Source organism: Balearica regulorum, chromosome 5, assembly GCF_011004875.1.
Source record: "Balearica regulorum gibbericeps isolate bBalReg1 chromosome 5, bBalReg1.pri, whole genome shotgun sequence".
Taxonomy (NCBI): Eukaryota; Metazoa; Chordata; class Aves; order Gruiformes; family Gruidae; genus Balearica; species Balearica regulorum.
In genome coordinates, this window is record NC_046188.1 from 9,719,174 (window position 1) to 9,791,262 (window position 72,089).

Below are 72,089 nucleotides of genomic sequence, written 5' to 3' on the forward strand. Positions count from 1 at the left end.
GCTCTGCCCTGTTCTAAACCCCACATCCCCCTCCTACAGACAAAAAGGTTTTCAATAAGATTTAGAGTAATTTATAACCCTAGGTTCACCTTTTCTTCTCTGTCTTCAAAGAAATCCTTAGGAGTTTTAAAAGCCATCTGGAAAAAAGTGTCATCTTCTATGAGACTAACGTATGGAATTAGCAAATCGATTTTGTAGAAAAGAATAGTTCAGTTGGAAGGGACCTACAACAACCATCTAGTCCAACTGCATGTTGGATAGATAAGCAAGTATTTTTACAGAGTTGTGTATAAATTAGACAAAATCTCATAAAATGCGATGGTTCTTTAGTAATACTGGGTGAAATGTCTGTCACCTTATCTTGAGCAGAGTGTACGATTACGATCAGCACCCAAAACAAAGATCACAGACTACATCCCTGGTGCTGCTGTTCTTTTCACTCCAGAAACATTATGTCCTAGATATACCATAATATTTTTTCAGCAAATTAGCAAAAAAAAAGTCTGTTTTAGTTAGCATATGAAATGCATTCTGTGCACTGCTACTGTCAAAATTGTAACTGACTGCATAATGAAATATAATTTGAGATGTAAAAATGGCATTTTAATATGCTGTACTCAGGGAGCAGAATTTGATATGTCATGCTGTGATATGTAATGTGCATTTCCCATTGGGCAAACTAAGAGATATGTAGTCTTACTATCCAGAAAGGTGTCAAGTCATACCCAGCCAAGAATAAGCTTTTCTAGGCCATACAGAAAAATGTTAAATTTTGCAATACAGGTCTTAATTCAGAGAAGATAACTGGAGTCACATGCTTTAGAGCAAAATTACAGTAGTCAGGTGAGGTATTCACAATCACACTAAACTGGAAACAAGCAGAAATCATCTGCCATTACACAGCCTAAATCTTGCTCTGCTCTGCTGCTTGGGGTTGCTGCGATTAGCGGATTAGGCTTGGCCTGGGGCTGATGTTGGAGTTGGGTATGATAACTGGAGTTGCCCAGGGTGCAAGGCATATGGAGCTGCAGTTCTTGACGGATAGCTTTAACCACCCTTCCCTTTTGGTTTAAAACTTGGGAAATGGTTTCTCAGATGTGTGACTTCAAACCAGAATTTCTGTTGACCACCTCACAGAGGAACCTGCCAGTTACATCTCAGAGTAGCTGCCAGAGAAGACCAAGAGAGCTGAGCTTGTGACTAAACCCCTATTTCCATTAAAAATAGCCTGATTTCTGAACTAGGACCCTACTGCTTTAGAAAAGCAGAATGCTTGGTGGTGCTGTGCATGGTGACGGCTGTGCAGAGGGGTCTGCAGACCCAGCCGCTGCCACCACCATCTATAACAATGGGCTGCAGGGAGGGGGTTTTGTCCCTGGACAGCAGGAACCTCCAAAACTGAGACTGTTCTGCACCCAAGGGTGCCCCTTCACCTCCTGCAGTGCCCCCGAGCGCAGTGGCAGGCTACCTGGGTCTCTCCTTGGCCGCACACCCAACATCAGGGAAGGTCAAGGTGTGATGATCAGGACTTGTTCTCTCTAACTGCAGCCACTGAAAAACCTGCACCCTGGTCATGGGGAGATGGCCCCTACCCGCAGAGCCAGCTGCCTTCGCTAATGGCATTTCCAGTGCCAAAATCCACTGCAGTGCTTCATCCCAACTGCTCCTTGACCAATTAGTGAGCTTCCTAACAGGATGTCATGTCACATTATCTTTATTTGCACAGTGCTTCAAATGTCGGAGGGCTGGCTGGGTGGCTGGGCAAAGCTGGATGCTGACTTAAAGGAACATTGGCCAGTTTATCATCTGCTCCCTTAATTTCTGATTACTTCACGGGGAATCCCCTGACCTCTCTCCTCAGACTTGGAGCCTGGCCTCATGAGCAAGCTCTCTAAGTCTCCATTTTTTTGTTTGTTTGTTTGTTTTGCCTTATTTCTGATTTATTTTTGGGGTGAGGGACAAGAAAATCCTGGTCCCTCCTACATCTCTAATTGCGTCAGGCCAGGCTCATCCTGAAGGTCTGAGTGGAAGTGCTTCCCAGGCTCCGGGACCCACCCTTCTGGGAGCCGCAGTGGCGGAGGAGACTTCTGCCAAGGGAAAGGAGCTTTCAAATCCCACTAGAACATCTTGCCTGGGAAAAGGGAGTCTGACTCACCAGAGATCCTGCTTCACCTTTCCACAATATTCAACCAAAAATGTTGGTTCTCGTTGCTTGCACCAGGTGGGGTCGGAGCAAGGGATGGCAAAGGCATAGGAGACAGAAGTACTGCAGTGACCAGCTCCCACCATCCACCAGTACAAAGCTCCCAGCTAGCAAGTGGGACTTCTCCGTCCACTGCTTACAGAGCCCAGGTCCAGTGCTGTACTGCCAGCTGGGGTTGAATGGACCAGGACACCTACCCCCAGGATGAGCCCACCTTGCCTCTGAGTTACCCCAGCCACAAACAGACACTTGCAATAACTTACACAATAGCATACAACCCCCCTTTTCGGAAACAGCATGTTAACAGTCGGCTGCTTATTATCCTGATTGGTTTAGCATTGCATTTTGGCTGATGTGTAAAAGCTTTACAGTTGCACAAAGGAGCCAGTGTCATACTAGCTGCAGCTGAGCAGTGACATATAAAGCTAACGAAGGTAGGAGAAAGCACAGATCCCCATAAGGGCTGGGACTGGCATGCCAGGGAGTTTGTTAATGCTGCAGCTTCACTTGAGCATCATGAAGGATTTAGGATGACTTTTTTTGGCCCAAGAGCCTCCACAAACCAGAGTGTCTGCTGCAGGATGGTCCACATGGCTGACGGGGGTTATAGGCATGGGAAATGGCATGCACAACTATGTGTGCATGTATGTAATGAAATATGCATTCATGTGAGCAAATGATTGAACATGCAGAAATGGAGGTTAGACTCAGAAGTGGGACCAAACTGAAGGAGAGACTCTTGGGACTGGTAACCCTTGGCCACCTATTTCTGAGCTGCAGTAGCATAGAAATCCTGCAACAGCCACCACTAGCTCCATCAGCATCTGAGTTACCTGGGATTCCCTGGTGTACCATCTGCTCTAAAGCCTTTCCTTATCCTTCCTGTTCCCACTTTAACTGACCATTTGTTGAACTTCAGCTTCTCCGACTGGACTAGAAAAAACATTGTGTTTAGGTGCAGGAAACATGGAGAAGCAGTTTATATTATGTTTATATTATCTTCTTTAACTCTACTGGAGAAAGAGACCTGGATGGTGATTACATGGGGCGCAACCATGCAGATGAAGCTCTCTAAGATTGCCTCAAGCAGTTTAATTTCAGAGAAACTAAGACTGGCCTAGAGTTGGTGTCAGAGGTGGGAGAAGCAGAGAAGCGGTTTGCAGGCAGCCTGCATTCCTGTTCCATGCTCCCCGCAGAGCACGAGGCTCAGGGTTTCTGTGCAGTTTTCCTGAAGTCAGCGTTTGAGCCAACACATCGGTGCTCAGTGGAGGGATTTCTTCACAAGAGTGTGTCTTTGTCCACACTGCAGCTCCTGGGACCAGGCAGAGAATTACAAAATGACTGCATATAAAACAGGTCACCTCTGGGAAGAGGGGTGGGGAACTGTATTGTCACAAAAGATATGTGAGAAAAGGAAGTCATTGCTCTTAGAAAATGGGGTATGTTGTCCCTCTGCAAGCCCAAATGCGCCCTTTCCAGTTAAAGCACTTTAATAGCAATGGGGAATTGTCCTGTCCCATCTGCAGAGCAGCACCTTTGGACTTCTGCTTTGTTAATGGAGCTGAGATTTCCCCATCCCCCAGTGATGAGTGGAGTAGGTGGCCTGAGGAAAAATTCTTTATTCATGTGAAGACAACCCATCAGGTTCATTAAACTGCAGATTACATAGGCTGATGACAGAAAGAAATTAAATAAGGTTTTGTCTCTTTACTTCCTTATTTTTAATTGAATAACAGACAATTAATTTGATTGAAGCTAGTCGTGTTAAACAGTTTCCTAGGATATCATTCCGAGAAATGTCTCATCCTGCAGGTTGCCCTGTCACTTGGTTACTTATTTGGCAGGGATTTCATGGCAGTGATTTTGAGATGCCCACTGAGGTGTTGCTCCTAGATCGCTATGTCTTTTCTTATTTTTGGAGGGGGTGGTGGAAGGTAGGGTTATTATCATTATTCCATATTTAAACCAGACCCAGGGGTGGTGGAAAAGCAAGCTAGAGTGAAAGTGGGACAACTCCAGTGAGAACTAGGAGGGAAGAGGGCACAAGACCCGGGCTGCTGAAATGGAGAAGGTCCAGGATGAACACTGCCTTGACAGACATCCCCCTCCTGTTCCTTGCGCTTGTGCCCATGTCAGTGCTAGTGCGTCCAGTGGGAAGTTTGCCTGGACATGTGAAAGGCTGCTTGAAGGAAAACAGGCTGAACACTTTCCAGCCCACATCTGCAAAGCGCACGGGGGTGGGCAGATCCTCAACGAAAGCTGCCTGATGAGTTATGGACAGGCAAGCCACTTCCTCACCTCAGTGCCTCTGCCAGCACGTGTACCAATGCCCAGACTGATTGCATCTGGTGTGGAAATGAAGCATGAGGTCAGTGGAGAAGGAACGTGGCAAGGTAGCTGCCCCTCGACGAGGCTGGCTGCTTCCCCGCCGTAGAATGTGGAATACTGTTTTGCTCTGAGCATGCATAGTTTGTGTGGGTGTAGATTTACATTTCGTTAAGGAAAATGAAATAAGAGGGCCGGTTTCAACTAGCCTGCAGTTTTATTATTTGCAAGAGCCCTTGCCTTCATGTGATGCTTTACGTAACAGCCTTACACATCTGCAAAGTATGTAAAGCATTTCCACTGTTAGGAAAAAGAAAAAAGGGGAGGAGATTTCTGAAAGGTACTGTATCTCCCAGCAGGACTCGACAAGGAATTTTTGCTCCCACCAGGCAAGAAAACAGTAAGGATCATGAGTCTGCTCTCTAGGGCCAACTTCCCCTAGGTTTATATGGGATAGTAGACCACATTTCCAGGGATAATCACAAAATATGCTTAAGAACATACCCAATAACAGCTTCAGTTCAGAAATAAAATGCTGAAGTGAGACGGGCTGAGTAGGAATAAAAGCAGCAGGAAACTGGGACGTGCATCCTGATCTCAAGGAGAAACAATGGTACCAGGAAGAACATGAAATTAAGAAACGGACAGAGTTCGGGGAGCAGGAGAGAAGTTGCCATGGGCAGTCTGAGCGGCTGCAGACCTACAGAGAGTTGAGCTGAGGGCTACATTTCTGTCTTACATCACCTAGAAGACGTGAACAAGCACACTCCTTTAATGCTTATTATTACCCTATCTGATAGTGCAATGTATATACATGTAAGGCTGTGGAAAAAAATAGCAAAAATGTTATGAATGCCTCCAAGGAGGATTGGAATGAATGAAAAATGTCTGAAGTTGTTCAAGTGCAAAGTCTAGTGAATCAGCCCATCCACTTTTCTTTGGCTTCTGAATCTGGGTGGACCCAAACCACAAAGAAAAGAGGAAACAAAGGTGGAGTAGACATCGAGAAAGATCTTTCTGAAACTTGGCATTAAAATGTAAGAGTTCCCAATCACTGCTCAGCCCACGCAATGTGAAGCAATTGGAAAGGACTGGAAAATCACTGCACGGTGCCCTGAGATGCAAGAGGTGTTTTGTTTTTTTCTTTTCCCCAGGAGCTGCTTAAGAGCTACCTGACTTCTGAGGAATTGTCACCAAGTTCCTCTTCCACTAAGATCTCCCTTAAAATGATCTGAAAAAACACAGGAAACGTGAATGTGCAGTTCAATTCAGTAGTTCTGCTTCTCCTTTGCACTTAGTTGTCTTAATTTAGATGTCACCAATTCCAACAGTCTTTGTCATTTTTATAGTCAGGAATAAGTCTTAGCCAGTGAGCCTCCTTCAGAGCAGAAACTTGTAACCTTGGTATACAGAGCTTCTAAGTGGCCATCTTTTGGACGTAATCCTGGATGTCTAGGTATTTCCTATAATCAGCATGGCTTACTCCTGAAAGCAGATCCCGAGTCCAAACCACCATGGAGCCTGTCTTGATTCATCAGGTCTCAGGAGCATGACCGTACAGCTCCTTTCTGACAGTTCCCACTCTAAAATCATACTATAAATGCTAAAAGAGCCCAGCACTTCTCATGCCATGTATCACCTGCACCCATAATCCCACATGGAGCTCAGCAATATGAAGTCGTAGAGTAGCTTAGACATATTCATGCCTTCAAAAAGACTGAATCCAGTATTATCTGAGCCCCTTTACCAAATTAGCAGAAAGGCAAGAAAAACTGGTACACTATTTCATGTGGGCCCTTTGCCATGTCTCTGCTCCTGTCCCACAAGCCTGCTGTGCACAAGCCAGCAGAGGGGCAAAGGAACCCTGCTCCAGGAGACGGGACAGACACCAGCCTCTGAAACCCCGACCAGGCTGACCCTGAGCCCCTCAAATGGAAACGTGAACTCAGATAGAAGAGTTAATTCCCCTGGTCCCTACCAGGCCTGTAGCCATTGCATTTTCCAGCAAATTAAGAGGGTGATACTGCCTCTGTGGATTTCTCTGGATCCCCAATTCTGTAATATAAAATGCACGTTGAAACACCTTGCACTGCTGCCCCCGTGACTGCACATTGCTCTCTTCCTTTCTTTGCCTGAACATTTTCTTAGCTGGGAGCCATTTACCAGGACCCTTTCCTTCTCCCAGTTGTGTGCTTGATTTGCACTCCTGTTTCATCCTCTCCTCCTTCCTGCTGAAGAATTTACCGCTCAGTAGAAATATTTGTATTACTAATCTATCTCAGGTCTTTTTACTGCTGCCCATCTGCACAGCATCTGACCCTCTCGCTTATCATTTTTTGTTACTTTTTCATATATTTATACAATATAGGACTCAGAGATCACTACAAGAAACTTGTCCCGGTTGTGCCACAGGGAGAAAGGGTCCATCACCTGAGGACTTTACAATTGAAATGGCTGAGGCAGATGGAGACCTGGGGTACAGACGGACTGACCACCATACTTGCACCCATCATCTGGACCACACAAGTGTCCTCCTTGCCCCTGACTGTGGTTTCCCCTGCCTGCCACATCGTAGTCGAGTATGACATGAACAATATCTCTTGCTTCACAAGCAAGCACCAAGAAGCTGGAGGAGTCCTTTACCTTCCCTGACCCACCCTGCAGCACTATCCTCCTGGACTGGAGCTGGGTCAGGTTCTTCTCCACAGGAGCTGGATCCCAGCATAAGCACAGTGCAACTTATTCAGCTTTCAAAAATGATTTGCAAGGCGCAGTTTTTACCGTTTGACCCCTGAGTTGCAGCCTTTCCTCATTGTGCATACATACTATTCTTTTGCCAAGCAAATGGCAATTTTTCTTTCTTTTCTTCTCTGAAGGGATAAAGGCAAAAATTTCCTCCTAGAGAGAAAGGAGAACTTTTTCCTTCCCCCCCCCCCTTTTTGTAATGCTGGCACCAAGCCACCTTACTGCGTTTTACTTTTTTTCCTCTGTATGCATGATTTTTTTTTTTAATTTTTTTTTTTTTTTGCACAGCTCCAGAGGAAAAGGATTTCTCAGTCTTAACATCCTGTTCACTTTTGCATACTTTTGAACACTCATTATTAAAAGCTAGCTATTTATACACAGGAACAAAGTACATTCCACTAACCCCTTGTGGCATAACTCTGCATGCTGACTGCTAAGCTCTGGAAAGGTGAATCGAATGTATGACAGAGAGCTTTTTATAGGGATTGAATACCCACTGTACATCAACACAGTAATACCCTTTTAAAATTCTCTTTGCTATCATGTCTTTGGAAATATGAAAGGAAAACCTTTCAACAACCTCATTCCCTCTGACTCTAATCTTGATTGTGTTGAGAGGGATAGGTGCCAGATAACTGTATCGGTTGAAACAAAGATAAGAAGGCTGTGCATACCATAAACAGTTATATTGCTTGAATTATGTTCTTGGACAGATGCAGTGACAATAACAGGACAGCATTAATAATAGGGTGAGTGGTTAATTTACCTGCCTGGTATCTTTCAAAGAGATCAAGTTGCATTTCATTACTGGAAAATTCCTAAGGACCTAAAATGAATCAAGACCAAGTGCATTATCTCAAAATCACCCATCTGACAATACAACACAGTGGACATCTCCCAAGGAGAGGTTAATTTAAGTGATGCCTTTGTGCAGCTCACAAAAGGGACTGGGGTTGAAAACAAGATGTCAAAGCAATCTCTCGGCTGAAGAATAGAAGGATCCTTCAGAGAGGATTTGGATGTTTTGGGTCTATCTACTCTTGGAATATCTTTAAGACAAAAGATTGGTGCCCAAGGTGCAGTTCAACATTCCTGCTTTGATTTTTCGCCTGTTTTATATTCTCATCAAAGGATAGGTGATGCCCCCTCCAATTCACAGCTGGTACATTGGTTTCAAAACCCACTGAATTACACTTTTAATCTTGATGGAAGCTTCTTCCACCTATCTGCCCCAAAAGTGCTTTACTGTATGCACAGTTGTGACTGCAGTTCCACCTCTGCGTCCACCCACCTGAGCGTTTGCTCTGGGCCTTCAGAAAAAAAAAAAAATCTACTGACATGGTTTAACCTGGCCAGCAGCTAAAACAACCAGAGAGGTTTTCGCTTACTCCTCTCCCTCCCAGTGGGATGGGGGAGAGCATCTAAAGTGAAAAAGAAAGTAAAACTTGTGGGTTGAGATAAAGACAGTACAATAGGACAGAAAAGGAAGATGATGATGATATACAAAACCAGAGATGAACAGCAAAATTTCTCACCATCAAAAGTCAACGCTCAGCAAGACCCTGAGCTGCCTCACCTCCCAGCCCACCCCCCAGTTATGTACGGAGCATGATGTCATATGGTATGGAATATCCCTGTGATCAGTTGGGCTCAGCTGTCCTGGCTGTGTCCCCTCCCAGCTTCTTGGGCACCTCCCTGCCTTCTCGTTGGCAGGGCAGTATGAGAAGCTGAAAAGTCTTCTACTGCTTGGCAACAACTAAAACATCAGTGTGTTATCATCGTTATTCTCATCCTAAGTCCAACACACAGCACCATACCAGCTGCTATGAGGACAATTAAGTCTATCCCTGCTGAAACCAGGACATCTAACTGAATGACAGTGTATCCCACAGAGCACCATGCCCCAGGTCTCCAGGAGGGGATTCTGGTGAGACCACATCCTGACTTCCATCAGTGTATGATGGGAACGGAGAAGGTACAGCACTTCTTTCACAGTCCCAGCCTCTCAAGATGGTAGAGGCTGTAATGCCATCCCACCTCATTTATAGAGACTCTTTGATCAATGCATCGCCCAGTTTTCACAGGTCCTCATGCCTGTACTGTGCCTGTACAAACTGTTTCAGAAAGCCTTGGCAAAAGAGAGCAGAAAAAGTAGCCCTTCTTAACCCAGTTTACTTGACAGTTTCCATAACAACTTGACACAGCTATTTATATAGCTGGAGAATATAATTTGCTTTTCATCATTTTTAGAACCTTTGTTGCCATATCAACCTCAGCACCATGTAGCAGAGCACAGCCCCATTCAATTCTCTCTTGTTTGCTCAGAAAGAAACTTCTCTCTCAATGAATTAAAATTCATTTGGTCTCAGAAGGACCCTTGAGAGGCCTACATGTCACTTAAAGTATCGTTTGAGCCCTAATTTAAATGGGCTTGTGCCTATCTGCACCATCTTCAGTGGGAAGCAAAGGTGAGGACAGGGTGGACAAGCAGATCAGCAGTGCCAGCAGATTGCTTATCTTTCATGGGAAGCAAATAATCAGAGGGATAGGGCAGCTTCTGAATATCTTTGTGATGGGCAGGGAGGCAGAATCTAATTTTGAAATGTCAGTTTCAAAGACTTGGTGTTAGCAGTCTTGAGTCAGCATTTGGGGAGGGACAGTCAAGGAGTTCCAGCAAAGAGTAAGGTTAGGATGCAGTGAAAGTCAAGATGGGTAGAAAAGTGGCAGAAGACAACTGCCAGGGGAGACACACTGTTCCCAGAGGAACCTTTCTGGTGCAGTCTCAGGTGCTGCTCAGTCCTGGATTCATTCCCTGTAATGCCAAGCACCAAAAGGCACCCCAGAAGGAGACAGACATCCCCAAAGCACAACTCAGGTGGGGATTAGGCATCTCCCAATAGCTCTCCTTGGAGGAAGCCATGGCACTTAAGTCCTTACAGCCAGGTGAAACAAATCTGGCCCTCAGGTTCTCACCAAGTCTTTTTTTTCTGGATCCTACTGGATGGTCCAGCAAGTGCTCACCACTCACATACCTATGGTCTGTCTGGGGAAGTTCAGCCTTGCAGACCATGACACCAAATCTTCCCTTCCAGGTCAGAATATAATCAATATTAAAATACTCGTACAATGTGCAATCACAAGTATCTGTAATCCACCTGACACCTTTGGCTCACTAACAGCGTTCAAAGAATCCTTTGGCTGCGCTGCGTTTTGTCACTGACACTTCATCCTCCTGTTAGGAGATGGCAGGTCTGGTGTCCATGCCCTGACACCCTACTGTCTCAACTTGCTGCTGTTGCTACTTTCCCAAGACACTCCTGTTCAAAATAGGTGTCCAAAATAGGTGTCCCCCATCTCCCCTCATTCTGAGATCTGAAGGTGTCTCTGTATTCCCTGGAGCAGGCATCCATTTGGCATAGCAAGTTTCATACAAAGAAGGTGACCAGTTGAAATACTGCCAGTGATTTAGCCTGCCTTCCACCAGCAGCATTTCTAAGAAGCAGTGTCAGTTCCTGGTCTGCATTAGTTGTATTCTTCTGTCTTGTCCTAATCATCTCAGTATTTCTACAGGGTCTCCAGTGAGACTGAGAAGCACGTTAGCAGCTCTGGCACGGCTGGGTTTAGCTGTCTGTGTCAGCAGATGAGAACCTCTGCTTCATGGATGTGTTTTGTCATGTAGCAGTGCTGAATACAGACTCCGACAGCTTTATTAATAGCAGCCCTATTATTTTAACATGATGTTCCACCAACCCCTTGGACTAGGGACAATAGGAAACAGCACTTACATGTTTAAATCTGCGGCACACCGAACTGTTTGAATCTGTATGATTCATTGTCAGACAGTACTATGTCAGGCACTGCAGGCAAGATAAAATAGACTGCATATGCATGATCTATATGCGTTCTACACGTAAGCCGTATGAAATGCATCCTGCCCAACTTCTGCTTGCAGAAGCCATAAATGAACTCCCTGTATCCCTTAAAGCATTCTTAGTAGGATCTTGGGAACTGCCAACCTGGTGCTTTTAACCTAACCCCAGATGGTGCTGGGAGCTCTCTCTCATCTTGCCGGCTTGGAGGATGTCTGGCTGGCTACTGGAAGGAAATAGCTCTATGTATGTCCTGGAAGAGATCATTTGATTGCTAAACCCAGCAGTTACCACCCACACTTCATCAAAAAAACAGAAATATTTGTAGTTTTGGGGAAGGGTTTTTTTCATACTGACAAGTATTAGTTTAGCCCTGAGAAATCTGGGAAGCCCTGAAAGTTTGAAACTTGCACTCCTCATGTTCCTCCAGCATCTGCCTTGACTGATGGTATTCCTGGATTTCATTTCTCTCCACTCTCCCCTAACCCCTGCTTGATCTGCAGCATAACTGATACTATGTAAAGTCATTGAATTCAAAGGGAAATTTCACATTTGAAAAACTGTATCCTGAAAGCACTAGTCTTTGCACCAAAATAATAATTCTGAAAGCTGTGGCATACCCTGAAAGCTTGTGGCTCACTGTACAAATGGACCAACTGTAGGACTTTTCTAGAATAATTTGCTTTATTAAGACTGCATCTCCAGTCCTGGAACAGAAATGGACCTAAGCAACATGTATGTGATTCTTCCCTTGGGATGCTCAGCCCAAACACAAATGAAAGCAACTTGTCCTGGGAGGAGACTGAGGCAGAGACAAAGCACACTGCTGCTAACACCCTTTTGAAAGATTGACATTCTCGTATCCAAATTAGGATTTCTTAAAAAACTGAACAATGCCTGTGAACTAAACAAAAGAGATCTGTTAAAACCTTTAAGAGTGTTCCCTGGTAATTTCCAGCCCAGCAACATGCTCCATCTCGATTGCTATTAAAATAGTGTCTTTTTCTCTGCTAGTTGTTTTCAGTATGAAATTAGACCTTATACATAGTACCTCTTTTTGTATTTGTCTGCAGAAAATAATTCTCAATTTACATTCATATTGACAGTGATAGTCACCATTTTAAAAAAAAGTCCATTTGTCTGAAAGCTGCAGCAAAATCACTGCCTTTCCCTCATCCCTCAAAGACAGGTTTCTGCTCTGAGCATCTCGCATGGTCACTATTTAATACAGCTTTTCACTTTTCCCAGCTCTGCTCCTGAAACTATGTCCAACCTGGCCTGCCTGGCCCTGCTAGGAACCAAAACCCATCCCAGAGAGGCTTTTATTTGGAAAGCAGCAGTGAAATCTAGCAGGACTGTAGCCCCTGTAGCATACACAGGATGTGGTGTGCCTTCCCTGCTATGATGGGCCACTATGTAGGACCTTCTAGAGACATCCAGCCCTCTGCCTGTTGCTGATCAAAAACCTTGTGCATAAACCTCCCAGATCTTGTGACAACCAAGACAATTTCCTCACTATCCTCCTTGGCCCCTTGGTGTCTGCCCTCCTGCTGCACATCACCCCCAGCCCAGCAATGATTTCAGCAACATTCAGAGATCTGCAGGCATCATCTCCCAGCGAGAGCTGCACAGCATCCCATCTGCCAAAAGCACAACCTGCTCTTTGCCCTTTCTACATCAGGTGGACTCTGTATCTTTGGTTTCTCTCCACTTAAAACAAAGAAAGGAAAAAAAACATATCCATGCTCCAAATGCCAAGCCAAGGTCTGGTACACTATAATGTGATCCATCCCATTTATTTTATAGCACTTTAATGCCTCTCTCAGTTGTCTCACTACAGAGGCTTCAGGCAGAGTGGAGCCATGTTACTTAGCAACTCACAGTACACATGACAAAATTAACCCAAACAATTTTGTGTATTAACTCTTAATAAGGAGCAAACAAAACAGCAGCCTGAGAGTTTCACAACAAGAATGTTTTCCATTTTGGCTGTGTTGCTAATATTACAGACGACAATGTTATCTTGGGTGTTCTGTGGGATTTTTTTTTAGCCCTTTTGTGAAGACCTATTTGAAACACAAAAGTCTTCCCCACCCTCCCCAATGCCTGATGTTTCTATAATTGAAAAACTTAATGTAATAATAGAAAAATTAAAAGACTAGTGGAGCTAATGAGCTCTAGCTGATGTCTGCTTGGCCCTGTGAAATCCAGATTTGGAGGCTGGAGATGTGAGTGTTACCTCCAGAGTCTCTCCCAGAGTTTGGACAAATGGCAGGGGTGGGGTTTTCAAACTGCTGTGATTTACTCCAGGCTCTTCATGACCATCAGTACCCCAACCCTTGAAATAGAGCCCTGCTTCATAGAGATTTTATGAGGATACATGTATTAACACATGCAAGGCAGCACAGGCTTGATTTGAAAAGATATTTAAGTAGCTAACTAAATCACACTGATTTCAGCAGCAATTAGGCATTGAAAGATCTGATCTTCAGGTGCTCTGGAGATGTGAGCCAGACCTAAGAATAATATCGAGAATGCCACTTGTGGAATAAGTTGTTTTATGTCCATCATAAAAAGGGAGTAGATGTATTTTTATTGTTCCTGTCATGTGGAGGTTTTTTTTAAAATGTAATTGCTTTTCAAAAATATGTGAAACTTGCCAGGCTTTACCAAAGGACGAGAGCCTGTTGCCTTGCTGTCTCAGGGGATTTCGATGAAAGGCCCCTGCCAAGAATTTCAGCCCTAGGAGAGACCTCTGTAAGATTATTTCCAGATATGAAACCCTTTTCCTGCTGTGCTGCTGAGCCCTCCCTGTCCAACACCTCATGGCGACTGCTGATAATGAAAGTGCAGAGGCCTCCCTCCCAAGCATTAACCACAACAGCTGATCCAGGCAGTCTTTTCCGGCTTTTATGGAGAAGAATGAGTGACTTGTGCGTTCTTGTGAGAAACTACTTAGACACCAGATACAGCATCTATAGGTTTTTATGGAAGCAGAATGCAGATTCTTATCAGCCTCCATTTATTTAGCAAGTAATGACAAATGAATTCCTTGGAAACTTACTCCCAGTAATCCCAGAGCACTGAGTGCTTGGCATTGAAACAGCTTGGAGGCAGGGTGGTCAGAGGCACGTACTCCAAGGGTCATGCTCTGGCTGGTGCCAGCTGGTGGAAGGGGTGGCAGGGAGGTGAGAGGAGAGGGATTGGAAGGGGAGCAGGAGGTGAGGGAGAAGGTCCACTTGTGTTCTCAGCTCTGCAGTTGGGCTCAGTCTCTTTGATGGGTTTCTGCAAGTGAGGAGGTGCAGGCTGGAAGGATGGCAATATACCCTCACTGGATGCAACGTGGTGTAAGTAAACAGATAGGCTCTGAGAGCTTGAGAAGATCTCTTATCTTATCCAGGCCATCCTCTGTCCTACACAAGAATTTTTCCTTTTTGTACATCTTCCAATATGCTAAACCTCAGTGGATGTAAGCATTTCCCTTAGGAAGTCTTTCACAAGTGACTTGCATTCCCTGCCAGAAGGTCTTGCACAGACTGCAGCTAGAGCCCCGTCGCCAGATGTTCTCAATAGAAAAAGAAAAGGGGGTAGGTTCAAATATATAGGGGATTCCTGCTAAAATTTTCCTGCAGCCTTGCTCACCTCCTCACCCCAAATTTTGGCTAACATCTAAGGCTCCCTGAGTATAGAATATTTCCCCTTTGATGAGCACTCAGTGCAGAGGCAGAACAGTCGGTCTGGAAAGGCACAGATGCAGTAAGTCAGACTATTTGTGCATAACAAGTGTAAGGCAGATTCCCCTCTTACAGTGCCTGCTCAGCTTCATTTGCCACACATCCCACGGGCTCTTCACACCATGTCCCAGCCCCTTCTGTGTGCCCCCCCTTATAACCTAATTACTGGCAGCTGTGAGATCCCAGACCATATCAGGAAAAATGGTCCTATCCTGCTGCATGGAGTAGGCAAGGGCCTCCCTGTTTCCCCCCAAAATTTGCCATCTCTGTACCACTACGGCCTTGGCACACCCTTGTGCTGTGTTTTTTCCTCCATGAAAAGCCAGGCCACCTCTGTTCCTACATCTCAGGTAAGAAGCCAACCCTCCTTCCCCGTTGTCTTCTCCTGTCTAAGCTCCACAGCCCCTGTGGTCCTTCACATTCAAATGAAGACATCTCCGGGGCACATTAGGGTCAGGTCTGCTGCTTTCAGTAATAAAAAGTTGGCAAAATCGAATGAACCTCAAAATCTAAACTGAAGAGACTTTCAGCTTCTCCTCTCTAGGACTGACATGACTATGTTGGCACAACATAGCACTGGCCACAACTGAAGGGTACACACTGATTTAGCACATCTACAACTGCAGCATCAAGAAGGTTGACGTTTTGACTCTTTGCTGAGGGCGGCAAGAAATGTGAGTGGCTCTGCCTGACCCAGGCTGGGCTACAGCTGTCTCGTCTCAGCTGGATGCTTATCTCATCTCAAGTGGTAGCTACTCGGTGTTGAGTGTTGATGCTGTACGACAGAGCAGGAGCATCAAATCCTAGAGCATATAGACCAAACCTGGACTGATTTTCAACCTCTCCTGGCCTCTTCAACATGTAAATGAGACCAGATGAGCCTTGTGGAGCCATCCATCCATCCATCCATCCATCCTAAAGCCTGCTGTTAAGTGTGGCTCTAGGAACAAGGAAGGGGCAGGCATATGGCTCAGGCACTCAGCCCTGAGATCTGCTTCTGCTGACTCTATTGTGGACAGCTTTGAGGAGAGAGCTGAGTGGATAATTCATACCTGGTCCCTCTTAAGATGCCCAGTCTTTTTTCTTGCTCAACTCCCTCACCATCCCCAGCAGAGAGGAGGAGAAGCAAAATATCCAGCTGCTGTTCTGCCCCCAAATCAGCATCTGAGAAAAGGAGAGGCAAGCTTTATCAAAGTGTGGCTGAAGAAAAGGACAGGATACCCTGGGGAAAGGAGGGGGCTTTCCCCAGGGTCCAAAATGCCTTGCCCCCATCCATTCACCAAGGTTTCTTTTCTATCTATTTTTAATTTTTTTCCCCCTTCCTCTGTGCACTTTCTCCAAGAGGAAATCAGAAAGCTGACATTCCCCATTTCAGGAAATCAGAAAGCATTCCCTATTCCCCATTTCTACTTTTCTTCATCCCCAGCTCCCTCAGTCACACCCATCTAACTCTATGCCTTGCAGCAAGAAGACTTGGATACACATGAAGGTAGATTTGAACTATTGCCTTTGATAGTTACAGGGTCTGCTTGTGCAAACCAGGCTTAATACAAAGGTTTCTAATGAAAGTTTATAGCATTCAGGTCTCTCCTGGCTTGGACAGCAGCTACAGATGTCCCTCTCAGCCCAGCTCAGGAGACATTTACAAGTTTGGTTCAAACCTGTGTCTTGTAGAGTGTGGGGAGCGCTTGGATGTTCAAGCCACTCTGGCTCCTTTAAACTCTGTTCATTGCAAAAACTGTTTAAGTGAAAATGCCCTAGACCAGAGAAAAATGTTCCACACGGGAGTGGGTAGATTATTCTCCTCCACCCCTTTCCTTTCTTTTCCTTTCTTTGTTTCAGGGCAGTGGTCAGTCTCTGGCTCACCACCCTCAGACGTGTGCATGCACAGCTGGGCCAAGAGAGGAAATGAATCATTTGCAGTTGGAAATCACGATTGCAGGATTCCTATCTTGAAGATGAATGTGCACATCTTCAGGAGCCTGGTGGGGCAAAAAGATCTTGGCCAACTGAAGGACTTGAAAGCAAGATTTCCTGGGGGTCAGGAACAAGTCTAGTTTCTTATTCATCACAATCTTCTTCACTCAAAAAAAAAAAAAAAAAAAACAACAAACCACCCAAGCCAAGCAACCTATATACCAACCTTTTCAACTGCAAAATATGCACATTGGGAATAGCAAGATGGGAAAATCCCTACAAGATCAGAAGCTCCAGGAGGGATATCCTCTGTGTTATGAGCTTCAAGGGTCTTTCAGATTCCCAAAAGCTGGCTGCAGCCATTGTATTAAATTGGATTACATGGGTAAGGATTCCTGATCTGAATGTCATTTGGCTGCGGCTGCTGCGTATAAGCCAACACTATGTAGACAACGCTCTGAAAATCCAACAGGTCCTCTGAGAACTCAGAGCTTCTCAAGGCAAAATTAATTAAGAAGTAATGAACTGAGCTTTTGATACCACAGTAGAAGTGTTGCTGCAGGCGCAAACACTAAGAGAAGGGTGCTTTTGACTGATTTTTAATTAGAATTTAATAGTGCCCTGAAGTTACATCTCTCATTAAAAAAAAAAAAAGCTTACCTAGTTCTATGTGATGAACAACCCAAATTAGATTTTAACATATGCAAATAACCAGTCTGAAAGATCTGCATGGGAGTAGTAGAGATAGGACAGGTTAAATCCTTGACCCTTTACAGTTGATTTTTCATTAACTGATCCATCAGTCAGTTTGTTTGCAATTAAACATTAGAATTAATAGAGTTTAAAGGAAGCGTGGAAAAGCCATGTGAAATGCAGACACCGAGGGCTTCAGCCGAGGTAAATTAGCACAGCCCATTGATTTTAACCGCATTAACTGCATTAACTATCTCACTAAAGTGTGCTGATCTTAACCGTACGCAACATTTCCAAGTCACGGCCAGTCCTGAGTCCCTGCTTACACTGAATAGCCTCTTACTCTCCAAGATGTCCCATTAAATACAGCTCAGCATGTATAAGCCTGAGGAAATCTGCCCGTAAAGTCATCCAGATCGTTCAAAAAGCCCTAGCTGGAAAACAGCGTGTGTTAGGGTAACTCCAGGGGCTCCTGGGGTGGCTTAGCCAAGGAGGTTTATATCCGTAAGACCTTTGCAGGTATGTTGCTGCTACTGATAGCATCAAGAAACCCTGCTGAGCAAGAGCCCACAGAGTCTGGCCCAAGATGAGTTGCCATGACAGGAAGCCAGCAAAATGCTTTAGCTCATCCTGAGCAAACTGCCTCTTTTGCTGTACTGTATGTAATAGAATATTTATATCCTGTAAATGTAACTGACCTTCTCAGTCTGGAATGCTGTGCTTTTGCTGCACTTCTCTCAATAAATGTCTGCCTCAAGATGAACAACATCGTGCAATGCTAAATAGTAAAATTAAATAATAAATGTGATTCCCCTCAAACAATCCTGCCTAGCAGAGATTACCACTTAGTTGCTTTTCAAGTCCATCTCAAACTCATCTCATGATACAGCTGCTCAGCTATTTAAAAAACAAAGACAAAATTCCATCTCAATCTTACAACGTCTGGTGGCAATGGAGCTTTTCACACAGATGAGCAGGACGGAGAGGAGCTGACAAGAAACACAAAATCACACCTCCTGCTCGAGACACGGGGCATTTGGGTACCTAATGTAAGTGCCACAGCTGGTTTTTCCACTCACTGTACCACAGCCTTGCAGTCCCGGATAATAAGTGACCTGAATCGCTTACAGACCTCTTGCAGTCATACGTTATAGCAGTTGTCTGTGTGCAGTACCAGCAGCAGACTGGATACAGCCCATAAGCTCTGGTCTGCCATGCTCAGGGGTCTTGTCTGTACAGTTCTCTAGTCTTTAGGACTTCATTAAGCATAGGGGGAGCAATAAAAAGTGGTGCTTGTTGTGGTTTGGGGTTTTTTCCTTGCTTCTTTTTAATTACACAAGAATTTAAAGGTAGTGTAGAAAGGCCATGCCAGGAAACTGTATCTTTCCTCACCAGTTCCATGTTAATTAAGCACTGATTCTGCAATTACTGCAAAGCAAGTTTGCACCTTCTCTTTGAAGGGACCATGATCTGCCAGGAAGATTCCTCTTCATGTGACCCACGGTAGGTTGCGTTCCCAAAGACAGAGGCTATCAAAAGGTGAGGGAATGGGCAGGATGAGAGTTTCAAGTCATGGGCAGGTAGTCCAGGCAGCACTGGGCAAGGGGCTGAAGGTTCGCTGTGTTTGATGGGATGCTGTGCATTTGGTTTGCTTCTGAAGCAGTGTGGTGGCAGGGGATCATGCTTCATCTGGCCAAGTGATATATGGGGTCTTTCCCTACTTTGAATCCTGTTATATTAGTATCAATCACCATCTGTGGTGAGCTCCTTACCAATGCATTTCTAGATACATGTTTTGCTTTCGCAGCTTTGGGACTTTTCCCCTCTGCATTCAGATTTGGTGCCAAAATAGAGGCACTGACTTTCCTTTGAATCAACTCCGTCATCTCAGCGCTTAAATTGACTCATATCAGCACCAGACTTTGCTTGGTTAGCTGTTTATTTTAATCTTCAAGATCCCAGATCACTCCTCTGACATTGCTCCCAGCAGTCCTTGACTGTTCTGCTCGTCATTCATGCCAGCCTCACAAGCCCCGCTAATTACCAAGGAAATGCGGGGCACCCCAGCAAGCAACGTTGTGAGCAGCAGCATCTAAATGCCCAGGGTAGATGAAGGTGAGCCCTTTGGATATGTAGAAGGACACAGCTATAAGTTTGGGCTTGGGGTGCTTTTGTGTGCCAAGAACAGATGGGAAAGCTCATGGGTAAATCGTTCTCTTTTGGTGTTTATTGGGACCCCTCATCACTGGTTTGTACTTTCTCCTTAGCTCAGACACGAGCTCGGGGAGAATGTATGGGGGCTTGACAGGTAGATAACGATAACAGCTCCTTGGCAATTACTCTGTGTCACCCCCAGCATGATGTGTTTAGAAAGTGTCTAAAGTGGGTGTTGTTTCAAAGGGACAAAGCAGCTCCTCAAACAGTTTTATGGCTTTGTAATTTATTTACCAAGGCAAGCTCAGGTCAGTCACACTATCTATTTCTTTTTTAATGAGATGCTGTTTATTTTTCACTCTCATGTTCTGGATGGATTGAGACACAAGAAGGTCAAACGACTTCTCCCTGAAGTCTCTGGGGCTTCCAAAGCTAAGTCATTCCACCTTTTAATGTGCTAAGCATGGAGCCTGACTTGAAGTCAGGGGAACTGAAAACAGGTTTAAAGGTGCTTAAAAACCTTCCTAATGAGGAACCTACACGAGAGCCCTGGTCTATTGTGTACTATTGAGTTTTAACCCATGCAGCTCCTCTCACTTCAGCTGAGTCTCACTACCAGCTGAGGTGATCTAAGGATATCCTTTGGGAAAGGTCTGCAGAGGAATATTTTTCATTAGCTCAACTACTGATCTGGACAAATTCAGATACTCCCACTGCTTTTTAGGTCTGAAATAGAAGCTCCTAAACTTAGCCTGGAGTTTTCTATTTCAGACCAGTCAAGGCCAGGACACTTGCCTTTCTGTCCAAATATACCAAAGGGACTTATAAAAGATACTGACTCTCTTTCCATATCTTGCCTCCACTTTAAGACTGGTGCAGCAGACTGGGGAATTGAGAGATCCTTTGACGGTGCACGGAAATTAACTATTAAATATTCAGAGTTGGTTTTGGGTTTTGGTCGTTTTTTTCAAAAAGCAGCACTTTTTCTTTTCCCCTTTCCTTTCGCAAAACAAGCAAACCAAATCGGAGACTAAAAACAATGATCCCAGATGCTCTTGAACAACCAAGTCATTAAAGAAAAGCATCAGGTGAAACACAACAGAGATTGGTGTCACTTACGGTGGTAAAACACAGAATCAGCACTCAGCTCTGCACTATGGTGGTGCCTGTGAGCTTCAGACATGGATGATGCTCAGTGCTGCACAACAGTAAACCTGCAGACAAGATGCTGTGCTCACCTCTGAAGTACACAGCCAGCCCAGGGATCTCCCAGCTCAGATTTGGGTGTCCAGCCCTCTGCCATAGGGTATATGAAAAATTGTGGTGGGTTGACCCTGGCTGAGGGCCAGGTGCCCACCAGAGCTGCTCTATCACTCCCCTCTTTCATTAGACAGGGGAGAAAAGGTACAATGAAAAAAAAACTTACGGGTCGAGATAAGGACAGGGAGAGATCATTCTCTAATTATCATCACGAGCAAAACAGACCGAACTTAGAGAGGGAATTCATCTTATTTATTACTAAGCAAAACAGAGTAGAGGAATGAGAAATAAAACCAAATCTTAAAAACACCTCCCCCCACCCCTCCCATCTTCCCGGGCTCAACTTCACTCCCAGCTTCAACCTCCACCCCCCTCAGCGGCACAGGGGGACGGGGAGTGGGGGTTACGGTCAGTTCCTCACGCGGTGTTTCTGCCGCTTCTTCACCCTCAGGGGGAGGACTCATTGTTCCCCCGCTCCAGCGTGGGGTCCCTCTCATGGGAGACAGTCCTTCACGGCCTTCTCCAACGTGAGTCTCCTCCACGGGGTGCAGACCTTCGGGAGCAAACTGCTCCAGCGTGGGTCCCCCACGGGGTCACGAGTCCTGTCAGCAAACCTGCTCTGGCGTGGGCTCCTCTCTCCACGGATCCACAGGTCCTGCCAGGAGCTTGCTCCAGCGCGGGCTTCCCACGGGGCCACAGCCTCCTTCAGGTGCCTCCACCTGCTCCGGCGTGGGGTCCTCCACGGGCTGCAGGTGGAATCTCTACACCCCCTCATCCTCCCTCCATGGGCTGCAGGGGGACAGCCTGCTTCACCATGGTCTTCACCACGGGCTGCAGGGGGATCTCTGCTCTGGCGCCTGGAGCACCTCCTCCCCCTCCTTCTGCACTGACCTTGGTGTCTGCAGATGTTCTCACATCTTCTCACTCCTCTCTCTGGCTGCAAAAGCGCTCTCTAACTGTTTTTGTCTTTCTTAAATATATTATTACAGAGGCGCTGATTGGCTTGGCCTTGGCCAGCGGCGGGTCCGTCTTGGAGCCGGCTGGCATTGGCTCTATCAGACACAGGGGAAGCTTCTAGCAGCTTCTCACAGAAGCCACCCCTGTAGCCCCCCCACTACCAAAACCTTGCCACGCAAAACCAACACAAAAATGAAGGGCTTAAGGTCGTAAGGTGGGTAAGGCACAGGAATAACCCATGGAGAACCCAGAAGAGGTGACCATGTGTTTATATCCATATGGAAAAGTCATCACTTCTGGTGTCCCAGTGTGTGTCCTGGGGAGGTATCATTATGGATTTACCCTGTTGTTTTGCTCTTTCACCAGCACCTGCCTTCAGCCAAGGCTGGACACAGACACAGAGCTGGATGGACCTTTCTGACCCAGCTCATGCTTCAGGCTTTATGTGAGGTAGCTCAAGTTCTTCCCACAGAGACATCTCAGCTCTTATATCAGCAGTTCAGATGCTTGCAGATTTTGCAGATGGATCTTGATTTCCTTTTTCCTCTGTTTCAGGGAAATGCCTAAATGAGCAGGCCTTGGATGGTCTTGGGAAGGGGGTCTCAGCCTCTCCTGGAGCTGGTTCAGTTTGTGCTCTAGTTAGCTGTTCACCGGAGCAGGAACCTATAACCTGACTTTCCCACATCACACACATGAGTGTCCTGATTATGAGGCTGGAGAGTCCATCTTCCACTTCTTCTCTTTGGTCCAGTGAATGTTTAATTATTTATACAACATGGAACAGCTTCAGCAGGAGACTTTGAGACCAGACCCCAGAGGATCTATCAGTTGAATGCTCACAGCACTTTTTCAGGACATAGGAGGCTCTGCATAAACCATAGGAAACAGGGGTTCAGTCTGGGTTTCCAACAGCCCAGGAGAGGGCTTAAACCAGGGGCATCTGTTTTCAGTGCAGATTATTGGTGTGCTGAGAAAGCTTATGGGATATAACCATTTATAAAGCATCTTGTGCCCTGTAAATTTAGAGGATGAACTCTTAGTCAAATCAGGAGAGAGGATGGACTTCCCATTTATTTCCATGGGCTGGGAAGTCATCAAGCAGGATTTAGGCATGATCATTTCAGCCAAGCCAAGATTTAGGCAGGTTTGCATATATCAGCATGTCAGAAATGTAAACACTATAGCTAGGTGGGGCAGATGGCCCTGGTTTAGAGTTAGGCTCAATGCGGCACTTAGATACCTACCTACCTTTATGGGGTTAATCTGCAATAACTCCACAACATAAAGCTGCAGAAATGCCACATAAGTAATTGGGAATATATGGTTAAAACAGAGAGGAGGTAAAGATATAAAGCCATACACAAATGCGACCTTCCTGCAGCATAGCCTTTGCTTAGGTTGTATATCACAGGGAGAGATTTTATTAGAGCTCATTAAATTTTAAAGCCTTAATGGTACCTTCTGTACTGCGTGATTGGTACAAAAAGGCGAGCTTGACAAAGCATTAATGCAGCAGGACGAAAGGCATTCTCCACTGCAGTGTTTGTGGCTGGGAGATAAGCTCCCGGCTGCAGAGCATCCACAGGATTAGCATGACATCGTCTGGTGAAAGCTGGTACGAGTCCTTCAGCTCAAGGCTGGAGCATCCCTGGGCGGGCAGGACCTGATCAGAGAAGCAGAAAAGATTTGCAGGGTGAACGAACTGGTCCTGATGCCTTTCAGGAGAGCATGGGAGTGTGACAGTCAGGAGCATAGGCAGGACTGCAGCAAATAAAGCAGCCAAGTATAGCAAACTTGCTGCAATAAAATTATAAGCAACATAAAAGTCCAGATTCTTGCTTTGTATGAATTGGTTCTGCTGTGGCTAAACCTGCCCGCTGGATCTACTGACTTTTTTCTTCTTCATTTTCCCTCACTTTCCCCACTCTTGGCTTTTTTTATACTTGAAAACTTTAGCAACTAATTGAGACATTTTCTCTGTCCACTTGTCCACCACTTCCAGCCACACTTTGCAGACCAGGTGAAACACACTGTCGTGGCCCAGTGCTGCTGGCTGTAGCAGGAACAGCCAGGAGCAGGAGGAGTGAGCAATAAAGTTACTTTCAGAGGGATGCTCTGTGTATGACTTGAAGCTTTGCATTTAGAAACCAAGAATCCATCTGTAAGACCACTATATTTTAGGGGCACCAGGGATGAATTTTTCAAAAAATCCTTAAGGGTGTTGCACATCTAAAACACAGTCTTCTTGGATGTCGAAGGCCTCAGCACAGTTGTGTCTCTCCCGCTCTGAGCTGTACACCCACAGCAGTAATCTGAAACTGTGTAAGTTGGTATCCAGGTCAGGGAGACGGCATAAGAGCTCATTTGCCTGACTCACCAACTTCCTTGCCAAGTGAGCATGAAATTTTCATGACACTGCAAAGTAGCTGATCCACAGCCTCCTAAATGTCGCTGCTGCAGAGATTTTATACCCAGGGAGCACCCTGAATAATTGATTTACTTTTGGGATGCAGGATTATTTATTTATTTATTCATTTGTGGTGGTGGTAGTGCTGGTCGTTTAGGAAAAATATATCAACTGAGTTGGGGGAAAACAAAATCTTTATAAAATCTTGGGTGGGACAAGACCACCTACCAGCTCTGTACAGAAAAACCTAGGACAAATCATGGGAAGATGATGCAGGGTTGTGATTTCAAGCTTGTCCCTGGGCCAAGGGAACAGTCTCCAGTCTTTGAGCTGGAGTCCCCACCAGTCCACATTTTTAATACAGCCAGTGTCAACCACTCAGATGAAGCTACTTTCTCCAGGGATGCTGAACATCTGTCCAAAAAAACCTTTTAATGGCAGCTGAAAGTAATCTCCTAGAATCATTCACAGCTTTGTAGGGTTTTTTTAAGCTTATGTCCATTATGTTTTATTATTCTCCAAAACGCTAATGAAAAGAGTGAATGGCCCAAGCAGTGAATCTGAGTGTTATCCATCATTCTCAAAGCACCTGGGCAGAACAACAAATGGCTTCAAAGTCTAAATGCTAGCACTGCTCTTCCCAACTTTTTTCTCATCATTGGCTCAAGTGCCAGCCCCAGAGGCACATGAACCCTTTCTCTGTACCCCACTTCTGCGGTCTAATGCTGACAGGGGCCTCCTTGGGTTTGCCCATTGTACCCATAGTGTGTCAAACATTTTTCCCTGCCAAGATTGAGCAGTTTCCAATATGAGGGTCATCCACCCAGGCGTAGCCAAGAGGAGCTACAGCTGTGGCGAGTGGAGCAGGGGGACATACTGACGGCTCAGTGAGAACAGAGAGTCGTGCCCTGTGCCCTGAGCATGACATCCCTTCTGCAGAACCAGTATTTGTAGAGTCAGCCTGGGACATTCCTGAATTCCTCTGGTTTGAGAGGTTCAGACAAAAAAATTGCCTATCAGTTAGAGGTACAAGATACTTCGAAGCCACATGTTACAAGCTGAGTCTTGCTTTAACACTCAGTGGGGCCCAGACTGGGTTGCTTTATTATTCAAACGCACTACATCTTAGTTATGTTATTTTTTTCAACTTGGAAACAGCTACATTCCTTCTACAAGCAAAGAGGTTGGATGTGCAGCCCGCACAGCCAAGGCATGTCTGAATTTGCCTCTTTTAAACTCTTTGATAATTTTCTCTATCCCTGAGTAACTCAAATAGTTTTACAATGAGTGACCTGGGGCTGGGGGGGGGGCGGGGGAGGGAAGGAAGCTATCCCTGACTGCGTAAGCTTTGTAAGGTTCCTTTCAGATCACTAAATTGTGACAGCTTTTCCGTGCCACCTCTGAGTCCTCTGCTTGAAAGTGTGCGAGCTCCCTTCAGTCATGCAGGAACAAGAAGATCTCTGCACGGGCAGCAGGCATTTGAGGATATTTATCGAGGCAGCCAGCCTAACAAAACACAGGCAAAATGTAAATAAGCACTAAGTGCTCACACACCGAGAGCGTGCACAGGCTCCTCACCGCCGCTGCAGGGTCTCTTTAATAAATACCCAAGTAGAAAATTAAAAGCTGCTTGGTATCAGCAGCAGGTAGCTCTGTCAAGCTGCTCCTGGCCCAGCGGGAAGCTTCCTCCCCGGTGCTTCCCGGGCTGAGTCGTGCTCCTCCGCCTGTGGGGGTCCAGGCTCTGTCTGTCGGACACATGGAACTAAATATATAGTCCATATTTTCCATGAGGAAATATTTTCCATGAGGAAAGAAGGCACCTACATTTGAGAGGGGCTGCGGTGGTTATCCATGAGCAGTAAAGAAGTAGCAAAGCAGTAAAGAAGTAAAGTAAAATTTTTGCTTTTAAAAGTTATCTTTCCTGTCAAAGCCAGGGCTGCCTTCAGACCATCTCTCACATAGCCTTTCGGAGCTGGAGTGGTGACCCTGGTGAGGTGGCCAGGTGGTGACAGCCCTGGCTGTAGCAGTTATGGATCTGCACCTCCAGCCAGGTGTCCAACCATCCAGGAGGTCCTGCCTGGGGACAGACAAGCAGACAGACAGACAGGCAACCCAGTTCCCGTCTAACACACGCTTTCCCAGTGACTGACTGTTTCCCAGACAGACAGTCAGAGAGCAGCTAGAAAATTTCATTTGCATATTGAAACTCCCAAAAAAACAACCACAAACCAGTTTTGATGCATAGAGAGAGGACTTTAAGCACAGCCTCGGGAAATTTTCTGTCAGTGGGAAGGCACCGCGGTGCCACCAGCTCGAGGACCGAGGGAAAACCCCGCGATGCTCCGGGCCATCACTAGATGCCCTCCTCGCTCAGCCCTGGGGGGAGCTCCTGGGTTCTCTTCCTTAACCCCCTGGAGTGGCTCTCCAGTCCCTTTCCCCATTTTGGGCAGTTGTTCTCAGCTCTCTTGTAGCCACGTCTCATTCAGAAAACTGGTGGCTTTGTGCTTCACCTCTCAGGACAACTGATACTGCCTGCTCATCTGCCCAGTCTCTACTCCTGAGGTCCTCCTTACTGCTTTCATCTCTGAGGAGAAGCTAACAAACCTGGTTGTGAGTACAACCGATTCCATCCAGATGCTCCCTGATAAACCTTCAGCCCTGTCTGCTCTAGGAGCTGGACTTCTTAATCCCTTGGCGTCTGTCCACAAATCATCTTGGCAGGCCTTGCCAATGAAGGCATCATCACCATTTGCCAGTCCCTCCCTTGGCAAACTTGTCCCTACTCCTTATCACAGTAACCATTTTTCTGAGAAGGATATTTTCATCGGTATTGTTAGTCTGACCTCTCTTAACTGTCAACTCTTACATGTCCCACCAGCAGCTCAAAGAGTGCTCTTCCTACAACAAACCTCTCTTTTAGACCCAGTCCTGTTCCTGCTAACTCCCTCCTCGACCTCCATACCAAATTCCTTCTCCTTTTCTTCTCCCGGCTTCTTATTCTCTCCCTGCAGTCAGATTTGATAACTTCTGTCTTTGCTTACAGCGTCACCAAACTCTGGGACTTTTCTCATCTTGCTCACAGTAAAATCTCCTGTCCACACCTCTTCACATCCTCCACCTTCAGTGGCACAAATTGCTCTCCCCTAACTTCCTATCCAAAATGCCACTGCTATAGAAACTCCATTGCCCTCCCTGCACCAGTCCACTCTTCCTGTCTTATTTTTGTGCCTACTCTGACTGTAATATCTTGAAGTCTTGTCCTGACTTTCTAGACCTGACATAAAGATGACTCTTTTCCATCTGTACATTCCTCACTGCTCTCAGGAGGCTCCCTCTGACCCTCTTCACACTACAGCAGCATCTATGCTGTGGGTCGTGAGATTGTAGCATCTACCTGCCTCAGTAGCCCTCTGCCTTTATGCAGAAGATGCCTTCCTCTGGCTCAAGATTTCCATTGTGTTCCTCCAGCCCATTCTTGGCTCTGCAACCAGTAGCTAGGCCACCCTGCTATTGGGTGGGAGCTGGGACTCTGCTGCCGGGCACTGTGTTGCCCTACCACATACTGCAGCAGCTCCCCAGGTAGTAGGCTGTCGGGCTTGTGATGTTTCTCACTTTCTCAAATACACACTAACTTGCTGTTGCTGTCTTGTGCCCTCTTCCACAGAATTACAGAATGGTAGGGGTTGGAAGACACCTCTGGACACCTAGTCCAACCCCCCTGCTAAAGCAGGATCACCCAGAGCAGGTTGCACAGAATCGTGTCCAGGCGGGTTTGAATATCTCCAGAGAAGGAGACTCCACAACCTCTCTGGGCAGCCTGTTCCAGTGCTCAGTCACCCTCAGAGTGACGAAGTTTTTCCTCATGTTCAGATGGAAATTCCTGTGTTCCAGTTTGTGCCCATTGCCCCTTGTCCTGTCACTGGGCACCACTGAAAAGAGTCTGGCCCCATCCTCTAGACATCCACCCTTTAGATATTTGTATTGATCAGATCCCCTCTCAGTCTTCTCCAGGCTAAACGGACCCAGGTGTCTCAGCCTTTCCTCATATGAGAGATGCTCCAGTCCCCTCATCACCCTCATAGCCTTCTGCTGGACTCTCTCCAGTAGTTCCCTGTCTTTCTTGACCTGGGGAGCCCAGAACTGGACACAGAACTCCTGATGTGGTGTCACTAGGGCAGAGTAGAGGGGTTGGATAACCTCCCTCGACCTGCTGGCCATGCTCTTCTTAAAGCACGCCAGGATACCACTGCCTTTCCTCCTTGAAATACACTCCCACCACAACAGCTTGTCTCACAAGCACCTTCCCTTGACCCAGATATTATAGATGATGTTTCATTTTTTATTACTGTAACAGCAGTTTAGAATCAGTCTCACTTGTTGATGTTCATGTGAATATTAACAGATCAGCAAAACTGATCTTGAAACCTCCTAAAACTATTTTCTCATGAACATTCAGGTCTTTCTTGTTCTCATCCAGCTAGAGCTGATATGACATAATAACCTGAATACAGAAAGAAGGATTTGTATTTGACTAATATTCTGACATACCAAGGCAAAACAGAAGAACTTTGGGAATAAGCTGTAGGTGGCCACCACAATGGGTATGAGGCAATCATCAGGTTTGCTTTTGCTTATCTCCTATTCTTGAGAAAGAGGGGTAAGAGCAGCAACAGACAAAAATGACTGTCACATGTAGGTTCCATGTATTTTTACATGGGGACACACAGGGCTGGTTAGACCAGCAATAATAAAGACAGCGCAGAGAAAGTGAGTGTCATGCAACTCTGTATGAAGACAACTCCTAAGCAAGCCTGAATAAGAAAAAAAAGAGAACTCGCAGTCATTTATATTGGTGCTAGAAAGGCCAGTAACAAATGAGAGGAACAGAAAGTTACGTGACTTGTGAAGGAATTTGATGTAACTGATGCCACAGAAACCTGGTGAGATGACTTTGCCAATTACTGTAATAAAACCATTGATTAGAAAGGGCAGAGTGGGGGTGGTTGTCTATATCATCACTATCAGCTTGTGAGTTGCTAAGTCAGATTTACAAGATATTGAGCAGAAGAGGAAGAATATCTGCAGAATGATCTGCTACTGACCATCAAATAAAGACAGAAAGTCAAAAAGCAGGATGACTTGTTCCTTAAATACATTCATTAAACTCTCATCCAATTTGTGGAAAGAAAAGTTCTGGATCCATGGAGGACTTCAGCAAAGGAGACATTTGCTAGAGATGTATGCTGCCAGTAGAAGAATAGCATTTAGGTGATACAGGTGAATTCTCTAACCCAGCAGGTACCGCACCCGAGGTGAGATCATTCATTATGACATACCATGGTGAACTAATTGCTGGGTAGAAAATTTGTTGCTCTCTGAAGACCAGCCATCGTGATTGTGACCTGGTTACTTGTGGCACTGGCTGCCCTAAAGACTCAGCATTAAAAAGGTAAGTTCTCTAACTCGAGGAAAGTTACTATCCAAATTCATTGAAGAAACATGGGTAGCAAAATCTGAATGAAAGTTGAAACCTTCGATGAAGAGTTTATCAGATGGTCAAAAAGTCAGGATTTCCAAGTAAAGCATACAAACAGATCATGCTAAAAATCTCATCCTGGTTGACTGAGAAAGTGAAGGAATCAATGTGAAATAGAAAAGCATCTATCACAGATATGAAAGGGAGAAATGGCTGCCAATTTATATAAAATAGAAATAACTAAGTGCGAGAAATGAGTAAGTGAAATGAAAACTATCCAGAAACACCTCAGAACAGACTGAGCAGAGAAAGTGTTCTAACATCCACTAAGAAAAAAAGTAGTTTAACAATAGTGCAGGAATATCACTGGGGAGAGGTAGTAAAATTAATTTCAAATTTCAAATACAAATTAATGACCACAGCATGGGCTCCCAGTACAGTCCTCTACTGTAAGGAAATAAAGCACCTGTGAGTGCGTATATGGTCTTACATGTAGGCAGAGATGTAGGGAAATGATTTTATCTTTGCATGTTCATGCATAGCAGTAGAAAGATCAATGCTGAAATAGTCCCTGACATGCAGACTGATGGAGTCAGGGAGAGGCTTTGTGGAGAGGACACTGCGTGCTTTTCCCCAGGAACTGCATTTAGCCACCGCTGGAGACTGGATCTAGAGCTAGACAGACTTCTGGTCCCCCAGAAAAGCCACTCGTATTGTCTTATGTTGTTTGCGCACCTCCCACGTATGCATTCTTCAAAGCAATCTGAAAAAAGGAAACCATGAACTACCTGCGACAGCAACCTGCAAAGACCAGAGCAAACACCATCCTCTGTGAGGTTCAGGGCTCGCTCTGCTCTTTGGCCTTTTATTGGCTTTAGTCAATTCCTCACATCACTTCTCAATCTCCTGTGACCACGTGCAGGTTAATTGCACAAATATTTGCACAAAAACCATTTGTTTCTTGAGTTCCTAGCTATCACCATAGCCTTTTAGCCTTGCCAGCGCAGGTCTGGCCTTGAGCATGACCTTTGGCAGGGTGCATGGACAACAGTTGTGTTTTGAGCCCAGCTGTCAAGACTATTTCTCCGTTTGACACTACAACTGTCTGTTAAAAGACAAAAATAGCCCTGGCACCAGGGACTGGGACTTCCTTCTGAAAGCCGAGTTCCCCAGTCACCAGGCCAGTTCCCCAATTGCTTTCCTTCTGAAACGTAAATGTATTTTCCATATACTTGGCCTGCTTTCAGTGGAAGAGGTACAGACCTCACCCTCTTCCACCTCTCCTCTCTTCATCACATCTTTTCTCCAGAACAACTGAGACCCTCATAGGAACTGCCAGGCACAGACTGGTACCTACCACCAGCTGGGGAGTCAAGGACTACAGCTGCTGGACTGCCATAAACTAAAGAAAAATATGAAAAACAGGATTTAAAAAGTAAATCCTGGGTGCAGAAGGAGTTGGAACGTTTTCTGGAAGGAACTGTTGATGTAAGCTGGTTGTCCCCAGTGCAGATCTGCTTTACTGAGACTCCCGGGGAGAGGGATGATGGTTTCACCATGGTTTTGAATCCACACCAGGATTAGGTGCTTTGCTGCTCAGCACCGGGCGTGTGGGAAGATTCAGCTGAAAGTATCTAGGGACCACAGATGATTAAAAGGCAAATAATTTGTAAGGAGAGGAAACAGATTGTGGGTTATATGTGGGCTAAACAGAAAGAAGGGGTTCATGTTAAATGTCTGTTGTTCTACTAAGAATGGCTTCCGGGAGTTATGCCTTTTTTTTTTACCTTGAATTTACATGGAAGAAAATACCAGGAACTAAAAACTGCTTTACTTGAGGTGAGAAGGTCAAAATAGGTGTGTTCCTTATGTATTACACAGTTGTATTCCTTGCGTATAAATGGTGCACTGGCTTCTGCTGAGTCCAGACACACTGAGCCTGGAAGAAAGGAGACCATTTTCAGCAGTGCTCTTTGATAACTGGGACAAAATACCGCGGGAAGTGACCAAAGACAGTGGGGGACTGGTGAGATCTCCATTCTTTTCATCTCCAGAGCAAGCCTGCGCATCCCTGCAGGAGATGCTTTAACCCAGCAGGATCTCTTCAGACTTACTGCAGAGCAACAGGGTGAAATGGGGGGGTGAGACTCAGAGCCGGACTCAGTGACCACACACCAACGCCAGCAGGAACCTCCCCAGCCAAGGACCTGGCCCACTTTTACGCACACTGGAAATCTAGGGGAGGTTTCGGGAGCAGGGGATTGTTTGGGCTGGTTTTTCTTTTGAACCATATAATAACACTTCTCATGTCTAGTTGCGCACGCTCTTTAAAGAGCTGGGATTCCCCCTTCTGACCGAAGTCACGCTTCCTTTAATCTCCATCAAACTATTATTTCAATATACCACCTACACAGCCAGATGAAAAAGCATCAGTAAAAGGGAACTGTTGTTGTTTTGTTTTTTCCTTCTCAGAAAAAAACAAAAAAAACCCAACCAAATCTTAGAAGAAAAGCTCAGAGTCTGGCTTTGTACGTACTAACTCCTACTTTCCATCTGGAAATTCCCCTTAGTTATACCATAAACAAACTCCTCTCAAATATGTTAAAATAAAGTGAAGTGAAATTCAGTATCAGACATGGAAGTAGGGAATATTTGTAATCGTGTGGTAACAAAAAAAAAAAAAAGACCAAGAGCAGATAGAATCTGATTTTTCATTTTATACTATTTTGAATTGCTTATTCAATGAAGTAATAATTCATCTTATAAAGTATGTGACATTTGAATACAGCTTTTCATTTGATTTTGTGATTGAACTTGATAAGGTTTTTAACTACAAGAGATTGCTTCTCTTCATTCCTAAATAATGGATTAGACTTTGAAGAGTAAATACCACCACGCTGCTAGCATTTTTCAAAAGTATTTAGGCATCGTAAGATGATTATTTATTGTTTTGCTATCCTACCACTGATGCTTCTAGTAAGACCCCCTCTTACAGGGAGATAAAAGATGGTGTCCTAACAGAAAACATTGTTGCTAGGAATAGGTGCACAAATTTTAGTTTACCACGACAGACTCATAATTTGTTACAATAAACCACTACAGGGGAACCACACAACAATTGCAGAGAACACAAGAAGATGTCCTTTTTATAAATAACAAGCCAGCCTTTAATCTCTCCTCCTGTTTCCATGCCTTTGGAATGCTAAGAAGATTTCTAGGAAAATAGGCCTGTGTCCATTTTATTAGAATTTTTATTTTGATAACATTTTAAAGCAACAAAATTACCTGAAATACCCCTGGCTGTCATTCCATCAACCAGCAGACAGAAGTAAAGCATTTTTTAAATTGTGCTGTCATGTGCTAATAGGAACAGCCACTGAGACCCTGATGTTGTTCTAACAGAGATCCACTTACTAAAGTGGCCCAGATCTAACTCCAAAGCTCTGGTCTAGTAATAAGACCTCAATTCATAAAGCATTTTAAGCACATGCTTCGGACTGATATAAGTTGCAGTTCTGCAGGAAGATGAGCCAACATAGCAATTTGCTGCCAACCGCCCTTGTACCGTCTCTGGCATTTGTCAGAGTCTTGGTTGGGCCAATTCTTCTCACTAAAATGGCAGAAAACTGTCCTACTGTTTATTTTTCAAAGGGAGCTGGACCTTCCCCTTTGGATAGAGGCAGATGATGTTGGCTTACCCTGCCTCCTGGAGCTGTGCCCTCAAGCAGTCGTTTAGATGCTGTGTTAAACTGCAGGTTACAGCATTCTGTTTTCCCCTCATGCTGGTTTTGCACAGTGCCTATAAGAAAGGGGGTCTGGTCCATACAGCAGAGTATTAACTGCAACAGTACAAATAAAAAATATTGCAAACTGCAGGCCTAGGTGGCTGTTTCAGGAGGTCTGCTGGGCAGCAGACTGAGAGCACAAGTGGCTGTTTTCATACAAAGCAAAATGGATAGAAACGTGAATTGCCTGAGGTGGGTAACAGGAGGCTGATGACCAACCCTTCTGCTGTGGCTGCTGCTTTCCTGGTATTTAAAGAAGTTCTGAGCAAAGGGACCACCTGATTGTAGTAACAGAATGTCAGGCTTCTCCAGGGTACCCAAAAACATCCGTAGGATATCAGTGGCTGCTCCTGGTGCTACCTACAGATACTCATGTTCATCTGCCCACAGAACTGAACTCATGTATCACAGCCCAGAGCCCTCACTGACATCTAGGCATCTCAAAGATCTTGAAACCAAGCAGAAGCAAAGACACTGCATCCTTTCTGGACCATCTGCTTTCTTCTTTTGTCCTCACAGCACTTTCCTCCTGCTCCCAAAAGTGCCAGGATATCACCCAAGGTGATGGGACAAGAAAGGGCCATTGTAGTGAAATCAAAGACAGACTTTATGGGTTTACTGTACTAGTGTTTTCCTGGGTATCTGGCACTTGGGAGCTTAACAAGACATGCTTTATTTTGACTCATATATCTGCTGTATGTATTCCATAAGCTGCAGCTCCAGGATGCAGCTGGACTGCAACCCACCTTTCTCTTGCCAGACTGCGTTCTGTTTGCTTGGGATCTGAGCGGTGATGCTGGCACAGCACACCGTGACACTTCTGTCCACTCAGGTCAGCAGGAGTCTTGGCATTTAGTCTGTAGAATTCTGTGAATTTCACGCATGTTTATTACATGCAGATATCTGTATTTTTTTATCTGTAATAATACCTGGGTCTCATATAGTATCTTTTTTGCCACTTCATCTCAAAATATCTTCAAAGGAAGTAGATATCACAGCTGTCTTTTTAAATAGAGAAAACGAAGACTCAAACAGAGATGAGATTAATGAAAAGAACCCACAAGATCAGTCCAGAACTGAGCTGCATCTGTTTCCTTCCCATTATTTGGCCATATACTCTAACGAAGCTGGTGGAGAATTATCAGATATTTGCATTTCTTAAAATATTGAAGCTACAGGTTTGTGCACTGAAGTTTCATGCAAAAACACCCCACATCTGTGTAACCTGGAGTACACAGAGCTTTGTGGTGTCAAGGTCCACTTGCTTCCACTCTGCAAACTCACTCTAGAAAAGCTAACTCAGGTATCGCTCACAGGCAGCACAAACTGCAGGGCAGACAGCCTTTCCATCTCCAGTCTTATGTGTTAAAATATGTCTGTACTACACCAGCATCGTGTGAAGCTACACCATGTATCTTTCCATGGGTAGCTCTATTAACAAAATGATTGAAGCTGCTAGTGTCAAGAGAAAAGACAATGGCAAGGACATCTTTTAATGTTAAAGAATCTTTCCAATTAATATGGTTGCTTCAAAAATGCATGTTCAAAAAATACATTACTGGCACCAAGCAGGGCATGGAAACATTGGTTGGAAAATGAGGCTGTAAATTCATTGTTTAAGTGAATGGAAACTGCCAAAGACAAGCCAAAATCCCAGGTGTCTATAGGAAGACCAATTTATAGGAAGATCTGTTTATACTGAGAAAATTGTGCCAGAGTCAGCATTTTCAAGGGTGATTTCCAGTTGATTTTGCCGTTGTCTATTCCATCTTTATGATGGAGTAAGAGGATCTGAACAACTGGTGGGAAAGGAGGGGGAAAGGCTTGGATTTTTTCCCATCAGTATGTGCACATATCTAGAAATCTCAAGGAAGATCATACTTATTTTTTCAGACTGTACCAGGGTATTTGGGAAAAGGTGAAGCAAATATCTCAAGATATGTGGCTCACTAAATCTCACTTTAATTGAAGTCTGAATGCCATGTCTTCATCAGACACTTCCCATTCTCCAAAACATTAAGTTGCTTATGACAATACAGCAGCAGAGACTGGAAGGGCCTTTCACATACACCAGCATCCCTCAACACCCAAGGGAAGAGGCCTCAAGAGAGGCATCTGAAGTAACCATCTGACTTTGCAGGACATGGTTTCATGGCCTGGCCACTGCAGAGTGGTATCATCACCCAGATCATCACCCATGCGTGAGCCTCAGTTTCCCCACTGGAGTGGCCAGTGACACAAAGAAAGTGGAGCAAAATGAAGAAACAAGTAATTGTAAAGTAGAGCCTGTGCAACTCTGTGAGGTCCCCCACTGAGGTGCAGTCAGGTAGATCACAGAATGTCTGGCAAAGGCTCAAACAAATCAGTTGTGCAGAGAGGTTCTCCCTGATGCTCTTATGGACATACATGCTGCTGGCAGGAGGTGTGTCTCCCATGGCTTGCTAAGGCTCACATCACAGGGGGGCTTCACCTCACAGGGACGTCACGCAGACCTCTGAGGTCTTCTTGCAAAAGGGGCTTTTGAGAAAGTCTGAGAAGTGAAGCATGGTGGGGGACAACTCTATCATCATGTGCCTGCTCTGCAACCACTTCTCCATCACACAGAGGTGTTGAAGTTCAGGTCAGTGGCTCAGGGTCTGATTTGCTCTAGAACATAGAATCATAGAACCATTAGGGTTAGAAGGGACATTAATGATCATCTAGTTCCAACCCTCTGCCATGGGCAGGGACACCCTCCACTAGACCAGGCTGCTCAAAGCCCCATCCAACCTGGTCTTGTTGAACTTTGTGAGGTTCACACAGGCCCACCTCTCAAGCCTGTCAAGGTCCCTCTGGATGGCATCCAGATAAGGGCTAGCATGCCCAGGGTGATCCCAGCTGTAAACAAGAGGGAATTCCTGGTGCAGGAGAATGCCAAGATGATGCAAATTGCCCATCTTGTTAAATAAATACAGACTTTTCCTTTTGAATCAAAGGACTCATGTTCTCAGTGTTCATGTGTGATCGCAGACTTCCACAACACATCGTGCTCAGGAGAAAACCCAGGACATTAAGTGCTGTCCCCCATGAAATCTGCCAACCTGCTTTGTTGTCCTGTTGCCTTTTTCCTCCCACTCCTCCTCCGTCTCATTTCCTTTTCCTGTGATGCTTACATGGCAGCTCCTGTACATGCCAATCAGTAAATCAAACCATTTACCGAGTATTATTTTCAATGCTATCTCTGCTCTGCAAAACATTTCCTGCTTTCCTGTCTGTGGCATTTCTCTAAGGTGCCCCTCAGCAATGAAGTCCCAGCACAGATGTGCTGAGGGTAGCCCACAGGCTCCTGCCAGTTTGCTGGCAGTTTCCTCTAGCAGGGTACAAGCTTCCTAAAGCCACTCACCCTCGGAGGGCTTGGTGCAGCTCTCCAAGGCAGACTGCCAGTCTTTGCTGTGGAGAGCTGGCAGTGAGGCTCCCTGACCATAGTAGGAGGAGCTGATGCAATGTAAACACCAGAGCCCTTTGAATCTGTGCCGCATCAGCTTGGTTAAGCCTAGCTGCAGAGCAAACTGTTGGAGGCTAAGGGGAAAAGAACAAGAGTAAAAAAAAAAAAAAAAATTGATATATGGCAGATGTGTTTGAGTGGGATTCAGTTGATTTGAAACCCAGGTTTGTCCAAGGCATTTACTCTGCATATGCCAATTGCCTGTCCTTCAGTCACTCACCTCACTGGTGATTTCAGACGAGAGGACAAGTTTTATGACTTTTTTTTTTGTGGTTGACACAATTCTTGTGTTAACCTGAGATACAATAACCAAACCCTAAAGAACCATGCAGTAGCACGGAGCTCTGTGTAGCCATATTAAAAAGTCTTATCTCCTCAGTAAGTTATCCCCTCAATGCATACTGAAATACTGCAATTTCATCAGCTTTTGGCTCTTTCACAGAAGTCTTCCAAGTTAAAAACAAAGCGAGGCTTGAAATTTACAGCGCTGTGTGTAGAAGGTGCAAAACCAGATTGAATTTCTGTATATTTGCACCACAGGATAAATGTGGTTGCTCAGGAGTGTAGACAACACTGTAGATGCACAATTGGTTCTTCCCTCTGAGTTTGCTAAGGTTAAACCAGCCGACTTCAGGTGTTGGCCCACCACTGCTGCTACTCTGAATTTGCAAAAAAAAAAAATCAGAAACACGTTTTCTTGAACCACACCCTTTTCCTCCCCTATGCACTAACAACTGTAACCTTTTTAACCTTGTGGGTGTTATAGTTTCCTAGTATAAAGATGGGGGGTTATAAAAATAAAGCCAGACATATCCGTCAAAGGGCTGTGACCTGAGCTGTAAGCACGGTGTGAGCGGCAGAGCCGAGCCAGCGGTGCAGTGTGGCAGTCGGGGTGGCTGGGTGGTGATCAGCGTCTGCTGTCGGAGTCTATTTAAAGTTTTCACTTGCCTTTTTGTCCTGGTTTCAGCTGGTATAGCACTGTGTTTTGGATTTAGTATGAGAATAATGTTGATAACACACTGATGCTTTAGTTGTTGCTAAGTAGTTCTTACATTAAGTCAAGGACTTTTCAGCTTCTCATGCTTTACTGCCTGAGAAGGCTGGAGATGCACAAGAAGCTGGGAGGGGAGACAGCCAAGACAGCTGACCCAAGCTGGCCAAAGGGATATTCCATACCATATGACATCATACTCAGCATATAACTGGAGGGAATGGGCCAGGGGAAGGGGGACCACAGCTTGGGAACCAGTTTGGCATCAGTCAGTGGGTGGTAAGCAATTGCATTGTGCATCCCTTGGTTTGGTTTGTTTTTTTCCTTTCCTTTTCTGTCCTATTAAACTGTCTTTATCTCAACCCATGAGTTTTACCTTTTTTTTTCCCCGATTGTCTCCCCCATCTCACTGCAGGGGAGTGAGTGAATGGTAATGTGGTATTTAGCTGCCTGTCAGGTTAAACCGCAACGCTTTTATTTCAGCAGTTTGAGCTGAAAAAAAGAACAAAATGGATGGGCTGGGATGTCTGGGGACATGCACGTTCATGGATCGAGTTCGAAGTGCCAAGTGAATCCATTGCTGCTGCAGCACACTCACTTGTCTCAGCTTTGGCTGTGGGTGTGTCGGTGGCAGCAGGGTCTCCCAAACAGGCTGTTAGATATAATACAGCTGTGTACTTCACCTCATCCCAAGGACCCCAACGTACAGGCTGGCACCTCCTTACTCTTACCATACAGAAGACAACTCTGTCGTTGCCCCAGAGAAGTCACTAGAGTCAAAGGTCTCAAAGATGCACCATGTCACAACCAGCTGTGCCATGCCAGGGAGCTCTTGTCAGGCTACGTATTAATCCCAGTGCACGAAGGGGTAGGACTGTGAAACATGATAGCGCTTTTCTCCTTGGGGCAAGAGACTTTTGCTGGATGAAAGCATGATCAGTCAAATACTTGTCTTACGAATTTCCACCCCTGAGGCACGCAGTACATCACCGCATCAGTGAAAACTGAGGACCACCACATTTCTACACACCATTCACAAAAACAGGCAAATCAAAAGCAGGACTTTCAAGAGCAGATGTGGGATGCAGGCATTTATGCAACCTGACAAACCAGAAGGAATCTGAGTGTGTCATCCTGCCCTATGATAGCACAGCATGCATCACACGTAGAAAAGCCAGTGCATTGAAAATCTCAGCAGCTGACACTTCTGCGTTCCACATTTCATTTCCAGCAGCGCAACAGGAAGGTTTCTGCACTCCCTGCAGACTGCATGCTATGAACGGAATGTGCATGGGAAGCCAGAAAGCCGTGTGAGCTCTGTGCTGGGATCAGCTCAATGGTTTTGCCACTGAACTGGCCTGATGGCCAGGGTGGAGCAGACATAGACTGCACATGTGAGGGGAAGACTCTGCAGGTAGGTGGTTGCTGGGAGGAAGCTGAGCTCTGGTTTTAGCTCAGAGCTCATCCCACACTATCTAGCTGTGGTTGATCCTGATATCAACTGCAAAAAAACCCCAATGGCTAGTTTTTGTCCTTGTCCTAGATCAACAGCATCACAGCCACTGCCAAAGATAAACCAGGTTTGAACCACAAGCTACTGAGACTCTTTAATAGGCACAGTTGTATATCATACCAGTGCAAGGGAACTTGTACAACACTTGGTCAGAGGGGCACAGAGCTGAGCAGACTTCAGTCCTCAATGCTTCTTAGCCCTGCTCTGGCCATTGCTGTCTTGGAGATACTCTTGAGCACTTTTCTGCTTTGCTTTTATCATTAAGTCCTTCTTGCCATCCTGTACATGCTGCATTCCCCAGACAGGTCTGCAGCTCAGTCCCCATTCAGTGTGCTGTCTGGTAACAAGAGAAGCCAGATATTTGGCTTTTTCCTACAAGACTCATACTTCAAGGAGCTGTTCTCACTTCCTCATTTTCCATGCTGAAAAATTTAAAGCCGTGTTCCATCATTTTCCAAGAAAAATGAGCCTCACTTGCTTAGAAAAAGATGCATAACTGTACAAAACTTGTCATCTCGGGTAATCTTTTGCAGAGCTGTTATGTGAGTGTCACTCTGTGTTCATTCATATGTGGAGGTAGGAGAGGCAGATAATGTGAGGTTTGCTCCATGTATAGGTTCTTGCTGGTCATGACCAGGGGAAGATAACGCTAACACAGAGTCTTTTTATGTGCAATGGAACAGAGAAATGCCAAATATCCTACCAGCTTTTCTCTTGAAGGTTTCTAAATGAAAAAGGAGAGTGAAAAACTCAGTCTGAAAGTCTTTCAAAGACATTGGACCTCATCAGTCTTCCACAGATATTTCTGTTTACTAGTCAATGGTGCACAAGCATTTTCTCTATCATAGTGCTGTGAAAATCCCCCCAAAAGGTCTGTGTTATGCAGCAGTGAGCTAAAACAAAGCTGAACGCTTTTCTCCTTTCTTCTTTAGACAGTCACTGTACCCCAGTAGGAAAATGATGAAAAGTGCAGAGAAGGCATCTCATATACGGCTTAACTTGCTTAAACATGCTATCTTAAAGGCAACTATCTAAATAGCACTCAGCAATTAAAAGGTAGAAAGAAATATGCCCAAAATGCCCAATCTAAACTCACTGAGGCTCAAAGAAACATTTCCATTTCCTTCAATTGGATTTAGACAGAGGCCAGAGGGTTTCTGCCTTCTGCTATAAATGGTTCTTTATCTGATCTTTTTTCTGCCTGGATATGACATCAGTACAATACAACTCAGGCCAAAATTTATATTGCTGTACTGCTTGTATTATCTCAACTAAATAAAGACTAAACTTACTTGAAATGTTTGATTTGTTTTTGCCACCCACAGAAGCGCTAGCTCTGTTTTCATCTCCATAGAACCACAGAATCGTTTAGGTTGGAAAAGACCTTTAAGATCATCAAGTCTAACCATTAACCTAACACTGCAAAGTCAATCATTAAACCATGTCCCTAAATGCCACATCCACGTGTCTTTTAAATACCTTCAGGGATGGTGACTCAATCACTTCCCCGGGCAGCCTGTTCCAATGCTGGACAATCCTCTTGGTGAAGAAATTTTTCCTAATATCCAATCTAAACCTCCTTGTGGTGCAACTTGAGGCCATTTCCTCTTGTCCTATCACTTGTTACTTGGGAGAAGAGACTGACACCCACCTGGCTACAACCTCCTTCCATGTAGTTATAGAGAGCGATAAGGCCTCCCCTCAGCCTCCTTTTCCCCAAGCTAAACAATCCCAGTTCCCGCAGCCACTCCTCATCAGACTTGTGCTCTAGACCCTTCACCAGCTTCGTTGCTCTTCTCTGGACACATTCCAGCACCTCCATGTCTGTCTTGTAGTGAGGGGCCCAAAACTGAACGCAGCACTCAAGGTGCAGCCTCACCAGTGCCGAGTACAGGGGGACAATTGTTGAGGGATATTAGTTCTTTAATGTAAATAAGTAGGTTTTAATTAGAATAAATTACTTAAGAATATAATAGAGTGTGATTTCTGCTGTTTGCTTAGCTTTACTTAGCATGAGTGGCTAGATTTGCTGAAGCCTTTAGGCTGCGATAGAGGTATTTTTCTCAGTAATTTTCCTAGTAGTTTTCCTAACAGCTAGTACAGTGCTGTGCTGAGTCTTTTAGTATGGGAAAGTATTTTCATATCACTAATGTCTCAATAGTGTTTTTTCCAAGTCTGGAACTCTTCAGTTCTCCATGTTCCACCGTCAAGGGCAGGTAAGGAGTGTAAACCAGAAAATAAGGAGGGTCCAACCTTCAGGGAAAACTGCGGAAACTGCAAGTCAACAAGATAAGAGCCTGCTTGCCTGGACACAGAAGAAGAATCCAACTAGATGTTAGGAGACCCCAGATCAAAAATCACCATTGGACTAAAGATCACGTGGACAGCATGAGGGGCGGGTGTATGGCACCCAATGGTATAATTGCCCCGGGATTTCTTTGTTCTGGGTCCCTCTCTTTGGAGGCACCCAGCCCAGGCTTATCCTGCTGCTGTAGCTTTCAATTAAATTAATTATTTTATAAAATCTGACACTTGAGACTCTGCTGCAGGAAACCTAGGGTTGAGCCTGAAGAATGAGGAAGCACGCCCAAGAATAAATGTGTGTGTGTGCAACACCATGAATAGTGTGTGAATGCTCGGGCAGCAGCTACTCCACAGGAGATCCAGTCACAGAAGATTTTATGAAAAGTTTTTGAAAGCATCTTCCACTGTGAAATCTTGGCATCTGTCTTCAGCTTGCTAGGGCAATGATTGTGGGTGATGTTGATTTGGGCCATATTACTGAGAGAAGCATAAAGCAGCAATGACTCTAAACAGCAATGTTTTTCAGATCTGTCTGAAAGATTCAAGGGCACAGAGATCTGTTGTCTTCCATTTCTATACGGAGAACCATGCAATTTTCAATGTTTCACCATAAAATCTAGTTGACAAATGCATATGTGCCTCTGGATGCAAGTAAGCATCACAGAGAGCATAATCGGGCAGGTATTTGACTGCACGGTTGACTGCACCCAAATGGAAACTGTCATCTGGTACATCAGAAATACCACAGAGGAGCACACCGGTCTCCACAAACACTTCAGTTCTTCAGGATGGAGAGCACTCTCCACTTTTCTGTCCCACATGTCTGAATGAAAAATGGTCATTTAAACAGAGAAATCAGTTCTAGCCATCTCAGAAACATTATTCCCATCCTTCTTCATGGGTTCCTTTGGGTTTGGTATCTACGCAGAGGAGGACAAGGATGAAAACATGAGTTTGGAGCAGTGCACACACTGGGTCCAGTACTATGTCCAGCCATGCTGAGCTGGTGTAGACACATTTCACCCTTTCTTCTCTGCAGATGGAGGTTACCAAACTGTCTTCACCGTCTTCCCCTGTTCCTTCTGGCCCCTGAGAATGAAGTGCTCTTCACAGAAAAACCCTTCCCTAGAAACCTTCTCCAGCAGAACTGAATCAAAGTAACCCCAGAATGAAAGTACACGCCAAGCATTTCTTTTATTTTCCAGAAGAAATGTTTCACTTTTAATACAGCTATCAAAAGTAAATTCAGTTACCTGCTTGCATTAGGTTGCAACCCAGTTCCTCCCTGTCCTACCTTAGCCCCCAGCAGTGTGCAAGCACTGACAGACCCTCATGGGGTGCTGCAAGCGCCTCACCACAGCTGGATTGGTGGAAGTTGATCAGGAAGTTGCCTGAAAACTTAATAAATATGGTTATAACTGACTTTCTCAGAGTCACACATAGCATCTGAAAAGACACATGGAACAGGTCTCACAAACAAGGTCTAGGCTGGCAATGTAAATCTGGGCTATTCTTTCTCCATCACTTAGAGCCTGAACTAGGGCACTTGGTAAAGCTCATACACTCCTTTGTATCAATGCTCTTTGCCATTAGGAAACTCATGCAAATCTACTCTTCTTCTCAAAGCTGCTCAAACCACCATCTCATCTTCTTTACCAGTCTCAGCCTTTTGTAGCACCATTGGCACCAGAATGGTCTTTCCCTCATATCACCATCCCCTTCTGTTGGGCTCTAATATTGCTCCTCATCCATTTAAATACCTAATCATTTCACATATATGCATGTGAATATATGTGTAGCACCCAGGGTGGGTATTACCTCCACTGTACAAATAAGAAACAAGCACCTACTGCAGGCATCTCTTCCTCTGCCAGAGCCCAGCAGCTCAAGCCAGTAGGGTTTGGGGCAGTTCGCTGGTCTCTACTCCCTCCATGGCATGTTAGCACAATGATTAAGGTGCACACCCAGACCACGAGTTCAAGAGATAAGACTTCTTGTCACAAAAGGAGTCTGGCAGTTACAGGAGCTGAACCTACATCTTCTCACCCACATACAAGTGGCAGAATCTGAAAGCAATCACGTTTCTGGTTAAGGCTTTTTTTTCCTCTTAGCTGCTCTTCTGACTGCACTGGTCAGTCTCTGCTTCCTCCATCAGCGCATCGTGCCAAAGCTACACATGTCCAGCAAAGAGTCCAAGGTACCTACGCATGGCTCACAGCCCTGCTGGCACAGCAAGAAGGATAGATGAATTGGAGGCTGGAGTCAAACAGCAACAGCTCACACTCCCCCAAACCAGGCTGTGTTGTCTGGTTTGGCACAGGAGGGCTGGAAGAATGGCTTTTCACAGGTGCCCTCCTAAAATGCCACTGTGGTTGCTGAGCCACTGACGTGAAAAGCAGCAGCCACACACAACTGATCTCGAGCCCACCGTGCAAGAGCAGTGCTTGTGTGTGGGCACTATTTCGTATCTGAAAGCAATACTGGTGACAGCAATGAGAACAGAGTGTTTCAGAAGATTTTTTGAAACCTTTGACTTTGCAGCAATGTTGCAGAAACTCTGATATCCTGCGTACTCTGCTTGGCAGAAATGTTATAGCCCTTGACCCCCGGGCTGCACTTACACACAGACCCACCAGCACAATGCTCATTATTCCTTCTACCTTCCTGGTAATTCCACATTTTCCTGTCCTGACCATTTGCTTTTTCCACTTTCTGATTATATCCTACTTACAGTAATTAGTAAATAGCTTCTTCTGCCTCTTCTTACGCTTTCATTACATCTTCAGGAGAGGATCTTCCCTGCGGATATTCCTTGCCACAGATGTCTTCTTACAATGACCTTCTCAAGTGATGACAGGACTAAGATTTTCAAGGCTGGGGTATTCCAGTCACCCTCCTATCTGTAAGTGTGTGCTTTACTACTACGTTTTGGGAGCCTGACAGAGTCACGTCACTTATGACTCTATACAGTATTGTTAGCAACTTCCTGCACTTTTTATAGAGCAGCCTGTGAGCACAGAACAAATTGCAGCACTTCATCATCTCCTCTGCAAAAGCCAGAGAAAAAAGAAGTAAGTGATTTCTGTCCCTGAGGCAAGGCATTACTTCTACTTAGCAATATTTTGCTTTGTTCTGCTTTGATTACTGCTTCTCCATGCTGTGCATTTGTGCTTCAGAAATGCAGATTCTGTTGATGTTTCACGGTAGTCTAAATCTCCTTGTGATTGATATAACAGACATAAAGTGTTGTTGGGTCTGTATTAATTAGAGTTCATTGCAGCTGATAGTCTTTGCTACCTGTCTTCCTTACAAATTCCCTTTCCTAGAAAAAACATACTTCTCTCTTACAAAACAATTTTTGTTCCAGTCAGGGATAGATGATAATTAGGATTGAAGGATTTTGGCAGGATACAGGTTACTGTGAAGTTAGATTTAACTACCACTGCAGAGCATGAGGCATGAATACAGAATTATATTACAAACATGAATGCTGGGCTTCCTTTGATAGACCATATGGAGAATTCACATCCAGCCCTTCCTATCTTCCTTACTCTGCTGGAAAAGCAAGACAGGCATTTTATTGTGATGTTTACCTGCTGGTCTATAATGACTAATTGGATACACTTCACTTCTTCTTTTTCTCAATCTTTTATTCACACAGTACCGCTGCTCTCTGGCACTCAGAATGTGGAGACTGAGTTAAGACTGGTTTTTTTGGTCAAATATTTTGGAGTTGACTTGTTTCTCTGAGCCTTCAAAAATACTGGGTCCATCCTTAATGCTCTTCTCAGCAAACCAAAGACCTCGCTTTTAAATGAAAGCTGATACTCCTTAATGTGTAGCATAGCCGTTATTCTGTGTAGTAACTGCTGCTTTAAGGAGACCACAAGTCTTGTAATAAAGTCACAGGTTGGTAACAGCAATCACACCACACTGGTAGATGGGCAGAATGAATCGATTTGGGTTCCTGCCCTTGAGACTTTAAAGGATTCTACTTTTGCTTTGAAAGATTCTGACATTGGAAAGGATCTTTTCTATGCCAAATAAGATTTAGCAAGGGGTAAAAATCCTACCAGAGCCAGGGTGACCTGCTGACTTGATCAAACTGAATTGTTTCCTGAATTTAGTTTCTCATAGGGTCGTCTTGGTTGGTTTTCTTGTCCCCGTTACCTCCCCCATTTGTTTGTGTTTATGTTGCAATAGAAAGCACTACAGATTATAGCTACTGGCTTCTCTTGAAATTTTAACATAAAATTTGCTACTCTGCCAAAGACCAAGGGGAATCTGGGCTTATTTTTAACCTGTAATCCTGTTTAGACCAGTTACTGCCTTTAAAACAGTGATTCCTTAACTTCCAGCAACCTAATTTGGGGGAAAAAAGAAAAAAAAAAAAGAAAGAAAAAAGAACAAAACCTCCCACTTATTCTGCTCTTTAGCACTCAATGGGCAAGGCTGATTTTCCACCGTTCTCTGCACAGGACACTACATTTAAACAAATAATCAGAGTTTGAATTGAGCACCTCCTCTTTACAGAATTCTGCCTGAAACTGCAGATGATTGTCAGGTTCAGCAGTTCGCCTGCCTTTCAGGGAGTCATTGATCTTATCACGATCACACAAATAGCATTGCTGTCACAGCAGCAGTGCAGCATTTAAACTATCTCAGGCTGCCCCGGCAAAGCTCAGTCCTACTTCAGAGCAGAAATGGAAATTTCACAGCTTTGTGCAGAACGATTTTGCCCTCCCAGCCGGGTTCCTTTATTTTTGTACACAAGAGGCTACCAAAGCGCATGTAAGTCATTGGTTCCCAAACCAGAAAGAGCTGGGAGTGGGGAAATGGAGAGCAGCATTGCTGCAGTTACAGAGGGTCATGCAGCCACTCACGTTAGCAGTTGTAGTCCCAATAGGACAGAAAGTGGCTGGAGGCAGCAGCTGCAGTAACTGCTGCACCAGACAACACGAGGACAGGTTTCTGGAGTTGCTCTCTGTGACTTAATGCGTGTACATCTGGTCTGAGCTCAGCACAACCTCAGGTTTTGCTTGCCTTTTCTTGATAGCGCAAAGCTATTGCGTTCTCGGTGTGCCATGGGGTGTCATTAGCAGTTCAGTGCTGAAACTAGTGTTGTCCCATTTCCACCTGAGGTTGTTTTTTCTCCTTTTAGCTCTTTTCTCTCCCCGCACAGACTCAGCTGCCTGTCCAAAAACATCTGGATATCTCCACACTGCTCCTGGCTCCGGGGTTGCTGTGCATGTCTCATGCATGGAGCCAGGACAGGTCTGGCAGGGTTTAGCAGATAGGGCACCTTCTCACATCCCTCTTCCACACGTTATTGCCTCCTGAGTGGGGTGTGCCTCACTGTGTGAAAATCTCTGCTTTAAACTGAACCATTTGGGGGCTATATGGTACATGGCGGAATGCTATTTTCACTTAGACCTGCCTCCTATGCTGGGGCTATAACGGAGCAGTGGAGGAGGAGGTAGTCAAGGATCCCACCATACTGGCTGAAATCCCACCATCTTTACAGCTGCTTTCCGTAGAGCACATCAGGTTTGACAGAATCTGTCTCAGACTACTGCTACTTTGATCTTATCTGCTTTCATGAATCAAAGCTATCTTTAAAGCAGGGTATTTAGTTCAGATACATACTAACAAACACTTCTGCGGTTCAGACCTGGCTGCTGCTGTTGGTGGAGCACAGCATGTAACAAAAAAGTTCTTCAAGGACGAAATTTCCTGCTGCAGACCTGAAGTCTATAAACACAAAGGATTCAGCATTGAGTGTCAGACCTGTAAAGTGAAACGGGTTGTATCAGTGCACAGGCCTGACTGGAGTGGAAAGGTCTGAGGGAAGATGAAAATTCAGAACAGGGTCTATTGGAAACAATGTGTGATTTTGATATCCCTAAAGAAGGACACGTTGGGGAATACCTGGTAGCTGGGTTTTTTACATCAACATCTTCCAGTGTAGAGTCTAAGGGTCTCAACCAAGAATGAGATGCTCGTTGTGGTAGATATACAAACAGGCAGAAGACATCACAGCTGACGGTTTGGACAAGGCACCACAGGAGATTTAGCAGACATGAGTGGGCTTACAGAGATGTCAGAGACAAGTGTAGGTGCAAAGAGGAATCTTTGAGCGTCACAGTTTTTGCTGGTGTAACTAAGGTCTTAAGGGGAAAACCCTGCTGCCGGTATGTGAGCTAGCTGGTGACCCAGATGGCAAAAAGGAAAACAGTAGTTCTCCAATTAGTTGAGAGTGAATCATAGAACAAGAAGGAACAAAGAATTTGAGTTTCATGGTAAATGGAAAAGGAGGAAATACTGGTGTCTGAGTTCAGAGCACTTGCACACACCATCTTTAACTGCTCCGCTAAAACCAGGATTGTTTCAAGTGTAGAAGGCACTATGGTTTTCATAAGCAGATCCCACCTGCTGAGGCATATTCACTTTAGACAAAAGTAAAACAGTTATGAGGGGAAATTAGCTAGACTTGTCAGTGACAAGCAATATGTCAGTGAGCCCAAGTCTAGTAGGTCACAAAATTATTTTGGGCACCTTTTTGCTCTGGGTTTTCCCCAGCAACCTCTTTAGTACTGATGATGCTATCAGCAGCAGTGCAGCTCCCACGACACAGCAGCTCCCGCACAGACCCACAAGGGCAGCGCCAAGAACAGTAAGTCCCCCATGGGAGAGAGTTAATCTACTGTCACAAGGTCAAAGCTCAACACCATCTTTGCATTTTCCTGCTATTGGCAGAGAGTGGCCATCCTGTCTACGCTCTTTTCAGTACAGATAAGCCACACTCTGGCTGGGCTACGTCAGAGGGATGAAAGGGACAACCATATTTTGGGGATGTAGGAAAAGTTCATGACTGTTGCTATTGCAACAGAGGTGTCAGTGCAGGAAGGGCTTGTGAATTTGGGAGTTTGATCAGGAGATGTGTTTGGTTATGAATAAACATACTGCCTGGTGGCAGTCCTGCCTGGACACTTCTTCCCTGAGCCAGCATCCTCTGGCTTCCATGGGAACCTGGGTGACAAAAGAGGTATGAGTTACCATTTGTGGATCTCCTGGGACAGCAGTGGTTTGAAAACCACTGACTGACTTGGGACAGAGGCAGGAAAAGCAGCAGTGGGATGGTGAAAGGCAGGAATGAACCATAGCAATGCAGAGACCGCGTATAGGGAAAGACAGACCCATGCGATGACAGGCTGGCAGGGTGCGACCCGGTCAGCAATGGAGAACAGAGCTTGGGCAGGGTCAGCAGTGACAGGCCAACAGGAACAAGCTGTGGCTGGGCACAACCCTTGGCCATTAATAAAACCAAACCAATACAGGGAAACAAACAGAGCCATTGGTCAGCCACAATCCACAGCCAACTTACAAACAAGCAAAGGTTACCACAAGGCAGGATAACTGCATGGTCACTAAAACACATACCCTCTACCTGACTCTGCTACAACAACATTGCTCTGTTCATGGCTCTAGTACAAGCCTTTCTGTGACTCCTCGTGTGTTTCTGACTGGAGGTGCCAGGGGTTTGGCAGGAGTCTCCTGTTTGAAGGCCTGTACAACTGAAGCCCAGAAGAAGAAGGAAGGTGTCCATAAGTAGCTGCTGGGGAGATCCTAAATTCTAGAGTGTGACAGAGCATCTCTTTGTTAGGGGCACACCTTGGGGTTTGAACATAGGGCGTGGCACTTCTTTGATCAGCCACCCAAAGTTGAATTTTCCTTAAACCTGTCAGTTAGACGCACTCAGCTCTAGCAGCGTGCCGGCATGGCCAGACCGCCTTGCCTTGTTAAAACAGCTGCTCCCTCATACCCCAGCCTGCTCTTTCGGAGCAATGTTCATCCACGTATAAGCCCTCAGTGTCAAATCTGTCGGCACTTGGCTATGCTTTGACATCCAGGAGCACTCCGGGTCGGGTCAGAGAAGCTGTGCATGGGAATCCCCCCCAGACCTCCTTCTTCCAAGACTCCGTAGTTCTAACATGAGCCAGCAAGAAAATCTGGTCAGTTAGGTTTCCAAATGAGCCACTCAAGTAACAGGAGCCTCATTTAAATAGCCCCCACTGCCAAGGCTATCAGTTAAGCTGTGACAGCTTTAGGAAGGCATTGAACATGACTGCCTGCTGGTTTCATCTGTGAAGCAGGTGGGTGAAGAAGAGAGTGTGAATCAGCAGCACAAAAGTCGCCAGTCCTGGGGCTGCTCTCAGCTGTTCACTTTCACTGCCGCTGCGCCAAACCAGCATGTTTTCCTCAGACATTTGACTCGACGGGCTTTATAGTTTAGCCTCAAATTTATGATGGCATTTCTGGAGTTTCTGATGTCTCTCCTGGACATGAAGCCGTTCCTTTGGCTGCGGGACCTTTTCTAGACGTGCTGCTACGTCCCAGAGAGTACATCTGCCCTGCAACAGCCGCTCTCTGATGCTCTCAGGGAGGACTGAGAAACTTTGCCAGGTCCAAAAGTCCCAAAATCCTGAGTTATGGCCTCCGAATCATGAGACTGGGGAAAAAAGTCCGCTGGTATGGGGGGAATTTGACATCTGTTTTTCATCTATGAACTTTCCCTATCTACTACGTGTGACACATATGTAGTTTTATTCAGTTTTAGATGTTTGGAGTAAGATGATTTTAAACCCTGTAGCAGGAGCTTTCATTTACACATTTCTCTCTTACCTGCCTGGCATTCTTCTCTCCTACACAGTTCCTCACCAGGTAGTGTAACATGGCAATAGGACACCCAATTTATGGAAGGATCACTATTTTAAGCTGGGTCCTATGTCAACCCTGAATTATGACAGTTCACCTCATTGATGCCACAGCTGTTCATGTTACCAAAATAGTACATTTAGTTGTAGATCGGGGGAAGGGGGGAAGTGGATGTGTGGATCTGCCTAAACACCATGCACAGGTACTTAAAATCTCTAGTTGCTCAGAGTTCACATCCATGAACAGTGTACCTAAACACCATGCACAGGTATTTAAAATCTCTAGTTGCTGAGAGTTCACATCCACGAACAATGTATCATGAGATAAATCAAGCACTTTCCTCTCATCAAAATGATTGCTGAGTTCCCCTCCCGAAAGGCAGATGATGAATATCTTATCTAACAAATACCTTCTTTTTTTTAATGACTAGTTATATCTGCAGTATAGAGTTCAATATTAAGGCTGCAAAACCAATCCCAAGGTCTTGCTGCTTCCTTACAGCAGCTATTTTTAGCCTACAAATGCTCCATAGCTTGTTTTAACCAGCACGAGTCAACAGAGGGATTACCTGCTTCACCACAGTGCTCTCTGTCCATGCCTCGCAGCTGGACGTTAGTGTAACCACTGACACAGAAGTGCTTGCCTCTAGCAAAAAACCTACCTGAACTTCAGATGACTACACCTGGTAACTAAAACAAAGCATATGCTGTGCCTCGGTTCAGCAGAAGGCTGCTCAGAGGTCTTTCTTGTTTCTTAAGAGTCTTCTCCATGGTCACAGCAGCCAGGAGGGTGTTCAAAAGAAGGTAAAACTCAAACAGAAATCTATCAAATACAAGAAACTTCCCAGTTTCATCTTTCAGGAATCAAATGGAGATTTTTATTTTATTTTTTTTTACTAGGCATTAAAGCTGCTTCATACAGTTTTCATTTGTCTCTGCACTCAAATCCCATCAGTGGTTTCCTTGTGATCAAGCTAGGATGAAGGCAGACCTTTTAAGATGGAGCTGTGCTCAGACTGGATTCCCAGTATAGACCTGTAGCTTGAGAACATCCTTTTTTCTCTACAGAGCTTTGAAACTATATAGTTTCAAAATTATATATTATTATATTATATTGAAATTTGAAACTTTATAGTCTCAAATCCCACTATCTTGTGTGTGTCAGTAAAAATGATCAGTCTGCTGGGTAACTAACTGGAGCCATTGCTGCTTTTTCCTTTGTATGCTGAGACTTGCTTACAGGAATGACTTCATCTACTAATTTGTTTATTACTAATGGAAAAAAAAAAAAAAAACCCAACCAAAAAATAAACCAGCTCACTGACTTGCTGGGCTAATGGGTCATAATCTATTTTTATCCACAAAAATACCACAAACATTTTTTCTCACTTTCTAGAACAGCAGAGCGAATAATACACAACAATTTCTTACTTTCTATTAAAGTTAGCAGACACAAAAGCTAGTGGCCATAAAGTTTAATAGTTCATAAAGTTTACAGACAGGTAATGTAGGTTCTGCATGCAAAGGAGAAGCCCAGGTTCAGAAGAGGAGTGACACTGCTGCTGCTGAGTATTGTAGGTGGTATATCTGTCATATCTGGGAACTGATGCCTTATGACACTCGATCTGAGTGGTCAGACTGACATCACGTTAGTAACCTTTTGGCACACAGTTACGGTACTACATGCTACTAAGGAAAGCACACAAAACCACTCAGGAGAAACTCATTGTTTCAGTAATGGTTGATTCATGCTTTAAAACATGTAGGTTCTGATCTTTTCCAAATACTGGGGGCAGGAAGGAAGGTGTGAAGGGATGGTTTGTTTTTATCTTAACCATTATAAACATGGCTCTTTTAAAAATTATTCTTAATATCCACATAAACCCCTCCAAATTTTCAGCTCTGACAACAATCCTTGGCATAGAAGGATGATCAGAAAATTATTAGAAAATGAAAAATACATAAAATAATGTGCTCTGCTGATCTAATTGTACTTATGGATTTCACTGTGTCTTTTTTCTCTTCTGTCCCTCTGTATCCCAGCCAAATTAACTCAAAGACTTTCAACCAGTGCTCTGTTAAACTGTTGCACTTTTTTTGACTTCTCCCTTTCTTCCCTGTAACTGCATCTGCAATTTTATTTTTTACCTTTCCTAGTAGGGCTTATTTTTATCACTCCAACTTCTCTGTTGGAAGTTGAAACAGTTTTACATGAGTAGCTCATAGAAAAATAAAACACACAAAAAAGCGCAAAGCCTTTTTCTTTCCCCCTTGTTTTCACTTCCCTCTTTACACCTCAGTGGTAGCAAAAACACTTCAGTCTCTTGAGGGAAGACCAGATATTAATGCAACTGTCCTGAAGGAGCAGCAGAAGCCCCCTGTCAAGTCTCTGCATGTCCCAGGACCCTTTTCTGCTTCATTCAGGGCCAAGATTCCAGTGAAGATCTTAACATTCACTCTGGAGCGATAAGGTCTAAGCTGACAGGCTCACAAAAGTCCACACACTTTTCAGGGCTTAGCAGTTACATTTTCAAGGCAAAAGAACTGAAGAGGGTGGCTGTCCACCTCCACGTGGCTCCAACGACCAGGTGCACTGCTTATCCAAAGCCCTCTGCTTAGCACTTGCAGCATCCATAAAGAAGGTCCCCCGGTTGGGTTACTCAGTTGCAAAGACCCCTAAATAGTCAGCAGAGACCGGCAGTGCCTCTGGAGACTGATGGACAGTGCAGCTCACATTACGGCCAAGCTGCTCTCAGTACAACCCCTACCTCCACCTGCCTCTGGCTGCTCCATTCCTGGCCATGTGCTGCTCACTACTAATTCCCTTGTGCCAGCCCTGGTGCTGCTTTGACCCTAGTGAGCCACTTTCTTCAGAAAGGTCAACTGTTGGACAGAAGACCCAGACAGAAAAAGGGGACAAGTTTTCTGCTGGCTTGCCACTCTGGGCACGTTCACTGCAGGGACAGGTGACCCGCTGGTCAGGGACAAGGCAGCGAGAAACGGGTGACGGCCAGGCTGTATTCTGGTGTGGCTGTGATGTGAAACCACATCCTCACAGCATCCCAAGTTCATGATTTCATCTCCCATGAGCTGTGCAGGGCACCTCTGTAGGATAGTTCAATGCTCCCTGGTGCTGGGTAGGAGAGGACGGATGACCATCGCACAGGCTCTCCTGCACAACAAAGCAGTGCTTTGGCCCCTGTCCACAAGATGGAAGATCTGATATCTAGACCAGACACCACTTTGGTATTTGAAATCTTCCACTTTCTAGGAAAGCCTGAGAAAAAGCACCTTTCCATTCCTCCTGGTAAATCCAGGACACCTGCCACATGGAATGCAAGGCGCACTGGATCGAAGAGAAGGCGAGGAAAGGGCGGTCAATCTCGATCTGGTTTCACAGCCCTGCTTGGCGAGTCTGCAGCAAGACACTTCTGCTGCCTTCTCATCACACTCCAAGAAAATGGGATTTCATGTCCATCATGCCTCTTCCATCCACAAACCTTTTTACTTGGGCATCTCCAGGTGCCCTGCCCTTTTCCAGGGTTTTCTCTCCAAAGGTCTCAATACATTAGAGCATGTAGGCACTCCATTTTAGGAGTAAGAAATGTAATTATGTATTCATCTAACAGCATGAACATAACACAACAACATTAGAAATGCTGGGCCTACCTACCCCAATATTGTGGCTATAACCTAGGCCAAGACCAGATGTCCAGGGAAGAGTGTAAATACAGAGCAGGCACACAGCAGATCTTCCTTAGTGGATAACTCCATCTTCCAGTGATTTGTTCTCAGGCATTCCCTGAGCCAGAGGTGATGTCTCTGTCCTGGAAGATGAGATGTTTTCCCATGTCTTGAAGGTGTGAAACATGCACATGCTGACTGTGGTTTGTTGTATGCAGCAAGTCTCACGGAGCAAGGAGCCTCAGAGTGCTGCTAAATATACACTGAGCTGTTGATGCAAAACATAGCCAGGACCTGATGTAGCACCTCATAATGGCTGGTGAGCCCTAGCAGAACAAGATAGCTCACAGAAAGGTGAGAACAGCTATTTTGGACAGGCTTTGCTCAACTGAAAGCTACAGGACAGCTAAAAAACCTAATATGTTGCAACAGCTTGTCTCTCACAAACATGTTCTTGGATATCGCTCATCCTTGGCATCACAGCTACATTTGACCCTTTATAAATGCTTGAAAATTGCTGGATGTGATAAATCTCTTAAGTTCTGCTGTTCTGACCAATGTTTCTGTCACTAAAATTGCTCATGACAAATATTAGCGGAAAATGGACACTGAAACGGTGTATGGTTTTTTTCAGCTGTGTAATTATTTTTTATTTGAATGAATATCTGAGATGCAAGTTAGCTTGCTCCAGTCCTGCACCAGTGTGGGACAACAACAAAGTGCTCACAGGTAACCAGCTGCCTCTTTAGATAAAGCAGTACAGTTATGAATGCTACATTTGAGAGATGTGGGGATACATCCATCACAGCCCAGCCTCCAGAGAAGAAGACAGAACTGTGAATCTTCTGGGCTGAACCAGGTATCAAAGCAGCAAACTCTAAAGGCCTGACAACAGGATGAAAATGTGCATTCAGTTGCAGAGGGGCAATGTCACAGGGAGAAATGTCATTAATTGTCTGCTGAGTGCTGCTTTCTGATCTTCAGTTTAAGGAGGAAACCCTTCCACAGGCCTGGAGAGCTGAGCAGAGGCAAGTGAAGTTCAGAACTGGGGCTGGATGCAGTGGCCAGGGCCAGAAGACTCTTCCCTGGACAAGGCAGAGAGCCAGCAGAAGGTGAAGGAGGGGAGCAAATGGATGTCCTCCTCTCCTCCTTCCTGATATGGGGCTGAGACATAGAGCATTACTGCCGGGAAGGATCCAGGCTCCTGAGATGACAAGCCAGAACTTCAGGAGAGGCAGTCAGCACATGGTTTTTCTCTACAAGTGTAAATTCACGTCTACGGCTGCACCTTGCCAGTTGAGGCTTTGTGCTTGGCAGCTGACAGTCATTTAAGGGTGATGGTCTCTTCAGCTCAACCTCAGCCCTGTGGCTTAGGCCACAGGCCACAAGCCAAGAAAAAAAAAAGCATGTCCTGTGCAGGCAGCTTAAGAAGTCACAGGCACCTCCGTCCCGAGGCTCACTCACAGGTGCTAAGCGTGGGAAGGAGACTTGGAGCACAGCGCGAACGGAGGAGGCAAAGGAAAGAGGCAAGAGAAACACTGGGAACCATGTGTCTACAGAATAACTCTTCTACCACTTCCTTCCTGCAGCATCTCCAGCTGCTTGCTGGTGAGACGTGTGCTTCTGCGGGATGCATGCCTTCACACAAAGAGCAGTGAACAACAGGCGTACGAAGTGCAGAAAGGAGAATATCAGACAAACACAGGGTCAAGAGAAGTATGCAAAGCTCAGGGGGAGGGGAGGAGAGCACACCTTCAACCACTCTTGAAGGTTTTTTTGTTAAGGTGCAAGAGGTAGACGGCCGTTGAGTAACCAAGATAGTGCGTGACTGTGCTGTCCCCCCGCCTCGGCTGCTGCCATCTCCCTCGCTTACAAGCCGTGTTCACCTGCTGTGCTTTACAGGTGTACAGCAGCTCTCACATCAGTCAGGCATGTCTGAATCGAGGACAAGCTCTTGTATGCCATGTCCCAGGTGAGGTCTGGGCAGAGAACCACTGCTGACCTTGAAACCAAGCATCCTTTTTTATCCCTTCACACAGCGGTTTGGTAGGTGGCCCACAGAAGACCCCACCTCATTCACCAAGGGCGGCAGATGCCCAGGGGCAGAAAAAACCTCAAGTCACCACCAGCCCTTATCACAACCATTGTTTTTCTAAGTTAACACCAGCTATCAGTATGCTTTCACTGCTAGAAAAGAAGGGAAGTAATTTTACACCCTCTCATGCAGAAACCTCACGGCAGCCCAGCTGAGTACGGTGACATCTTCGCCCCGCGCAGTAGTGAGGATCCTCTTCTGCAGTCCTTCTTAAGATGGAACATTTGAAACTAAAGGAAACTTCAGATCCCCCTTGAGAGGGCTTGTACCCACCGGACTCCAGATGGTACAACTGTTAGATGTCGAGGGATGTGGACCTCTAGTAAGACACTTTGGCCTGATCAGCACGGCGAGCACCGCCTGCTAGCCCTCATCAATGCGTCAGCACACGAGCAGAGCATGGATTGCTGCAGGGGGAAGTGGAAGGTAGTCACAGAGCACGGTTGCACCCTCCAGTGTACTTCTACACATACAGCACTTTCTCAGTTCCTCTGTCTGCAGAGGCCCCTTTCAAACGTTCTCACCTCAGGGAACAGCTTACTCTGCTGCTGGTGCCGGGGACGGCAGGTACTATTTGCCTCTGCCCCGTCTGCTGGCTTGCCAGGACGTCTTCACTCAGAAGCCGCTGTCATTGAGCAGGCTCTGATTGTGTTGGGGTACTTCTGGAGATGAACAGCTCTCAGCATGGGCCAGGAGATCCTCTCTTGGCATTTATGGCTGTGGCTAGCACCATGCTGCTGTGAGGGTCTTGCAGGCCAAGGCAACCTGTGTCCATTTTCTCATATCGTTCTCATCATCTGGTAACTACACTAAGTCAGGGGACCTGATTGCCCTTCAAGCTCTAGGGATCTTGCATGTAGGTGGTCTCTTAGGCATTCAGGGTGGAGCTGCTTGTGCCACCCCAGGGACTGCTCTTTCCCACATGGAGGAGAGGGAATGGCCCCACCAGCTTGTCCACCTGCCCAAAGATGCAGAGTACAACCCCACTGCACTGGGAGCAGACTGCTTCCCCTTGGTCTGCTTGAGGCAGGCCCAAACAAGCAACAAATAAATGTTCCAAGGCTGCTAAAAGCTACCTTCTCCCCTGCATGAACTCAGGGTTAAAGAAATGGCTCGTGCACAGTGTGGACCAGGAAAGCTTATACCCCTCCTCTGTCTGAAGGGACTCAGTTTCTGTCAACACATCTCCTCCTTGTGGAGTTAGCTGGCTGTTCCCTGGAGCAGGTGTCCACCCTGTAAGAGAATGCTCAAAAGATTAGGCTGGACAAGACCTTTTTTTTAATCAAGGATGTTACACAATGGACACCTTCAACTCATAAGTACAGCAAAGTACAATTTTTAAGGGCACACAACATTATAGTGCATGAACCTCCATATTCCTCTTCACTTGGAGATGATTTCTGCAGGGAAATCATCATGTGACTTTGCCAGAAATGCTTCTCCCAGCAGTACTTAGCACTAACCAAATGCCAGGTCTGCTTTTGTGTATGGTCATCTTGGAAAGGTGGAAGTTTTTGTAACCACTTGCATTCAAAGAGCATTCATTTTCTTCGCCTTTATTTCTTAGACGTGGCGTGTGTATGTTCTTTTCTTTGGTCTTGTTTATTTCCTCTAACTGCCCTTATTTCCTGTTGTTTCCCAGAGGCATCAAACAGATGCGGTAGGCAGTTTCTCTGGCTTAATATGGTGGGCGTTATATACAAGTTTATGCTCTTCAGCTGCAGTTATTCATTAAGAGGAGGGAGGAGAGAAGAATGCATTAGCTAGATCTAAAACACTATGTTGTAAAAGTGTGGATGTACACACCAGTGGCCAGATTCCAGCTCCTCTACGCTGGGTAGTCACTGACACAACTACCATCACCCACCATCTGACCGACCATAAATGACAGCTTCTTTTGGAAGTCTGCCTCTGAAAACTCTACTGTTTGCATTTTTGGTTACTCGGTTTGAAAAAAATGAATTGAAGACAAATGCCCTCACTTTCTTCTGGGAAGTGACTTTAGTATTTGATCAGCAGCTCTGTCTTATTTATGAGGCAGCCTGGTTTAGGGACAGTCCCCAACACCCCGTTGTAGGCATGCTGTAGTGGAGAAATTCTTTGTGAAGAAACTCACTTTTTCCTGGAAAAAATGAGACTTGACTCCCAGGGGACACTACAGGAGGTCCTGGAAAACTTGCCTGTCTCAAATGCTTCCCCAAGACAAGCATCCCACTTGTTCCTCTTACATGGGGGCATCTACAGGGCCTTTACTGACACATTTTTAAATTAGGCTAATGCTAACTTTCCACCTTGTCTTCTGATTCTCAGGAAACACCAGCTGGAAGAAGAATAATGGAAAATTGTACAAATACCTCCGCTTGCACAGGAATTCCCTACAAAGAGAGCAAGATACTTCTGACTGCTGTTTACATCATCGTTTTTGCCATAGGCTTTCCAGCAAATTGCTTAACTTCCCTGCTTACGTTTTTACAAATCCAAAGGCATCAAGTAATTGCCATCTACATTTTCAGTTTATCATTGTGTGAGCTGATGTATTTAAGTACCTTGCCTCTCTGGATTACCTATGTGCAAAATGATCACCACTGGAATATGGGTGTACTGGCTTGCAGAATAACAGGATTCATCTTTTTCTGCAACATATACATCAGCATTCTGCTTTTGTGCTGCATTTCTGTGGATCGTTATGTGGCGCTGGTGTATGCTCTGGAGTCAAGGGGGAAAAGAGGACAGAAAAACGCAATCAGAATAGTGTGTTTTCTCTTTGCTGTGGTTGCGATAATCCACACTCCAGTATTTTACATGGAAGGTGATAAAAATCCTAACAAAGAAGACACAAATATAACTAACATGACCTGCTTTGAGACTTTGCCCCTTACCATACAATTGGCTTCTTTCAGCTTTGCCAGATTCCTGTTTGGATTTGCCATACCTTTCACAATCCTCATTTTCACAAACTACAAAATTTTCCAAAGTACAAAAACAAGCACCAGCTTGACTTATCACCAGAAAGCCAAAGTGAAGTATCTGGCTATCGCCATTATTGTCATTTTCCTGATCTGCTTTTCTCCCTACCATGTGGTACTCCTAATAAGATCTATATACTTTATGTTTCACCAAAATTGCCCATGTCCATTTGAAAAAGATATATATTCGGTTTTTACAGTGTTTTTGTGTTTAGCCACTGCAAACAGCGTTGCTGATCCAATCATCTATGTGCTGGTTAGCGAAAACGTCAGAAAAGATTTTTATAGGAGTGTCAGAAGATGGAGATGGAACTCATCCAAGCTGAATTCATCCATTAATCAGAAGACTGACATCACAGAATCGAAAATTCTGTCAAAAGAATTACAGGAAGGAGGGCTAAGAAAAGAAAACAAAGAAATACCAGATTCATCTGGCATTCAAAAGAACTGTAATAGTGGCAAAGACCAAGAAGGTGGTAGCTAGCGGTTAGCTTCTGACACAAATAAGATGTTCCCAACACTAGCTGCGGGCTGTAGACTGCAGCACATCAGTATGTACCTGCTGACGTCCGTAGGAAATTTTGTCATAGTGTATGGGCCAGGAACTCCTTGGAGACACTACAGGAGTGATACTTCTTATTTCTGTTTGTCTCCTACAATAAAGTTTGCCCACCAATATCATTGGTGAAAATATTGCTTTGCTCAGGACATGTGGAATAAACTAAAAGTCATTTACTTTGACTCAAACTGAAATCTTAAAAGCTTGGGTTTTGGACTGGGTCTTTTTGTCATGTGAATTCAGAATCAGTTTTATCTTCTGAGGGGGACAAAAAAAAAATCCCTGCTGAGGAGAGCAATGTAGGGCCCATTCTTATGGTTTAAATTTTTAGTTCTTGAGGAGGTACGTGTTCAGATTCTCATACACATACTCTGTTGCTAACGTTTGCGGTTAACCAGTGGAAAATATTAAAAATGAAGTAGTCTTTCAACAAGAGCTTTGAAAATGTTCCTAATACTTCAGTATGCAGCTTTATCTACCTTGCACATTCTGGGGAGAATTAAAGGGTAAAACAGTGCCCTGATAACACAGACCAACAGTACTTCTACTGTGTTTGTCGAGATCCTGTCCTGAAATTCTTAAAAGGTACAATTCTAATGCTTGATATTCTACAATTAGTAGATTTGACTTATTTTGCAGTTAAATTTGGAATGCACTGAAGTATATAAAAAAATCATACATTTCCGTGTGGTGTCATGGACTGGTTTTATGCCATCTCCGAATGTTTGTTGAACTTGTGTTTCGTTTCTAACGAAGCTAACACCTCCCTTTTGGTATTGATGCAACTTTCAGTGTTCATGAGACTGTCCAAGTGTTAAGTGCCTTACTGACAAGGGCAGGCTGGCAGCATGGAGAATGGAGTCCCTTCTCCCCGTAGATGGGAACTCCCTCGGACACGCTGGTGGTGCACACACAAGACTATGCTGGGCCAGATTTCATTGTTGCTGCTGCCACTTTCACTATGAATAAATTATTGATGGTAGTATCCTGTGCCTTCAAACCAGAAATTAAAAAATGATACAAATCTGGCAAGATTTATCTAAATGGCTTCTTCATATTTTTATGTGATCAAAGTAAAACAAAGAGCATTAATCATTTAGATGCTTATCTGAGTGGGAGTTTGTAGTGTTTCACAGCATCATTCTGCTTCACCTGTAATGTTGTATTTCTGTAATATTTTTAAATTGTCATTAATGTTGACAGTTCTGAATTGAACCAACATTAGCCAATGTTAATGTAAATACTTCATAATGTTTTAATTTTTTTGAAGGAATTTCTGTATATTATGCTTTATTCTTATACACTTTTGCAAAGAAGCATTGTGCCAAAATGGCATTTCCTTAAGTTTTTGTATTTATGAGATATTTGATTTTGTACTATTATTTAATGACTCCTCTGGCATCTACCTATGAAAGGCTTATGTCCTCAAAAGTAGTTCAGATAATACTGAATTGAACAAGAGAAAAATATGAAATTCTGTTGTGATGCTAATTAGCAGATTGTGGTTTTCTATTTTCATTTGCATCCCAGAGATCAAACTCTCTAAGGTACAGAGGAGAGATCTGCAAAGTGCTGAATATCTGTAACTTTGCTGAAAATCAAACTTTCCATTACCAAAAAAAAAAAAAAAAACAACCAAAACAAACACTGCAGGCATCGCTCGTAACAGGCCAGTCAGCCAGGGCATTGGTGATTAATCTCTGAAGGCACACATGCAAACTGCCCCAACCTCACGATTTTCATAGTCCAAATGTAAAACTCTGATGAATAATAGCAGTGAATTTAGAAGAAATCAAAGACACAGACTTCTGAACCGACTGAAATGGATGTAAATTAGATATTCACCTCGATGAATTTTGAAATCTGTCTGATGTTTTTCCTCTGATAAAACATGAGTGTTTTTAGAGCAACCAATATTGGAGCCCAGCGCTGCAGGTGCGGGGGACACGGATTAGCAGGATCTGATGCAACATCTGTAATTCTTTTGCCTTGCCTAATTTACATGCTGTTCTAAATTACTATTTCATTATGCATCCTCTTTTAATGAAAATCCTTGAAGCTTTTTTGTTCAGATGTATTCTGAAATAAAAGCTTTAAGGGTGACAAGGCTCTGTACATCCTGATCCAACACTGAAGATGACCTAGATGATCTCCAGAGGTGCATTCTGAACTAAAATATTCTGTTACAGGGATTAGGGGCCAGGTACCAAGCTATGTATTCACATGGGAAAACTGCAAATCCTGACTTGTTTGGATAAATGGAAAAGCAGCTTGACATCTGATTGAGGACATCAAGAAATGCTATTTCCACATTGTTAAACAATCCCATCAGATAAGCCGTTTCTCATGTGATAAACTGAAGCACGTGATCTGTTTTGTCACACAGATACTGACTGCACCATACAGGCAAAAGAAGGGTCTCAACACTGGGACACTTGCTAGAGACACAGCAAAGGACACTACTCGGGTCAGAGCAGATCTGAAGGATGGATTGATTGTGTAGATCTTCCCATCCTGTCCTCCTGCAGGGAGAGTACCAGTGAGCCTGCAGGGACTGCTTCGTGCTGTGAAGAAAGGTTCACCTACTACATCACATCTGCAGTTCTCAGCCCAGCTATCTGGATCTGTCCCCTGATTTCCTCAACTCAATTTAAGCTATAAGATGACTTCTTGGAGAGAGTACAGAACCAAGCCTAGGCCATGCTTCCCAACTTGATCTGTAGACAGCCAGATCTCCACATGTATGGTTCAGAATGGGTAAGTTGCTCACTAGTGTAACAGGGGCGAGATTCAAAAATTTGACTCTCTTTTGTATTCAGCGTTTACTCGGTTATAACTTCCATAATTTGATTTAAAGAATTTAAAGAATTTATTATTACTGAATAAATAAAACATGATTTTATTTTTACATATGTCTCAGACGTTCATAATGTACCTGGGAGATAAGTGGATCACTGATTATTTTAAGTATGACTGTAAAGCATGAAGTGAATAATTTCTGGCTATGAACTAGAGCTGGCCAAACTAGTTTTTGCAGACAATATATCTGATTTGTTTAATTATTCATCAATTTTAAGTTTTTTCTAAAGACCGCATTTTTTTAGTAATTGTGTGGGGTAACTCACTTATAAAACTCTATTCCTGTCTAAGAAATGCTTTCATGTTCAGTATTAAATTTTGCTTCAAGAGAATAGTTATACAAAACAGGCAGAACCAGACACAAATGAACTCAGACTCTCTACGCGTGACAAAGCTCGTGACCCTGTAGCTGATCTGATTTAGTCCCTGCTATCATGTACAACCCAATGTTGAATTTCTGTTGGTAGTAAGTGATGAAACCTAACTCAGAACCAGGCTTTCAAAATTGTCCACAATCTAATAGCTTTTCTTCATGAGCATACTGTCATCCTACAGGTCACGCCGTGGGATAGGTCTTTTAGGAAACATCCTCTATAGTGAAATGACGCCAAAGTTGACTGACAGGCTGGAATACCTGTCTTATTGTCAAACCAGCACAAACTAAAGGCAGCAAATAAGGGTGGGGGGATTGCATCAAAGAGATTAAATAATTTTCTTAACCTCTTTGGTGTGCAGGGAACCACACAGGTTGGCAGCATCCCCAAAGCTGGATCTCCTTGCTTGTCTTCTGCATCTAGTATCTAGAGGCGAGAATGTGATACCTACTAGTCCTCTCCATCCCCTCTAGTTCCTCCTGGGGTGGTTTGCATCCCACTGCACTCCCTATTTCCCCTGCACAATGAACCTTTGCACAGGAGAGGGCGCTTCTAATACTCTATTTGCACCAGGGATGCCGCATGGCCTCACAATGCAATCTTCAAGTGAAAGCAATGTGAACCATAAAAAGAGAAATCTATTATCCCAAATTAGACTAATAATAATATCCTGGTAATAGATGTTAGTTGCTGCCATCAAGAACAATTGGTAAGAAAGAGTAAGACTCTAAACTCATTATGTCTCATCACTGTAATGCAGATCACTGATAACTTTGAGTTTTACTCTCTTATTCCATCCTGTAAGAAATGCTCAGAGATAACAAAGCAAAAATCAGCCTTGCAGACAGATGGAAAGTCTGCTGAGGAGAGATGATAAGCTATGTGGTAAGAATTTCACAGGACATCACATGAATATCTTCTACACAAGTAACCTCAAAGTAAGCCTTCTCCGGACACCATGAAATGACCCATCCTTGTGGCAGCCTCAGTCTGTAACAGGGCCCATACACTTCAGCCTGCAATCACAGAGCATCCCATCTACATTCAAAGGTGTCTCCTGAAATATTTTCTTGAGGGAGGTGAAGAATCAAAGAGAAGAAAGATATAGTGGGAAAAGGGAGTTGTATGATATAAAAAGTCCTGCAAAGCCCTGTAAACTTAAAGTTGCAGATGTTCCAAACAAGTATGCAAATACCTGTGTGGTCAGAAAGCTACTTAGAAATGCATCAGTCTGTATCACAGTTCCCCATCTGTAAAATGGGACACTTCTTCCCTTGAGCATTGTCTGTCTGTCTGCTTCATTTAAAATACAAGCCCTCGCAGGAGATAACTAGAAAGAGCGAGCAGGTGTGTCGTACGCATATTCACCACTTACTGCAACAGGGCAGTGAACTGCACGGAGGTGACTATAAGGTACTAAAGCACAAATTTTGATGAGCTAGCACTTTCAGGGTCAGAATCAAAGCACTTTATTTGCTTCTATTTATCCTGGCGCATCAGAAAGAAAAAAAAAAAAAAAAAAGAGGCAGACTTTCATTTTAACTTTGGGTCTCCTCCTGGTAACATGGGAACTAGACCCTTGGGGACTTCACTGGGATATTTTGGTGTTTGGAGGTGTTTTGTTGCTTCTGCAAGAGTAATACCAATCCACAGAGTTGACTTCCAGAGTGGAAATACTCAGGGCCAAGCACTCACAAGGCTCACAGTACCTCTCCGGGTACAGGACTGAAAACAATCAGTAACACTAATAGCATTTGTTGTTGCAACTTCTGTACACAGTAGGCCACCAGTAATAATCTTTAAAATCCCCAGCGCTTGAGATCTATCCATGTGGATGCTGCCCCTCAAGCTCTTCCCTTCCTGGCACAATTTTTGTGGGTTGGGAAGCAGTTTCCTAGCATCAGATTTCTGGAATTGGTCTCTGACAGTGTCAGCCTGACATGTTTGAGGCAACAGCACTATTACTTACCCATTTGATTAATTCAGGGTTGGTTTTTGCCTGTCTTAAATACACTCAAGAAGACTGGGCTCACACTACCCACTACAGGTAGTTTTTATTATTGTATGTTTGACGTTTATAAGTGACTTGACAATATGTTGGATAAAGGACATTTGATAAGGTATTTTAAAAAAAATTCTTCTATTTTTCCATTTAGCTGCATGTACAGTTCCTGTCTACCTCTAATTCTTTTGTTATAAACTTTTCTAAAATAAGGCTTATGAAAACGGACAGTCCATAGCTCTCAGCGGAATGGTGCACTTAACTGCACCGCTTGCAGTAAGAGCTGTGTCCCAAAGATAACAAACGCACGAGGCTCAAACGAAACTCGGGACTGCATGCAGCAACGTGCAAAGGGAAGAAAAAAGTACATTAAATAACAAGGGAACTCAGGACTATGACTGACTTCTTGCTTTCTTGACTGTTACTGCGGGAATGGCCCATCAACAAAAGGCACGAGATTCTAACCAGGCTGAGTGCAAATCTGCAATTTCTGTCAGAAACAAGGAAAAGGGGGTGAATGGGGATCTTCCTTTGTACACTGGGGTGTGAAGGAGATACAGACAGACTGTAAGGTAGAAATTATATTAAATATTTGTCTTTTTGTTTTCTTAGCATTGTTTCAGATACTAGAACCATTTCTTAGTCAAATTCCAAGATGAGAAACACCACCGTACAATGGAAAATCCCAGAAAATATTTTTTTTTCCTCTGGAGATACTGAAAACCATTACAAACAAATCAATGTGAAGTTAAACCAAAGCAGTGAAAGCAGCCCTCCTCCCCTGAAGGCTGTGGAAAATTGAATGTGAATCTGAACTTTATTCGCTGGCCTATAATTTCAGATCATAATGACTTCAATCCTCCAGAATTTGGAGAAATTTGGGTTTTTAATGTAGAAAAGTAGCTTGGACGTATTATTCCATGATGTACAGCATATAATCCTGTATAATCCTGACTTGTCCGTGTTTCAGTATCATATGTCTAATTGACTAGCATGAAGAAAAGCTTTTATGAAAGCAACGTATCACTCAAATATTCAACATATGTCAACTATGGCTTGTGAATCTACTACCTCTGTTCCCAACCATGTAGCAGAAGTTCTATTTCAGAAATGACACCGAGAGGTTAAGTCCCCTTTCCTACACTTCCACTTTTGTTTGGATAAATTTCTTTGTGTTTTCCAGTGTAATTCAAGCCCTTGATCCCTTTTAAGACACGGGATGTTCTTCCAGGAGTTGAATATGGTCACAAGAGGGCACCAGACTCTAGCCTATTTCTCCTGCTGGCCATGGTGGACTTCACAGTGGAAGAAAAAAAAAAAATTTACTATCTCTTATATCTCTTAAGTTCGCAGCCTGTAATCATAAAGACTTTGTGCTGCTAAGTAAAACAGTCAGTACAGATGAGTGTGTGTATGTGTGCTCATGTTAACCATACTGTACCTACAGCTGTTGAGGCAGACACAAGATTGGGTTGTAATGTTTATCCAGTTATGGCAGAAATACGCAACCTTTTTCAAACGGTGGCTACAAACAGGCAGAAAAACAAGAAGCAAAAAAAACCCCAAGAACTGAAAACAAGCAAGAAAAATCACGAGGAGAAACAGAGAGAGTCAATTCCCTTGCATCACACAATAAAAAATGGAGGATGATGGAACTTGCCAGGATCTGTCCGTGATTCCCTGGAGAGGCTGTAAGTGGCAGGAGGCAAACATACCATCTAAGGCTTTCAGCTGAGCCAGCCCCTGCGGTATCTAAACACCCAGCAAATTCTAAACAACTCTTTCAGGAGCCTCACTCTGCCTCAGCAAACCTCTCCACATCCTCCTGCACCTCTGCTCACTGCAGCTCCAGTGACTTTATCCCAAGTCTACTGGCATTTGGTGCTATTTGTTAGTCAGATTAAGTAAGGCAAATTAAAGATTTATTATTCTGTTAACATTAGACATGTTGAAATGATTGCTGGGAAACCACTGGCTACTAACGGAGCACCAGGAGACAGGAGTTAACATTCCTTTATTGTTACAAAAGTCAAAGCTGTCATTCCCGTCAAGGCACAGGACCGGAGCAGAGAACAAGAGTAGCTCACAGCCTGTTATCTGTGTTCATACTCATGCTTCTAATTAGGTTAACCCTTTAACCAGATAAGGCAGACAGGCATTAACAATCATTCTCTTAGGAAAAAAGAGAGTAAAAAAATACATTTTTAATATACCTTTTCATGCCCTTACCTACTTCTTATGCTCATTTTTGGATACCCTCCCTAAACTATAATTCCTATGTTCCTACTATAATTTATTACATATTTTTTTCTTATAGACTGTGCAATTCAGATAAGTTGCCATCAAATCAACATCAGCAAAAATTTGTGGATACATTTTCCAGTTTAACCTATCAATTCACCAGACTCTAAAACAAAATTTGGAAACAATCCAAACACTCCAACAAGCCATCACAGCCTTCAACTACTCTTCTAAAGAGCACAGAGAGTCAATTTAACTTGCAGATAAAGCGCTAACTTCTATACCAGCATATATCTCTTACGAACACTTCACTTTATTCTCCTTGTTATTAATGATGGGTCTATGGAAAATCACGTTTCACTAATGTTGTCAACGGGTTGTTACCAAGTCTCAACCGCTAGAATCAAGTTCTTGCATAAGAAACTCAGTGTCCTTATTTTTCTACTTTTTCCCCCTGTTTTTCATGGTCCAAATGCTTAACAACTTTAAGGCAAACTTGAAAATAAACAACTGACCTACATATTTGGAAAAGCTTTGTTAGCTTTAACTGTGCTTTTGAATTACAAATCTCCAGTTTGCCACTACTGCAGAAATTAGTTTCCCACCAGTATTGTAATATTCAGGGACACAACTTCTAGAAAGAGTACAGTGCCTTCCAAAAGGCTCGTTTCAAGAGCAAAACACTGTAATATCAAAAGATGCAGAACACCAAAGGTGTAAGCCTCAAATCTGGCCTAAAAGATCTGAAAGCCATACTCTAATGTATGTTCAAGGATATATGAAAAAGGAATTATTCATTAACTTCTTCAGCTTGCAACCACTTCAGGCTATTTTGTTCTTACAGCATCTGTAGTTTTCAAAGGAAGGTAGAGCTGGTGGGGGAAAAGAAGATCTTCATATGCACAGCACAAACACATTCATCAGAAACAGACTAACTCCCAGGATGAAAATACGGTACTTAGCTTGCTGCAAAGAAAGGAACACCTTCAATAGTGACAGGCTGCACACGGTTTTTGAGCTTGTGGGTGCTATTTAATAGTAGATGCTTAGTTGCTATAGCAACTGTCATACCCTATGGTATTTATGCTTAGATATGGAACACATATTTTAAGCAGCACCAGACAACATGGCATTCAAGTGTCCAAAATGTATGTTTAAAAGAAAATCCCTGTTATGAAGGAGGTAGGTGTGTTCCTCTAGTTATTAGAAAACCTTTGTAAGAAAACACTTTTGCAACAAAACAATCTTGTCCCTTACAAACAAAACACAACTACTATGATGATCCAGAAGAGGGCTTAGAAGCCTTAAAATAAAACCCCAGACAAAATTCAGCACTTTTAAATCCATCTTTGCTGGCTGCTGCTACTGCATAATCTGGAGACTTCTGCTGTTTGGCACAGTGCACGGTGCTTTGCCACTAGAGGTTCCTATTGCGGTTTTAGTATCTCACTAGGTAACGCTTACAAAGTCTTAACTTCGTGTCATCTGGGCTTTGTTCCTGCCAGAGACATCCACTACCAACACAAAGCCACGTACTGGCTGTTGGCCCCTGTCTGCCAGTGCGCATATGTGTTATTTGTGGTTTCATGGCTGGAATTTCTCAAGTCTGCTTTGTAGCTCCTTTGGCTTTTGTAGTTTTGCATATCACCCGCCACAGAGAACACTTCCTCTGAATTGGCTGGCAACTGTAAATTTTGCTGAAAACACTTCTCTTATTTTTATTTTGTCACATCCTGGTGGTTATGGAGCATAACCAGATATTGTAATATGAGGGCACTCTGTCTTTCAGGTCCTTTCCACCTTAAGAGGAAACTGATGGTCAGTAACTTCTACAGCTGTCTGGGAAGGGTCCCTAACTCCAACACCACCACTTTAGCCAGGCAAGCTAAAAGAGTCTGCAGACTAGTACAAGCTTAACGGCTTTCACAAGTCCCATTTCCACTGTATTTCCTGCAGTCAAAACATATTAATACCTCTTCTTACCAACTTCTTATCGGTTCCATAACGTTACTAGCTGACCTGGATAAACACAGTGGTTCTGCTTTCAGTGCATTTGGTTTCTTAGTCTGCATAAATTCTTTTTAGCTCATTCTTTGCTTGTTTCGTATCTTATGTCATCCCTAATCCCCCTGGCCTTCTAGCAGATAGACCAGATACCCACAGCCATAAAACCCAAGGCCTGAGGCAGACAGATTTCTGCCTAGGAAAGGATTTGCTTTGCCACTGTCATACTGACAGCCACATACCCTCTCTCCCATCACCTGTGGACTACTGCTCTGCAGTTTTTCGCCAGCACAAACACCCAGTTGAGCCAATACAGCCAGCCAACTGTTGCCATATTCAGACACCTATTAGCTGATGCATAGAGTGTGATGAGTGCTCTGACCACGCTATTTTCATTGTGTAAGCCACTAACATTTGATACTGGCATCATTCTCATCCAACATCAAGCTACAGTTAGCCCACAAATGCTCACTCATTCACTATGAATGCCTGTTGTTTTACAGGCACCAGATGCCTGCTGTTCTTTGTCCAACCTCCTCCTACAGGTAGAGCAACAGCCCTTCCAGGCTCAGAGCAGTGAAGGAGAAGCTTATCCTTACTGAAGGCTGAGCAGAACTTTCAGCCCCTGTTGGTGGTCCACACATTAACACACTGTAAGGATACGAAAACACTTTCTCTTAAATTCGGTGCACTGTGACTCCAGCCACATGCAGTGAAGTTGTATCCTGTACCTGGCTTATGGGGCCCAGCTGAGCTGCTACAACAGGCTTACTTCTTAGGGAACAGCCACATTTAATTACCCTCCTCAGCCTTTCTTCCATCTGCTCCTGGATTTTTTAGGCTAGCTCTGCTGCAGGAATGTGCTTGTCTGCAGAAGCACTCAGGACTGTTTCATAACACTGCCTATCTCAGAGATAATCAGAATTTGCCAGGTTGAGCTTAAAGGAAATGGTATGTTACAAGTGGGCCTCCTGCCCTACTCTGGAGCCAAATTAAAAAGACAAACACTTTAATCAAAGAGTAATTATGAGAGAAACAATACAGACTCATAGCAAGTCCACATTGTCTTTAGCAGGCAGAGGCAAGCAAGCTCTGTCCCCATACTTAACCGGCAGGATGACAGCCAAAAACTCTTCCAAACCTCAGGCAGTCGTGCCGGCACAGCACAGAGCAAGAGCTAACACACCTAGTCTCTCCATAAGACTCGTTAGCCAGAGCACAGCACCGCACTGATGACAGCTCACGGCTTCCAGCTCAGGGCTGAGTCATGTCTGGTTGGCTCCAAGCACCAGCAGCGCAAGCACACGTTTTCCTGCCTCTGACTGCACAGCTGTCCTCTGAACTGTTCGCCCAGCTACATAAGCCCCAGGGCCCTCAGACCAGAGACAGAAAGCACTGCAGGAGTGCAGAGTGGAAAATGCTTCACTGTCAGCTCAGTATTGGTATTGAGACAGGACTCCATACTATCTCATTGAAACTATTTGTTTCAAAGCTTAAGCAACCTCCTGACTAATTTTCCTAACCTCTTTATCTGAGGGCTTGCAAGCCACCGCTTGTGAAACATTGTGCTAAGCCTCATACAAACACTGAGTAAGAGACAGCACTGTAAGAACCCAAGAAACACTCCCTCCGATGGACCTTTCCACAGGCTAGAAATAATGTCAGTGTGGGGATCCAGTGGAAAGCGAGGAACGTCACTCAGCATGTATTTCTGTTTCTTATTCATCTACACAAAGATTATCTGCATTAGCCCTTTAAAACTATTAAAACCCACTATTATCATAATCATTTGTAATGTGGTAATGTCATGGACTGAGATCCTTTGTGCAGCTTGAAATTGCACAAATAAACTGGAAATTCCATCTTCTTTGTCTTTTAAAAGCTCAGTTTCAGCCCTGCTCTCGACCATTGATTTCCTGTTAATTTCTGCGGTTTTATAAACATCGTCCAACTCTAACCCAGCCTTCCCGTCACCGCCAATGTGTGAAAGTCTGGCCAGCTTAGCAGGGGCTGATCAGCTCTGAGAAAGGAGCAGCAAAGTTCCTGAAGCATCAAGCACAGCCCAGCACAGGCTTGCTCCAGAAGGGAAGGAAGGGCGCTGGGAGGGAGGGGGTAGTGGCTGCTTTCCAGCGAGCATGGCATGCAGGTCACACCACCCGGTACCAGCTACCACCGGAGGAAGAAGCCGGCTGAGGCTCCCGGGAGAGGAGGCTCTCTGCCGGAGCAGGCAGCCGGTGGGATGGGGAGAGCCGGGGCTGGCTGCCAGCATGGCTCCCGCAGCTGCAGCCGCTCAGCAGCACGGACGGAGCTCATGTTCACGTGCAGCTCTCACAGACTCAACCTGGGCCCGTCCTTCACCCACGCCAAGTGCAGCCAAGGGAAGGGACTCAGGGTAGCAGCTCCACTGGGCTCAGCCCTCCTGCTCTGGGGCAGGGGCCTCAGCTCAAATGAGCTCCAACATGTGCTAAGGACAGATCTGCACCTTGGACCCGCTTGGAGATGTCGAAGCGATGACTGCTCCTGTTAAACCAGCCCTCCTGTTTTCACACAAAAAGGGCACTCCATTCACCCCTCTTTGGCGATCACACTTGTATAAAGGCTGCCAGCGCTTTTAAATCCCCTCAGGACTGCCATTCCCTATAAGATTTTGCTGGGTGCCAGTGGCCACCCATCTTCCTAGGAGAGATCTGCTGAGCTGGTTTGCATCATTTTCTTCCCTGTCACACGTGTTAGTCCTTTCATCAGCAAGCAGGTTGCTCTGCAGTGTTTCACTA

The 72,089-nt window shown here is 44.6% G+C and overlaps 1 protein-coding gene across 3 annotated transcripts; it reads left to right on the forward strand.

Annotated features, from left to right (window-relative positions):
* The first annotated feature begins 28,506 nt into the window (after positions 1 to 28,506).
* Positions 28,507 to 59,856, forward strand: GPR132 (G protein-coupled receptor 132). 3 transcript variants are annotated; one of them, XM_075753394.1, is made up of 2 exons: positions 28,507 to 29,713; positions 58,621 to 59,856. In XM_075753394.1, the coding sequence occupies exon 2, from the start codon at positions 58,645 to 58,647 to the stop codon at positions 59,758 to 59,760; it is 1,116 nt and encodes a 371-aa protein (XP_075609509.1). In that variant the 5' UTR covers positions 28,507 to 29,713; positions 58,621 to 58,644; the 3' UTR covers positions 59,761 to 59,856. The 3 variants fall into 3 exon arrangements, with proteins under 3 accessions (XP_075609509.1, XP_075609508.1, XP_075609510.1); XM_075753393.1 differs by lacking the exon at positions 28,507 to 29,713 and adding an exon at positions 44,790 to 44,888; XM_075753395.1 differs by lacking the exon at positions 28,507 to 29,713 and adding an exon at positions 55,271 to 55,327.
* Positions 59,857 to 72,089: the final 12,233 nt, after the last annotated feature.

Excerpts from the sequence above, each read along its gene's own strand:
- GPR132 (XM_075753395.1), top strand. The coding sequence starts at position 55,271 with ATGCAGTGGCCAGGGCCAGAAGACTCTTCCCTGGACAAGGCAGAGAGC. Across the intron at positions 55,328-58,620 it reads AGGCAGAGAGCCAGCAGAAG|GAAACACCAGCTGGAAGAAG; the intron begins GTGAAGGAGGGG and ends TCTGATTCTCAG.